Below are 58,389 nucleotides of genomic sequence, written 5' to 3' on the forward strand. Positions count from 1 at the left end.
GACATGGTATTGTGAAATGAAGTTTTATTACCCATTTCCACTTGAGCACTTTGACTCAAGGAGTAACTTCATTGTGCGACACGTGTGCCAGGTGAACGTTTCACACTAACTAGGGACATTTCTTTGTTGTCCCTTGACCATGCTGCTGAATCCTCCTGGTGACAGAAATAACAACTAAGACATCTGAGGTCACATTCACAATAGCCAGAACAATCCTGCGGTCTCTTCCAGAAAACAAGGAATTGCAGTAAACAAGGGAGAGGCTTCCCAGAAAGAGTCATTTCACAGTGAGCTCAGTCCATCATGAGCCGCAGAGAATTGAAGCAGTTTATTGTAGTACTCCTGCAGGTCATCCCTGATGGAGAGAGAACATGGATGTTTACAGCATTTACAAATCTGCAGGCTTTGACTGATGTGTTTGGGGACAGAGTCCTTTCTGAACTATGGTGTGATCTGTCCTTCAGCTGTTTTGTCTTTATAGCTGCTAAATACAATCTGTGCTGAAAGGGGAGAATGGTAATTAATTCATTAGTGATAATGCCCATTGTTTTTTGCACAGTTTGTGTGCAGAGCACGTGATGTAGCACACCCCCAGGCCTTACCCACTGCAACAACCCACGGAGGAGAGCTCCAGAGATGGGACCTTACCACGTCATAACACCGCTGCTCGGAACCACGCAGGGTATTTGCTTCTGCTGCGAAGTCTCTAGTCAGTTATTACTGCTGTCTCTTCTTTTAATAATAAAAAAAAACCTCTCCAAAAGTAAACAGAATGAAAGCATGTAAAAAAAGACACTAGTTCAATTTCTTGGGAGTCCACAAAAATCACAGAACTCCTGGAATGGATAGATTCCAGGCACTAACGCAAAATCGGAGAGGTAGAAAAAAAGGAGAATGATACCTGGGTGTGTAAAGTAATCACAATCAAGATTAGTTTCTTTTTTTAAGCAAGACAAATGCATAGGATTGTTGTGACAGGAGAGATCACAAAAATGTTTGGGTAGTTAAGATTCTAGTCAGGAGTGAGGCTCTGTTGTGTTCAGTCTTACATAAATACATAATACGATGCAGTCCCCAGCCTGGAGGAATTCTATTCCGAAAGGCAAGACTCGGAGATGCTGGGGAGGGACAGAGGCACAGAGAAGGGAAGCAACATGTCCCAAGTCAGACAACAGTTTAGTGGCAGCAGCAGAAATAGAATCAAAGCCAGCTTCTTCCCACACTGGTGTGACGGGATCTCACTCCCTCCGTGACTGATTGTTAGGAAATAAATCATCGTTCGCAGAAATGAGACACGTACTGCTCACGTCCTTAGCTGCAAGTCTATTCCATGCAGAGGTTTGCAGCTGTTTGCTGAGCTGTAGGTTTTCTGTTAAATGTGTGCTCCCTGAATAGTGAATTTAAGCCTACAAACAATAAGATTGCTTTTCTTAGCAGTGTTTCATGGATCCCTTAGGAGTAGTCCTTGGAATCCTCGGTGTCTGCAAATTACAATTTGAAAGCCTGTCTTTCTAAGACTCTTTGTACATTCTTGGTCTTCAGGATTTTTTGGATATTTACGCTAAATACTAACAGCTGCAGAAATTCTGAGCCACCTCATTTCTTGTCATCTTCTTTTGCCTAAAGTAAATGGAATAATTAAAATTTTCATGCTGAATGAAAACTGTGAAAATGAATTAAAGTGAACTTTGACCAATTCTTACAACTCAGGAATTGCATCCAAGCTAATTCTACTTCCTTTGAAACCCAGGGCCCTTAAGATACACATATTACCAACAAATTTGGGAGCCTCCAGAGGAGTCTCTGATTAATAGTGGAAACATTTACCATTGCACCCAGGAACCGATATTTTAGAAATCTCCATGGAGATAATTGTCATGGCAATTCAACAATGCCTGGTATGTGAAACATTCATATTAATACCTTTATTTGTCCGAAATGCTCCTTTTCCATTCTTGCAATGTGCTAGAAAAAGATATGGCACATTAGATCAGATTTTCAATTACTAGCAGAATACTCAGTTGTTGACAGATATGTCTTCCTGTTGGAGATAAATGTAAACCAGAATAGGAAAGCCGAACTGATCAAACTGAGGTCTTTTCAATGTGAAAAATAGAACAATTACCGGATGCAAGTAGATAAAAATTTCCCTGTGGGACAAAAAATCCTTGAAACATGCTGGTTTTGCAATACTAAAACCTTCCCCAGGAATGCAACAATTCAATTTAGCATTAATGAGAAAAAAAAAAAAAAAAGATGAATTGTTTAAAATTTTTAATTCATTATTTATTACTTTTTGAAGAAATAACAATAAAAGAAATGTCACTGTTAAGATAAAATTTCTACAGCTCTTCATACATACCCAAATGTTGTATTGAAATCAACACAAAATGATTTGATTGTGTCAAAAAAAATTATTTTGCTTTGCTAGAAGCATCACAACATTTTGTGGTGTTATTTTTAGTTTGGAACAAAACAAATTTGGAATTACAGCGTTACAGAAAAACTGAGGTTGGAAGGGACCTCTGGAGGCCACGTGGCCCAAGCCCCTGCTCAAAGCAGAGCTAATTTCTGAGTTAGATCAGGTTGTGGAGGATCTTGTCCTCACAAATTTTGAAATTCTGCAAGAACTGAGATTCCAGTCTCTCTGGATCCCTGTTCCAGTGCTTCACCACTCTCCTTGTGAACACTTTTTCCCCCTTAGATTTGATCAGAATTTCCTTTTTTGTAACTTGTGACTATCTCCCCTCAAACCACAGCATAGCATCATGCCAGGAAGTTGAGTTGGAAAAGGATAAGCATGGAGGATTCTCCTGTCCAGGCATCCTGGAATTCAAATTCATGTTTATGGCAGTGAGGTCAGTCAGCCATAACAGCAGGGCTGGGGAATGCAGGATGTTGTGCTGATAGGGAAGTTAATTGTGGTCATTTGCTTTTTGACTGTTTCTGTGGAGTATCATCTGAAAAAAGAAACTGGCTAATACCTGTCACTCCAAAAAGGCAGGGTGACAGACAGCTCAACCCTGGCAGTGCCTCACTTGCCAAATCCGTGTTTTTTAGTTGCTCTCTCGTATTCTCCTCACCCAGTGCTTCTTCACCATCTTTACCCTCCCTCATCATCAACATCTTTCAGGGAGTCAATCTTTATCTCAGCTGCAGTGGATCAGAGCAGATCACTTTAGAGACACAGATGATGTCACTTGGCCTCGTAATGTGGAGAAAACTGTAAGCCAAAACGGCTTTCTTATCCCTCTGCCAGGGGGGGATCATTTTTAAGTAAGTGGACGATACAAAATGTTCAATTTTTTATTTCCTGCAGACGTATTGTATTCTTTTCACTGATTTTTAGCACTGGGTGGAACTGGAAAACTCTTAATGGCAGGGAAGTGCCTAGTGTCTGAAGATAAAAACACAACTAAGATGGTTTCCTGAGCACATGAGGAAAGGAGACTGCAGAACACAACAAAAGCTGAGGAAGGACCAAGCTCTCAGGTTATTTTTCAACAGTCAGGTCCATTCAAGAGAGAAGTATATTTGGACACACGAGGATACACCAGTAGAGAGGATTTTCTGTTAAACTGGAGCAGACAAAGCAGGTTCCTCTGTTACTTACCCTTGCGATTACCATCAAGACATGCAGGAAGGCAAACATAATAGCTGTAGCACAGGTCCCAGCTCTTATTGTGGCCCTTTAGCAACCGAAAGAAGTTGAAACCACCCTCAGACAGATCTGGGTAGGTGCAAGGACATGGCAGGGTCAGTGGCAATGATGTGGAAAAGAATAATGAAATGTAGAGGTCTCCAGATGAGCCTCAGTGATTGCCATAACCATATATCACACACCACAGCTGCACCTCTGTCACTTGTGGTTCAGGCAGATAGTCTGGAGTCCTGTATCCTGCAGTGATGAGAAAGGGACCAGGATGATCGAAAAGGATTTTTCCGCATCTAACTTCTCTGATGCTGTTTCTTTTGAAAAGGGCGGTAGGGTATTGCATTATTTCCACTTCTGTAGAAAAATTTTATCTTAAAAAGATTCTTATTAAATAGTCTCCTGCTGGGATTGAGTTACAGAGTTGGTTTATCTGAGCACTCCAGAGTGCTCTGAAAATAGAAGAGGGAAAATGCTTCAATGAGGGAGAAAATACATGCCTGTTCATAAATGTTAATGTGAAATTTCCTAGAGTGTTGGACACACAGAGAATTGTGGCTATTGAATTAATTTTCTCACTAAAAATATTCTAGTTAACTCCAAATAGTCTCCTCTACTCATCTGTGTTTCCAAAAGCCTTCTGATGATTTTGTCTTTGAAACCAACCTTCCTTTCATCTTCTGCTTGATCATCTTTGGTGATGCTTTTGGGGTCAGTTATTTTCAAACACATTTCATTCCTCTGTCAGGCTGCTCACATGCAGCTGTTGCTGTGTCTTCCATTGAAAACACGCGTCAGGTGTGGAGGCACCTGGAAGTCTGCTCACAAACAAGGCCTATGTGGTTTAAAGCATTGTACAACCGTAGAAAAGCAGTGCCTCCACCATGGAATTTGTGATCTAACCCCCAACGAGCACCCCAACCCTAGACCTGCTCCACCTAGCCTAAGCTTAACAACCTAATTTACAATATAAGATGTCAGATACAGACACCTAGAGACAAATTTCTGGTTATGTAGCCACAGTCTTTCTTCAGTGTGGTGTGGAAGTTTCCATTTTAAATCTGAGCAGCTGTACGTTTATGTCATACTAATTAATGTAATATACTTAGAAGATATTCAAGGTGAGCTGGTAGAAGTGTCTGCATACACTGGGCAGCTGGAGTCCTAGGGCAACACTTGTCTGCTGTGGTGATGTTGAAGAGGGTGTGCTTCTAGGAGTGTGGTTTGCTTTTATGATTTGTGGGTGTATGGATGATACTGCCATCACTCATCTGTATCTTTTTCTCACTGATTTTGTGTTATGAAGGGAAAGAACAATTGAGTAAATGGCCACTCAGGACATCCCTGCTGATTGCTCAGAGTTAATCTGGAACTTAGGACAGGACATAATTCAAGCCTCTGATAAAATTGTGTGTTGCCTCTTGCTCCTGAAGGGAATGATTGTTTCCTTCTGATATACTGTGATGAGAACTTTGTTTTCTGTATGCATCTTCAACAATTTGGGGAAATGAACTGGTCCCTAACCATATCAATGTCCAAACAGATTATCCCAAGCACTGAAGTTGGAGAAAAGTGAAACGCTAATTTAGAGGCTCTGATTGTGTCCTCTGAATTCAGCTACCTCTCCCTGCTGACCCATGGGTGAGCTCCAGGAGATAAAAACTAGACAGGAAGGCGATCCAGTCTGTGCCATCATTTGTACTCTGATGCACTGTGATCTCCTAGTGGGATGGAAGTATAGGAACTCTGTACGTCCTCTCCTTTATCACTGGGTAGCAAGCAAATAGAGAAAATATTTCTCTTTTTTAAAGTTTTTCTCATAGGCCTTGCAAAGATCAATGACTGAAGAAAACAAAAAACATCTTATCGCTAGTACATTCGAAAGTTACCCTGAAAAATTGCTTCATCATGTAGGATACTTTTCAAGGAACTACATCAAAGGGGAGATTACAGCTACTAGAGAAATCACAGCAGTGGAGATGAGCCATTGTCAATATTAAGCTGCTCCTGAAGTCAATGTGAAGCTGTCACGCTGAAAGGAAGGCGTAAAAACGCAGCCACGCCGCAGCGATGGAGCTGTCAAAGCCAGAGCGCTAGATACATTCCTTTTAGTGATCATTTCTTCCTGAGTTCATCAAGAAGAACATCTTGGCTCGGTGGTCTTGCTGAGAAACACCATTTAAATTTAATAGATACCCAGCATGGTGCCCAGCCTCCAGCCATCTCTTCTGTGGCCCTCACTGCTTGAAAACTGGTGCAGGACACCTGGCCCTGTGCTTTAGATTAATCCGATCTTGTTTTGAACCAGCAGAGCGGGGAAGCATCTGCAGCATCGCAGATGTATGCTCGGTGCTCGGTGCGATTGATTTATTATGGTGAAACCAAATGTACCTTCTGGTGTGAGAGAGGGTACAGTAAAGATAATGTTACTTCTGAATCAAATTATCCTTCTTTTTGTACTTAATTAAGAACACGGTCTTGCTCGAGGCTGAAAAGCTTTGGCTTCAGTTTACACAGACACACTGTCTCTGTCCGCCTGTCCAGATTTTTTACCCTTACACATCACAGCAATATCTCTGGATCTGGTCCTATAAAAATTGATGGCAAAAAGCCTATTGATTTCAGCTGAGCAGGAGCCAGTAGATGCTGATTTTACCCGGACAGTGTTCTTTAACAGATGTAGCTTAGTAATAATTCATGTAGTTGCATCCAACGTAAAACTATGAATGTAGAGTAAAAAAAAATGACAGTTCTGAGTCTGGTTTTTTTTTTTCCTTTCCACTTAATCAACAGGAACAGAGAGAGTAACAAAAGGTCTTTATAATTTCTTCTGTACTTCTTTGCTGAAATGAACATCATCCTTCTCTCTGAAAGAGTGAGCGGGTAACACAGTACCCTGTTACTATTTACAAGATATTTTCTTTGGCGATGCTTTTACCACCCCACATTGGTAACTGTTGGAACACAATCTGGATGGGAAAGCCTGGTAAAGTGAAAAAGGGGGTGGTTCTGTAGAATAGGAAAGTGAGGTACCGTTTCAGTCATGGGGTAACAAACAGAGCCTGTATCAGACACCCCAAGGACAGGAGACATTGCAGTGACTTACTTGCATGAAGGAATTGTGGCAGTACGTTAGTTGGTCACTGCAGCGACGTACACAGGGAAGCAGTAAGTGAAGGAGGAGACAGATAAGAGTTCACCAGTTCTGTCCTGGAAAATACTGGAGGTCCCTGGGAGAGTCTGAGTTCTCTCAGGTACTTTCAGGGCTCCACGGAGGTTTATGCCGAATCCATCTCATGCACGGATCCATCTCGTATACCAGGCTGCTGAAGCAGGAGCTCTCGGGGCCGTTCTTGAAGTTCAGTGATTTCTGAACTGGATCTGCAAGTAAAATGTGGATGTGTCTTTCTCCCTTCCCTTGAAACAGAGTGGAAGTTCAAATCTGGCTGTAGATTCAAATACTGAATTTCAGGCCTATCTGCGATTTATATTGGTCTGTCCTGCTTGTAACATGAAAAGTACTCCGTTTAATGAGATTGTGCACTCTTGTTTCTCTTCCAGCTCCCATATCCCTGATTCAATCTAAACCACATTTCCCTCACAAAGAACCTTTCAAAAGCAAAGAATTTCAAAAATCACTGCTATGAATGGTCCAAGAACCTACATTGTGAAGAAGTCCCCAGATGATCTATTGCCATCGCAGATTTGTTTGGTAGCTCAGATTTCTTGGTCCAGCAATGGGTCAATTTTCACACGCATACAGAAAGACCTTTTGTTTTCCCAAGTATGTATGAATCTTATGGAATCCTTTTAGAAAAAAGCATATCTTTAGTTTCAAAGTGTAACATGCCAGAACTAGTTGCTTTTAAAACATCCTTGCCTCCAACATGTTTTTCATTAGGAAAACATATTCCCGAACTGAAATTAGTACGAGTTTTCAGGAAGGACTAAAGTGTGTTCTTGCCTTGACATCTTTTGGTATAAATAATGTAGTAAAATGTGAATTCAGAAGAATTATTTGTGTATATTTGAGAAGATAATTCATAACTGGGTAATAATTCTGACAACCTGCTTGTAAATGCAGAGCTGTACTCAATTCGAGTACTAAATCCTGCATAAAGGAACAATATAATTATTGTTGGATCACGTTTGCAGATCGGTTTTACAAGTTGCAACCAAATAAAAGAGACAAATTGCAGACTGGTACGAAAGTGTCACCAGGGAGCAACCTTGGGAACAGTCAAGCTTGGAAAGGAAGTTTACAGGGAAAGCTGTTTTGTTACTGTGATTTACATTTCCTATAAAGCTAAACCCCAGGAGAATTCTGGCCCGTGTGGGGTGTTTGCAAGCTGGTGAATGCAGAATGTGGACTTTCTCCACTAACCAGGTTTTAAAACTTACCAAAAAAAATAACCTTACAGAATGAAAAGCTCTAAACTGTGCTTTAGTGTTAAGTATAGTTGCATTAATAAGACAATAATTAATTGGCAGTTACCCAAATAGGACTCTGCTGACCTTAGTTTAAGATTTAATCATTATCATTTTGCACAGGATTTGCTATGCAAAATGATTAGTGAGGAACCTCCTCCCTCTTCCTCATACGCTGCATAAGGGTTTGGTAAGTGACACTCTTTCTACAAACAGTGTGATTAACCTGCAGGGAGCAGTTTAAATGCTTAAATGGAAAAGACAGAAACTTGAACATATATTTCACTGCTTTTACTTCAATTTTTGAGCGTTGTGCCCTCCTGTCTTGAGTGAAGGCTCCTACTTCGTGGTGCCCATAGCAAGAGCATAACCAGAACCTCTCTACCCAGCTCCACAAGCACTATTTGGGGTTGCTGCTCCTTTTTACACCTCTGGGTTTAGTAAAGGCTTTGTGTGTTCTTGCTGTTTATCCTGTTCAGAGACCTTCAGTTTCTATTGATCTGCTGAGAAGAAAACTCAGTGATCTACAAGCAGATTCAGAGGTGGTTGTTTGGGGTGACAGCATTTGCCAGGAGGGCAGAGCAGGAGGCTGGGGGCCAGCAACCAGTTACATACCTTTTTTTTTAATCTGCCCCTACATCTCTATCGGAGCTCTTTCCCAGCACATCACTCAGACTCTATCTTAATTTTGGTCCAACGTGCACTAAACCCAATTTGGTTTCTTGCCTGGTTTGAATTTAAGAGGATGAGCTTGTGCTGGTTAAATTTAATTCCACATCAATTCTTAAATTCTTTTCCCACTGGAAGGCTTGGCTTTTCTGGCTGTGCTGAAAGTAGCATTTGGCATAGCTCATAAACCCTACTTCAGACAACTTAATCTATTCAAAACGGTGCTGAAAGGGAAAAAGAGCACCATTGTGAACAAAGGCTTGTGTATCCTTATCTAAGGCTGAGAACCTTACGGCTATGAGAGACAAGTTTTGTCTTTGGATCCAGCTGTAACACGTTAAGACGTTACTAATCCAGCTGTTTGCTCTGTCCCTCCGCTCGGTCTAGAGTAGAGCTGGCTCGTTTGTGCCTCGTGACTGCAAATGCATCCGAGTTAGTGAAGGTGCAGTTCGAATCGCTTCTTGTATTGTTGTACCTGAGACGGTGAAGATGCTTGCAGTTCAGAAGAGAGATGAGATCAAATCTAATCATCTGTGCACAGCAGGCAATTGTATTTCCCCCGTTTGTCGAGCACAGTAATCGGTGTTTCATTCACGCATCTATTCCAGAAAGAGAGCGCTCTTGCTTTGTGTAGTAGAAGAAATGGTGACTCAGTCAATTGCCTTGACCGCTTCTTCCAGAGGTTAATCACCTTCCCTTATAAAAATGCATGTCTAGTTTGTTGTTTCAGCCTTCTTGTTTGTCTGTCTTCAGCCTTCAGCCACTGATTCTTGTCCTATCATGCTGTGCTCAGCTACAAGATACCAGTTCAGCCCCCAGCAAACATCACGTTCTCTCTTCACCCCCAGCACCAGGTAGTGTGGGCCACGTTTATACAGTTCGAAAACCCCATCACGGTGGGTTTTGTTAATTAGATAAAATTGTTAGTTGAATCTCCTCTGCGTCTCAGGTCCGTGATTCTTCTTGGAATATGCCATCCCATTCACTGCAATTAAATCACCAGCGAGGGCAAAAACGTGCTCAATTTATGACTGACTCCTCCGTGCACTCGTGTAATAATCCTCAGATAAACTGATCATGAGATTGTATTGCTTAAGGCCAGTGTTTATCTTTCCAAGCACTTAAGGCATTAAGTATCAGTATGAGAGAAAAATGAAATGTTGGCAGAGAGTTTTCAGAAACAAACATGAACTGGAATATTAAGAGGCTTGATGGAAGGAGGGCCACCTATCAGATGTATGGTTCCATCTGACAGGTTCTAGCTTTTAAATAAGGAAGACAAAGATAATAAATTTTGTAGTGTTTGTGATTTACAGCTCTGATGTCAGATAAACTCCTCTGTACAGATCATGATTGAGATTCTCGATTAGATCACTGCGTAATTGCATCCATATTACCCCAGTGGCAGTGCAATTCTGAAAGCTCTAGGATTCTCCAGAAAGGTTGCCCAAGTGTGTTAGAAGGAGGATATAGCTTGATGCTAGATGCTTCCCAGAAAGCAGCTTAAAAGAGAAAGGAAGTGCTTATTTCTGACTTTAAAAGTTTTTTTGTGATTCTGTCTGAAATGGTTTTCTTTAACCCCATAATTCCACCTGAACTGAAGGTATTTGGGGAAAAAAAAGTGAGAACATTTTCAAACAGAATATGGTATCTTATGACAGCCAACACGAGGATATTGAAAACAGCTGCTTGTCTTGTAATACAGTGAATACTGATACATTTATACAGAGACAGATACTTTCATTGCAAAATAGACAAGAGTCACTTTTCATCTAGATATGAGTATAGCACTTCTCTCTATTCTTACTAGTTATTTTCAAATGCTTTTAATAGCCTATGGATAGCAGAATAATTTGTCACTTTGTAACATGAATATCATTTTATGATAAAGAATTGTGATTTTTTTTCTGAAAAAATTTTAGTCATTTTTGCGTAGCACTTTTGGGAGTTTTGCAGGATTTGTGCTCTCAGGAGTTGTGACAGCTTTTATTTTTATTTTGGTTTGGAACTCAGCAGATTTGAAACATTGAAATATTAAGTTAAATACACTTTTGGTATGATAACACACCCTTCATTGTTACATTCTAGATGGAAGAGAGCTGAAAATTCAGACTTTGCCAGAGCACACTTTAAGTCCTTTCTGAGCCCTGTATTGTAGCCAGATTTCATACAATTTTGCCCACATGAAACTTTTCTTGGTGTGTAGTAACCTAGAAATCAAAGTGAGAAGGCAGCAATCACACCTTTGCTTAGGGGTGATCTCACCACAGCTCCTTTGCTCTCAGAGTCTCAGACTCCACTGAGGACACCTCTGAGACCTGTTCGATTTCTGATTTTGGCAAAAAAAAATCTCACAGCTTCCTCCCATGAAAACTGACATCAGAATTAACTTCAGTGGGACAAGATTCAACTCTTATTATTTTTAAATCATGTCACTAATATACTTATTGGAGTCTTGCCCTGGGTGTAATAAAACCTAGTTTAAATTGCTGAAGGGTTCAGCTGCTGCCTTGAACAGCTGCAATGTTGTAATTTGCCAATAGGATGTATTACATCCTGATTATAGTTTCTGTGGAGTGATAGCCAAAATTACAAGGCAGAAATGTGGCTAATCATGATAAAGGAGATAAGTCTATTCATCTACTGCCCGCATTTAATATTTGCAGAACAGATGCTGTTTGTTCCCCTTCAGCTGCATTTGCATTGAAATGCACTTTCATTCCGAAGATGTCTTAAGGTTAATGAAAAACCTTATTGGACATTTTGATGGGGCAGGGAAGGAGAAAAGTGAAATATCTTGGAAGGTTTCTCTTTGTTTCCCAACCCAGATAGACTTACACAAATCAATCAGTTGTTGTAAGATGAGCAAAGCGAGCTACTCCAGGCCAGAAGCAGATGTCTGAAGGCTGAAGAGACCATGTTTTTAGCAGATGGATTGCCAGCACTAGGAAAGGCTGAACCACTCCAGGGATTAAGGCCTGAGTGGGCTGTAAATGGTCTTTTATCAGTCTCAGTCCCACCAAGCAATACGTGGTTCATCATGCTGCAATTAAACCATTTTTTTCAGTATTTTGCCTCTTTGGGCCATGAGGCCAAGCCTTAGATGAGAACTGCATTAATAATTGTCCCTCTCATACACCCGAGAGGTCCCAAAAGTGTGAGATTTGGGTGCGGAGGAGGTCTCGCTTCATAGCTCAAGAAGATACAGATTCCACTTCCATAAATCCATTGTTCCAACCTGGGGAAATCCGTGACAGATCCCCCAGTTCCCTGCATCCACCCAAGCCCCACCACGACTGTAAGAGACGCAGTGCCAGGAGTAAGCAGAAGCGTGTCCGTCGGGGACGAGGCAAGAAAACGAGCTGCTGTCGTCACGCCCGGAACGGGGCTTATGGCTCCTGTATTGGCGGTGATTAGACAATGTCCCTCTCTGTGCCGTGTTGTGGGGCACTGAGCTGAGCTAGGCTCCCACTGCAATGCACAAAATATCTGGCATCTCCCCTTCACCCCTCTCTGCAGCTCCTCCGGTGCCTTGTTGCTAAATAACCGCCACGATTCGAGCTGGAGAGATTAGATCTCCCCAGGGGTCCGTACAGCAGAGCCTACTTAACGCCAGGCAGTAATCTGGCATTAGGCACCCTTTGGGACAGCGGTCTATAAAAACACAGGCAGAGCACGCCGGTGGTTTCCACGGGCCGGTCCGTGCAGGCAGGGTTGCCTGGCTCAGCTATTTTCTGTTCTCCAAAGGCCCACTTACTGCCCAGAGTGAGAATTTGCTGTTCACGTGTTGCAGCCTGCTGTGACTCAGAGCAGCCTCGCTGTCTCCCGTGCTCAAACCACGACTTCGCCCCTGGGTACAGAGCCTTTTTCTCTCTGATGGCTACCATGGCCTCCTAAACACGTCCTGGGGGGTCACCCAGTCAGCCCATCCCTTACCATCATCTCGCTGCATTACATAAAAGCCCCCTCAGTCTGGGCTTACTAAAATGAAGTCATCTGCTGTGTCTGACTCTCTGTATTAATCAAGATTTTGGAGGATATTGCACTCTGTTTCTCCCTCTCTGCTAAAAGTGGATGCTGCCTCGTATCTGCTGCACTCGTACTGTGGAGGAATAGAAAATCCTTTGGTGATGCCAAATATAAAGCAGCCATTGAACCATTGCAGTCTGCTCCTTGCCAGACACAGCCCCCAGCGTGCTGTCGCTGCCGCTCGCTCTTTCCCTCGCCTTGTCGGAGACAGAGCAGAGCCTGCCCAGCCCCAGCCCCGAGGAACACCGCAGGCTCCTGTAATGCAGCCCGTGAGCCTTTGTGCAGCAGCAGGTCTTCAAAGTCTGACGAAAGGTCTGATAAAGAAAAAGAAACGAGCTTTGAATACTAAGTGGACACAAAACAGGGCACCCGACTTTACAAAAAAATACGGTAAAAATGGAAAAGAAAATCCATGTCTCATACAGTCATTAGCATAAATCCCAGGATGGAGCGTTATCAGCATTGCTCCGTTATAAGGTGAGGAATGCATATATTAAGAGGCTGACACCCCAGGCTGGGCTGTGGGGCCCTGTAACACAGGGGCTGCTATTTCTGCTTCAATTCCATGGTAAAAGGCCCTTTCCTAAACAAGAGTATTGTGTTCCAGGAATGACAGTACAGTCTGGTTTATACTAATCTTTCTGAAACACTCTGAGACCTCCTGATGAGAAGTATTACTGAATAAAACCAGATATTCTTAATTCCTTCTTTGTCTCCACCACTCCGGGTGCAAAATCCAGTGTATAATAGAGTCCCTAATACGTCTGATCAGAGCATCAGCCACTTGCAGACATTCAGCTATGCTAATGTGCTGCCAAGGATGATACTGAGGAGTCTTTTTAAAAGAGAGACCATTCCAATTTATGTTGTGTTATTGTGATATGCCAAGCGTGAGACCCCAATTGCACCACAAATAATTGGTCTTATGCTTTTACTCTTCGTGTCCCAGTCTTTCTTCTGCTCAATTTTCGTCAATTGTTTCTTGCATTCTTAATTATTAGCAAGGAAGGATAACGTATGCAAATACTGTGGGGTTAATACTTTTCCAGCCAGGCAACAGCAGACCCCAGAGATAAGTTTTAGCTTGCCAAGCAGATTATGAGTCATATCAGGCGTGTATAGCCTCTGTGACTAGCTGAGCTGCTCGCATTACAAACATGAGAAGGGTTTGACTTAATACCAGTAAAGTCACTCTCTTGAGGAAAATGAAGACCGTTTGGTAATGCTGAAGTATAATCAACACTTGAAAACCAAAGCCGTTTAATGTCTAATTCAGATTACTCTTACAGAAGTGATGAGTAGAGAGGGAGGGAAGCACTGAATTCTTGAAACACATTTTGCCCCAAACGCTCCTAGGCAGCCACCTGGGGTGTACATCATCAGTTTGGGCTGGGGCTGGGGTCGGGGCTGGGTGTGTTTCCAAGACATTCTTTGTGACAAAGATAATCTTACATTTGACTGAGGGTTTGACAAGCACGGACTTGATTAACTTGCCTGTTGCAGTGTTGTTAGAGGAACAGGACTGTACAAACAAGAACTCCCCAGTGGGTTTTCCAGAACTGACCCAACTGCACTCCAGTGAGGCCAGCAGCAGACCTTTTGTACATCTTATCCTGTTTTTCCCCCACAACGTTCTCCAGAGCATTTTAGCAAGATGGTATCGCTAGGTAGCCTGCCTGAAAAGATGAAATCAAGGCTGGAAACTAACCAAAACCCTATTAACTCTCTGTTTTTAGTATCATTCATTAGGCTAGTTTTTTCCATAAGGATTCATCCTGATGTTTTGTCACAAATAAGTAACTCCTTCTCTTCTTCATTTTTCTTATATGTATCTAACATTGCTCATGCAATCGCTTTACTAGCAGCTGCAAGCTCTATATTCCCGTGATCCAAATGGGACCACATGTGCTGGTACACCACAGAGGCAATTCAAAGAGGGAATACGGGACTGTAAATGTTCTGCGAACTGGTCTGACTAACGGCAAATGGGATGGTTATCTTGTATGAGTACTTTGGCGTTCCACTTCAAACCACTGAAGAAGTCAGGAGAAAATCCAAGAGAGGGACAAGCCCTGTGTCTCCTCTCCCAGCCCATCCAGCTGCTTCTGGTGAGCAGCCCAGGATGCAGGGCACCGAGATGGCCCCAACAGCGGCTGCCGAAGAGGACACGGAACAGACACACCTGGAGAAGTTACCTGGAGGAGAAAAATATTTATAAAAGATTCAGAAAGTCTTTAGAAAAATACTCTGTGGCAGGCATGTGCTGACTGAGGATAGCAAAGCAACTGAAGAGGCCAAGGTGATGCCTTCGCTTCCTCCATCCCTGGAGCCAGCTCACTGAAGGCAGCACGAGTGCTTTGCTTTGTCTTGCTGAGCCTTCGAGCAGCTGAGAAAGCTGGTTTGCCTCTGTGCTGAGCTCGCTCTTGAGCGGTTCATCAAACCCCACACCACAGCTGGTGCTGATGAATTTCTTTGCGATACTGCTGCCAGGCTTCAAGACCAGACTGAGATTGTTGTCTCTGTACCCCACAAGCTGTCAAATAAAAGTTTATCGTGGTCACTGAAGCACTAAGGCAAAGCCTCAGAGCATCGTGAGCTTTCTGCAAAGCTCTTTCCCCGTTAGTTATGCCTGTCCCTGCTGTCAGTCCTTCAAAAAATAACCCTTTCCCTTCTTTCAGGGCAAGTTTTACTAAGTTCAGCCCAGAAATGTAATGCTCTGTGCAGGAAGCTGCAAAACTTCACTCTGAAAGTGTCATTCTTGCTCCCCAATCTGTTCCTGACCTGTCTACATTCATTTTACGTGGGTGTGAAATTCTCTTTGACCTAATTACAATTCCCACCTGGTGTTTTGGCGCTGGGAATTTAGATGTAACGCGGCTGAATAAAAAGTGTGTCAGATGCACCGTGGTCACCTCTGCCTTTCAGAGCAGAGACGAGCAGGCAAGGGCTGCAGGCACTGAGATCATTTTACATTTAAGCCAGTGTTTAATTCTCCTAATAGCCCCAAGATTGCAAGAGCTCAAAGCCTTACACCCAGGATTAAGAGACCTCCTAAATATAGGCTTGTTGTTGCAGGGAAGGTAAAAGAACAACAGAGTCGCTGAGAACTGTTCTTGAAAAACATTTATTTCTGTAATTGGTTTATAGCGCTGACTTCCACGCCCCAGTACAACACAGTTTCCCCCTACACATAATTCTGGGGACAATTACCTTTGATGGAAAAAAAAAGCCATACAAAGAAGCCCCCCTAAACAAACAGTTTTGTACCAAACAAACTGTGCCCAGGTTATCTCTGAGCCTCAACTGTTGACTGTTTCATCCCAACCGGGACAGAGCTGCCCTGCTCCGTCCCTCGGTCACAGCTGCAGGATGGTTCACTGCCTGAAGGCCCCAAATAACTGAAGATGTTGAGTTGAACTGCAAAAAACCAGGGGGGACATGGGCAGAGAAGGCTGCTAGGATTCAGCGGCTGCTATTTTTGCAGACATCATTTAAAAAGAAAATCTATGCATTTCAGTTTCACCTCCTGAGCCCCATCGTTAGGAAAGTCAAATACAAACCCAGAGACCAATGTACACAAAATAGTGACCGAGTGTCCCGACATTTCTAAGCCCCTCACTTTACTGTGATACCATGATACCTCCAAAAAACAACAAAACCTCCACATTTGGATCGTGTTGGATCTTATTTTTAAGAGGGAGGGGTAGAGATGCAGCACATAGCATAGCAACTGTCAAGCAATGTTTAAGGCAAGTTTATTCCCATTTATTAAGAGTTAAAGGTTTTTTCTTTGTTTTCCTTTTTTTTTTTAAGCTGTTAGATAACATCTCAGCTGGACATTTAAGTTTAGACAATTTAACCAAAGTTTGAGTGAGGTCAACTCAAGTTGATCTGAGCCTAGAACCACAAAAAATATTATTCCCAAGAATATCAGTGAGAACAAATTTTTGAAAAAATGAAAATAATCAATGTCCAGAACTCCCCCAAAACCTTCTCCCCTCAGAGACCAGGTTGAGCCCAACTAAAACACACAGACATGCATATGAAGAAGGACACAATGGCAAGCCTCTATGAACACAATGCTGAATAGGACCAAAGCAGAGCCAAACCTAAATTCCACAGATGCAAGAACATGGACAGAGTTATGAGTAAAAAAATAGACGGGGGGGGAAACACAGAACCCCAGAGAGGGATGTTTCATGAGATGGAATGGGAAATAAGAGTCCACTGTATGCAAAGGAAGGGAGTTCTTAGGTGCACACACAGAAAGCTGGGGATTTCAGTTGCCTCGTCTCTCAGTCGTGTTAGTTTGTTGTGCCTTTCCCCTCCCTTTGAGATCCAGGTGTTGGTGCCAGGAGGTTCGTGCGTTTACTCAGTCTGTGCATCATAATTAGCCCCCCCTGCTTTCTTCAGCTCGTTCTTGATGTAATCCTCATCCAGCTCTTTGTGGTCACTGATCACAAATTCTTTGGCAAAGTTCTGCAAGGGATAAAGAAAAAGCCTGTTAAAAGAGGGGATACTTGTCCAAGTACCTGAACGAAGAAGCGTTATCCAGCTGCCACGGCTGTATGAGCTGTACACCCTTATCTGCTGTGGTAGGGATGATAAATAAAATGCTGTGGATGAGACAGAAGACTAGTGACAGCAAAACCCAAGACTCAACCTGGAAAAATTTTATGTTTCTACCTCTACAGTCACCGACTGCAAGACCCAATCCTGCCCTATGCAACAACTCTTCCTAGCGATAAATGCACAGGTTAAGTCAAGTTTCTTAAGTAGTATGAAAACTAAAAAGCTCAAAATTTCTAACTGCCAGAGACCCTCAGCATAACCTTTGGCAAGTCACTCATCCTATCTGTGCCCCAGCCCTTTTTAGAAGCCCTTCTCCCAAAACAAGAACAATGCTACACTACAGTACGCTACCGTACCGTACCCCACCGGCTGACGGGAGGATGCTTCGACCAAAGATTGAACAACACACAGATGGTACCAGGGGCAAACAAGTCTACTTCAGCAGATTTACTGACTCCTCCTCTCGACTATCTAACACGCATCATGGCCAAAACAAAGATACTGCACTAGACAGGCTGCTGATGTTGTTAATAAGCTCCACTATGCTCTGCAGTCTAATGATCCAAAGTGACCTTTATGGCCACGTTTTATTAATACACTTGTGTACTGCTGGGCAGCTATCTAGCTGCTTGAGTGCCCTTTGCAACTTAGGGGAGCTGGGCAAGCCCAAGGCAGCGTGCTGCGATGCGAGGTTGTGAAGGGAGAAAACCTTTCTCGGAACAGATGGTGTGAATGGGATCCCACGGTGCCTTTAGGGCACTTGTCACTACAGTCAGGGATTTCTCCCTTTGTGGACGCTGTCCCTCCTGCCTCGGACCAAGGGTGGGATGCGTGTGTGTGCACAGACCTTTCAGCAAACATGCACATTTGCTTCTTGCTTTAGCAGTTTCCTTCCCTTCCTAACCACAACTGAAAGCGTTGCCTGTGTCTCTCCCTTCCCCCCGACCCAGCGAGGTTTCAGACAGCATGAAAACCAGCAGGATCCATTGCACTCTGCAGAGCCAGGGACAAACTGAGGACAAAAAAAAATGAATTAAAATCCCAACAGCGCTGCTGCAATGTCTCAGGAAAGCTGCAATACCTGGATCCCTGGGCAGCAAGCACCCCGAAAGGTGACGGAGGCTGCCTGGGAGAACAAGGCGATGCTTTGGGAGAGAAGCAGTCATCTTGTCCAGGTCTTCCCAGCACTGGAACAGCCCTGGCACAACCATGGAGAAGGGGGGTCTAATTGGTTTCAGACTCTAAGCCATGGGAGAACTCATTATTTGGCAGCATCTCAAGGGTCTCAGTTTGGGATCTGAGACGGGTAAAGGAGGGGGTGGAGAAGGATTCAGCTTGAAAGAGCCTCAGCACCTCTTTCATGCGGTGGAAAAAATGGGAGAGCAAAACAGCTCCCTCCCCCACACCAGTCTCCCAGGCTGCGGCTGATCCTGTTTCACACTGTAGGAAATGCTCACTTCCAAAGGGTTGCTTAGAGGAGGGGGGGAAAAAAGCTCAAAGCAGCTCCAAGAAGCCTTGTCTGCTCTGCTTTAGTTTCTCAGCAGCTAGACAAAGTCTTAAAAAATAACAACTACTTCACTGCACTGTTTTGCTCCACGCTGTAATGGTCAGCTTTTCTGGTGTGAGGACAGACAGACATTACAGGCAGTCACCCGTGTCTTAGCAGAGTTCAGGGAAAAAGGGAAAGAAATTGCTTATTTAGAGAAAAAAATCCTTTTTTTTTTTTTTTTTGAGATGGGAAATGAAGAGACAAACTGCCCAAAACATCAGATTTGGTCATGCTCACAAGTGTCCTACTCCCAGATCTCCTGTGTGAGATCTTTGCAAGAGCTCTTGCTAAGACCAAGCGAATTATTTTCAACTGTTTGATGCTCAGTGGAATGTGCTACCTACATGATTTTTGAGCTGAGCCTTTTCAATTTCTTTTCTACGTGCTAACAGGTTTAACAAATTTTCCTCAACTCAGGAAGCAGACTGTCCAGGACTACCTGACTTCAGTGCTAGTCTTTTCCCTGATTTTAGTGAGTCCATGTCCCTCTCAGAAATTATTTTATGGGCCTGCCTCAGTTCTGTGTGTATTTTATAAATGCAGGGAGGGTTTCCTTCAATGCCCAGTTTGCAGAATCCAGCTGATTCTGAATTTAAACCTGCAAGTGCACGAATGCATGAACAGAAGGGAGCTACATGATATGTATCACAAAGTAATTATAATTACTCAAATGTCTTCTCAAATAGACAGTTATCCAGATGATTCCTGAGTGATGTTCTGTGGGCACTAGCCACTATTTCATGTCAATGCCACTGAGACATCTTGCAAGGTCTGAATGATCTCCCCCTCGCAGTTGGCCAGATGGGTTATGTTCCCAGCCACTCTTAAATATCCTCTTAGCTGACTGGGCCACCTCTTGTGCCAGATTTGTACCCTCGGAGTGCAATCTGGGTCACTGCTATTAATAACTCTTTGCTTTATTCCTTTCTGCTGGCAGGTGCTGTCAGGGGCTTCTTTGGTTCTTCACACGCTCTTACTCACCAGGATGTCTCATCAAGCCTGGCCCAAAGGAGAGAAGATGCTTTGGGTGAGTTTCCTGCCTGCAACTCACGATTTCAATATCCTGCTTGACCCTTCTTCAGCCGTACCCTCCCTCATCGCTCGGAATTCACTGTTTGAGCTCTTTGGGGTTGAGCTTTTGTTCAGCGTGCAAATCATAAGATGAAGGGAGGCATACAAGTATTTCAGAGACAGTTGAAACTGCCTTTTGTGTCATCAGGGCAGGAAGACAGGAAGGACTCTGGCTCTCAGACCAGAAGCTTCAGCACTCATGATCAACAGCAGCACTTTTCATCTGAGGGCCATTCTATCCAGAGTTCACTCTTTTTTTGTCTCCACTGAAACTGCCAGAATGTAAAGCTACTCCCAACTGATTTAATTGGGTCTGATGTTAGCTAGACCAGGCAATGGTCCTTATTCAGCATGACTGTCATCTGCAATTGTAAGTAACCGTTCAGAGCAAACCAGCTCCTGCAGAGCACCGGGAAACATCCTAGTTCAAGTGGCTAACAGCAATGCCAACAGGCATTCGACTTCAGTCAGATTTCTGGTCTGCCACCAGATTTTCCTTCTGCCCTTAAGAGCCTGGGGTGGGGAGAGTCCCTGCTTTCCCTTCTCTCACACATACCATTATCCAACGCCTTTCAAGACAACTGCAGAACAGTTAGAGCCGCCTAAGGCACGGAGCATAACTCTGATGCTTGTTCCCTCGCTTTGCTGACGTGCGTCTTCATTTTACGTCCTCCACTTCCTTTTCTCTTCTCCTCCCCCCACTCCCAAGCTTTTTACAACCGCCCTGCGAGTGAATTCTAGCCTTTGTACTCACCCCAGAGTCACCAGCAGCCTACCGATAACCAAAACAATGATGCCATTTGTCTTTATTGCTCTCACAACGCAACAGTGACCACAGTCTCTTTGCTTTGCCTCTCGAATCATTGAACACGATATCAAAAGTAAGGTTTACTCATGGTTCTTCAATATTCCTATCTAGCACGTGCTTCACTTTGTGCCTGAGTAGCAGAGGGTCACAATTTTGCAAATCAATCCCCTGTGTCAACTCCCAAGCAAAACTACACAGGTAAAAGGGCTCCAAGCACGCAGGTCAGGTTGCAAAAAGTGAGCCTGCATCTCTCCCTGGCAAGCATGAAATTTGTGCAGCAAGCTCAGTCCAGCCTTTCTCTTCCAGACAACTTTATGGGGGAAAAAAGAAAAAGGGCGGAGCAGATTTTCTTCCTATTCCAGGCCCTGAATGTTTAGCACATGGGGCTATAAAATTTCCCTGAGCTGGCCAAGGGAAAATCTGTCTAGTGCAGATACTGTACCAAAAAGGTCTGCAGAGGCCCTTTTAAATTCCAGCACGGATAGGCCTGAAGCCAGAAGGAAAATCCTTGTATCGTCTACAGACACATGGGTTCTTAGCAGCTAGGGACGGTGCCAGATAGTTGAGCAGCTTCTTGCTGGTTTTATTTACGTTGGGCCTTGCAGCAGCCTCCACTGATGTTCAAAATCCCCAGTCCCACTGTGCGTAATGTCACTACTCCCATCCGCTGATCATCTTATTTCCGGTGCAGATGCGGTACAGAGGAGATGACATCTTCCATGTTTCTTTGGCTTAGACCTGCGGTCATGGGGAAGAAAGGATAGCTGAGGTATGTTCTAGCAGGTCTTCTCTGAATGCAAGGAGAGCTATAAAGTGACAAGTACTTGTAGCAGTACAGTACCACTGCCCTCCACAGTCCTCTGGCTACACTAAACCTGGTCCTGCCTCAGCTATCAGACTCTAAGCCATCAGCAAAACCCCTCTCTTCAAATTTACTCCTTGCCAATTTTTACATGGACCAGTTTCAGCTGCTGGGAGAAGCCAGCTCAAACCAGCCCAAACCTCTGGCAAACACATCTCTCAGCAATGGGAACTACATTTCGGCTGATCTGCAAATTCTTCCTGTCTGTGCTGCATCCCACTGGAAAAGTCACAGGGCTGTGTGTCAGATGTGGGATGATGAGAAACTGCTTATTCCGGCCTGAAGAAGCTACTTATAAAGTTACCACCTTCTCTAGGCTAGGACTAGAATTTCTTGCAAATCCATATCCATTTGGTATGGTCATTACTGTAAACCAGAATAGGAAAAACAGTCAGAAAGAACAATTCTGTTTGCCTCCCCAGCAGGATCTCACTCACCCTCTCGAGAAAGACTATCCCAAAGCCAGTGGGTCATAGCCGTTACCGTATGTGTTTGATTTTCTCACTACCTCTAACAAAGCTATTAAACCATCTTTTGTTTAGGCCACTGTACTAACATGAGAAACCTAATGCACATACATGGAGTTACAACACGTTGTATCTGTCTCAAGACCAGGGACGGTCACCCCGCAAGTGGGTCTTCCCTCGTGAGGTACCAGCATCAGTGCAGTGAGGAATCCAGAGGAAAAGAGAAAGGTGAACAAAAAGAGATCCGGCCATGAGCTCCAAAGCAGGAACTCAGTAACTAACTTGTTGACATCACCAAAGCCAGGCAAATTCCTCACCCGAAATCATAATGCATAAAATGCCACGAATATTTGCTCACAGAAACAGAGCTGTTTTACCCTGAATATGATGTAGGCAAACAATAGAGCATGTGACTTTGTGGGGGCAGAGGTGCTGAAGAAAACAGAGAAGAGTCAAAATTCACAGAAAATAAGACAAACTGGGAAAGGTTGGGCAGTCTCTTTGCTGAGACAGCCCAGCAGGGAAATTCAGTCCCATCAGGAAAAAGACCTCCACGCTGCATAATAAAATGTTAAAGTCTCCTGGAAGGAAATGCAGTCATGAAAAGCAGCAAGTTCACAGAGAGGAAGCAACACTCAGAGGGAAACCAAGTCCTGCTCTCAGTTCTTCGGCATTTACATCAAAACCAGACCACTTTGGCACTGGTTGCCACTCCCAGCCCCACAACCGTTGTGCCTGGGCTTGTCCTTACAATAAGAGCACCGTAACATCATCGCCCTGCCTCTCCTCAAAGCGAGTGGGGCTGTTCACTGAAGGCCTGGCACTCCTGTATTTAAAACCCACAGCTGCCAGGTTTCACCTTGTAGGAATTTTTATGGCTGAACTGAACCTCATGCTGGCAGCTGTTCCTAGCCATGACAAGCAGCTTACAATACCCTTGATTTCTGGGCTTAAGCTGACCGATCTGTTTCTCCTGGGTCTCTGGAATAACGGAGGTCAAAACAACAGCCCTCAGAGCAGAGAGAGTCTCCTGGATGGATTTGTAGTAAGGCTGAATGAGCCACAGCTTGTGCATGTAAAGGAAGTAAAAGGCAGAACCATCCTTACTGCCAGGGACATAAAAGATGAGTTTAAGACCAGCTTTGGATGATCTCCTTTGTAGCCAAGTAGAAAATACGCCTAAAGCCTTTCCATTCAGCTGGTATCTACTGGCAGCTGGGTGCAACCTTGGCATGACAACTAGTGGCACCCAGTGATCAAACTGCAGTTGTGCAGAGGGGACAAACGCTGTGGGGCTGCTGCGTGTGTGGCTCATGGTTAGCATCTGCCAGCTCACCCACATGCACAAGACAAGACACGCTACTGCTGATGACAAAATAGATGCAGCCTTGCAGTTTAAGTCATCCTGGCTTACTGCTGCATAAAGTTCCCCAGATGTGAAGTTTAGATCGTTATAGATCTAGGTTTAGACTGAACCCCAGAAATTACCTCCCAAACATCTTAAGCATTGGATGTTGTGTGCTGCTACCCCCCTCCCAGGTCTGTCCTTGGCCTAGACAGATGCTCAGTGGAGAAAAGATGGGATACTGCATCACCTTACTCCATGTCTCCATTTACACAGGAAAGCCTCCACACATTTGTACCTAGCTATACCCTTAAAAAGTTATAGATAAACACACCCTTAAAAAGTTATAGATAAACACTTGTTCCCTGTCCTGGCCTTACTTCTAACCTGCTCTCAGCTGAACTACTTGGTTCAGGTCAGAGGCTTGACTTCCAGCTGAGGTGAAGAGGAAAGAATGGAAAATAAATGGCTGAAAATAAAATAAAAAACCTACTGAGTGTTCCTTAAATGCAAAATTCATTTTTCTACAATCAATACAATAAACACAAAACCCATTTTACAACAGCATTAAAGAGATAATAAGGATAGTCCCAAATAAGCAAGAAGACCAGATTCTCAGCTAGTACAGACCAGGAGAACTATGGCTATTTGCACCAGATGAGATCCATCCCTGTAATTTTACAGTTATTAGAGCTAAAATCAATTGTTCTTTCTTCCTGAGAGATTTTCTGGCAACCTCCTCCACTGACTATCAGCATTGCTTCCCAAGCCACCTCCCTATAGATTTCACAGCACCTGCTCCCCCTTCCAAGGGAGGAATACAAAAGCGAGGGTAACCCAGTTCCTCTCCTTGCTTTATAATATTCCATCCTTTTGTTCACAAGCCCATAATCTACTCTTCAACAGTTAATATCCTGTACGTTTTCCATATGGCAGGTGCTTCTAGGAGACCGTTAGTAATCACCATGTGTTAATACCCTTTATTCTACAGACGCAACATGGGGGGTTTCACTTGTTAGGAGGTATTCAAGCTGACCATCTTTCACTTTGAGTGTCTCGGTGGAAGAACAATGTTTATTGGCATGTGTTCGGCGTTGAGCAGAGCTCAACCACAGCTCATCAAGGCATCTAGGACGTAGCAGAGAATGTAAAGCAGGCCTCCCCTCACACGTCTTAAATAAAGAGCCACAGTTAGCTTTTGCAAATACTACAAGGCAGCAAGTGCTTCACCTTTTGGTGAGGGCTTCTAAGACCGAAGAGCTATTGTTCTGGAATCCCAACAAATCACTTCTACAGATCACAAAATCAAAGCTGGTATCTGCTGTACAAGAAGGCCTCCTTGCGCCACCCTTCCTTGGAAGAAGAGCCATGTTGCACCTATGGACTATGCACACAACTAACACTGCAGACAGCCAAACTGCATTGATAGCTTAGATTCTTTCCAGGGTTTGTAAAGAAAAAAATTCCCACTTTAGGGTACTACTTATTCCAAATGACGAACCAACGCTGAGTCAGATTTGTAGATGACCATTACAGCAACCAAGCAACTGTATTTTCCTATGTATAACTCACATCTCAAATAATCTGTAAAAATGAGCAGTAGTGGGGTGTCTGGGAGTGCACTTGAAGGTCAGGAGAACCAGTAAGAGTGAAATAGCTCTGAGATAAATTCCCTTCTCTACATTTCAGTTGGACTTTCTTGTCCTCTTTTGTTTTGACAGATTATCTGCAAGGTTACATGCATAAAAAGAAGAAAATAGTTCTGTTTTTATCCCACTGAACTCAGAGAGATTCAGTTGCACATGTAGAACTATTCAAAACAGTTGTCAAGATAATTCCTTATGGAAAGGAGATCACCATTGACGTTACACTCAGAAATGCTTTGGAGTGGGTTATAGACATGGTTGCTCAATAGAAGTGTACTAAGCACAAGTCGTATTCTTTTCACATTCTAGTACAGATTAATTGGAATGTGAAAGCTTTTAAGTAACAGTCAAGAATGGTTAATGTTCCAGCAGATTATTAACTCATACAGACTACCAATCAAAGATGAAACAAGTGAAATTGCAAATTATATGTAACAGACCAAAGGGACAGATCTTAGAACAGCATTCAGGAGTGCTATTCAACTCAACAGGAATAAATTGTCTAAACATATTTTTTAAAAAAATCTTGGGCTTAGTGACTCTTTTATGAATCATTCATTAGTACTCTATAATTTCATCTTCAGCTACAATTACACAGTTTCAGCTGCTTCACATGAGCAGAGATTTGCTTTCCTGTCTCTCAGGTGTCATTACACAAGTTTCTATTCAGAATGGACCCCTCTGCGTAGGTGTCATTTTGAAAGATTTAGCACCAGTGTTTATCTTCTGGAAGGATATGAATTTATTATATTCTCCTTGCTTCTTATCTAAATCTAATCTTCTGTGTCATACAAACTACCACGGAATTGAGAGGGACTTTATTCTCATCCTTCATATTGCCCTGTTGGGAGATTTCTTTACATAGGCAAGAACACAATTATTGAGGGAGATCATTTCAATGGTCAGTCTGTTGTCTAAGTGCATAAGAAAGACCATTTCTCATTGGAGAGCTGGCCCTAGGTCTAGTTGAAAGAGCTAATCTTGCTTTAAATAATTCTTCAAAGGAAACACGCTAAATGTTAGCATCTTCCTTATTCACGTTAGCTTTTCAGCAGCAGTTCTTTGCAGCCTTTCACAATTCACTTCTCTTGTGGCTGCTGCTCGTTTTCACTCGCTTGGACTGAGCTTGGAGCCCAACAGAGCAAGTCCGACCCAGAGTGCCACGGGAGGCCGTGACAGAGTTAAATGATAAGCTCAGTTGGGGCAGGCAAATCCCAGTGAAGCCCTTCCAAGGTGTGTACTAAGCACATTTCTCTTTTTCCCTGATACGCCCAAAGCCAAACAGAAGACTATTCAAATCTAGTTAGCTATTAAGAGCTGTTAGTTAATAGGATAGGGACTTCAGACTTCAGGTGATTAGGTCCCCAAATTCATTGTGCTGAGACAAAAGGCCTCGAGGGAAAAGTTTAAACAAAGGCGTGGGTTTTTCTGTTTAATTTTACCTGCTTAATACTGCCTTGTTCTTTACCATTCAATATGATGATATTTCCATATCAAGAAAGGAGATGGGAAACATCTTAATGGTGACAAGGTGTGGAGTGCATAAGACAGCCTTAAGCTCAAAGGTGCTTCTTTATGCTTGAGTGCTCAAAGGGCAGATGTTAAGTCCTCCTAGTAGGAAGACAGGCAATAGGAAACCATCTTCTTTTTAAAGGACTAACTACTAAGTTGAAGGATGATCCAGCCCTTCCCTGTCTCTTACCTCCTGTTGTTGTTTGTAGAGATAAAAGTCATGAGAACTGGTGGTTAGAAGCAGAAGAAAGAGGTTACCTGTACTACTTCTTTGACCAGAGTCTTGTCGGTCCCAGTTTTGGCTCTCTGCAGGCCACTGACATCTTCTCCAATCCAAGTGATGAGGGCAAACTTGACTCGCTTGCTCATGGCATCACCGGTGGTGAATCGGACAAAGCCAAACAATCGAACATCATCTGGAGAGGCAAAGCAACAAGGGTAAAGTGATTGAAAACAGAAACATTCCTGCCTCGCCATTTTCTGTGGTGAGACTATTGCTGTGAACTTAAAGACCAAGTCAAGGCACTGATCCTGTGTTACAACAGCAGCGTTCTGGATTAACAGGGCAATGCAGAGGCTCTGCTCACATGCCCTTCACTTGCAAGGTGCCCTTTCCCAGTGTTAGGTCTGCCTCTTCCTGGGGTGCTCTGAGTTACTGGGAGGAATCTGGCTGTGCTGACCACCCCATGCCACATCAGTGTGCTGCTAGTAAGTTTGGAAATGGCTAAACTACAGTCAATAGGCAGCTCAAGAGCACAAAACTAACCCCAGTTACATTGAGCCAGATGATTCATCAGCAGGTCACTGGTCAAGAAGGGAAGAAAGTGATTTCCGAGCTTCTCTTTCTTACAGGATAGCAGGATTAGGGTCACACTTTGTAATATATACCCAGAAACTGGCCATTGTGCAAATCTGATCCTCTCCTCTCTTTCCCTTTAGCAACATTTCTGGCTCACTTGTGGTATGAGTTTAAAAGAAGGAGGGGAGAAGGAGCAAAAGAAAAATCTGCAATTACTTCCCCAGATGTGCTTTTCTCCTCCTTCCAAAGGCTTTGGATTTTAAAAAGGTTCTGATCTTTGTTTCACAGCTGGTTTCTGCTATATCACACCAGACTAGAGTTATTTAGTCTGGCCATATGTGTAAAAACCTTGTAAACTCCTTCTCTCGAAGAGTTCCTTCCTTCATTGCAGGGTGACTCATCAACCGAGGCAGTTGGACGCCTTCATGATCACAGGCACTTAGAAAGCGTGTGATACCATCCCCTCATATCCCCAGCCTCGGTGGCGTGCACAGTGCTGGAGCTTTCAACCAGGATTATGCAGAAAAGCAGAGCAGATGGACAGTTGTGCAATCGTGGAATATACCTAATCATAGCTACTTCATCTGTTATAGGTCACTCAAGACCTTTTAAATGAAATGACTCAAAACAGAAGAACAAATTGCTGTTTGAAAAGAATCGTGTTAATCCTGGTTACACTCGTTGTGACCAGTTCAACATGTTTTATAGTTATTTGCTGCCTTGGCTACTGCCAGGTGAAAACGCAGGCTCCAGGTGTAGCAATGTTTGCCAACATCTCTATCCTTGGATCCGTTTCAGCACGCTCCATGAATGGCCAGGACAGCCCCAGGAGCTCTGGGGTTAGGCGAGACGCAGCTCTAAATTGCTCATCCCCAGAAAACAAGGTGCTAGAAATCAAGGCACAAAAAGCAGGATGTTCTCTGAAAGATGACACGTCTCAGAGCTTCTTTAACACTTTGTTTTGCCAAAGTGTGAGTAAAGACAACTTCCCTTTGATAAAAGATAAGACGTTTTTAAGTCTGAAAACCCCACCTATGCTCTCCCTATTTTGTTCTCTATGTAGTTTTCGGCCACTGACAGAGGACTACCGAGGAAAACTGGAAAATGTGTGTAGGGGGGTGTGTGAGCCAGTACAGTGTTTAAAACGAACTGCTCTGAAGATTTCAAAACTGAAACAAAGAGAAAGAGAGATCTTACTCAAAAGAAAAATCCAGATGGATCTTTGGAAGGAGAGTAAGAGTCACGTGTACCAACAGTGCAGGCAAACAGAACTTCTCTCTCAGATACACTATTACCGGCGAGTACAAGAAACGCATGGAGAGACTCCTGTTTCTGACAGTAAATCCTCTTCCCAAGATTGATTAGAACCATAAATGAACCGACAGCCAGGAAATACCCAAGGTGAAGAGAGACTGTAAATCCCCTAACGTTACTATTAACAGTTCTATGAAAAAACCTTGCTTTCCCAGACCTGACTGTAAAGGAGGCCACGCTCTGCTAAGAATTGTACTGTGGTTCCTATGGGAACACAGTGCTGGAGGCACTTTAATGTCATCGAGTCCTGGCCCCTACTATACTGTAAGCGTGTCACAGCCCTTCCCATGGACCCATCACTTTCCACCTTGAGTATGTAGGTTTTGCATCCCTGCCCCTTCTACCAAAGGCTGTTACAGATCCTGAAGACCGCTTTGCAATATGCCCCTTCATAATAAAGATAATGCAAAACTATCATGAATGTGAAGAATTCCAGGTTTTTCTGCAGGGCTTTTTCATAGCAACGTAGAAAGGAGGTTAAAGGAATTTATTTGTCAGCATGAACTTTAATTTGACACAAACTCACAGATCACTGGCAGCAGCAGGATCTGCTTCTCAGCAGAAGAGTTTGGGTGCTTTCCCATCCTGTCTGAAAGCAGCTTCATCAGTGGCACCAAAGAGAGCCAAACACAGCAATTCCATGTGGGCTTTTATCTATTACATCACCTGCAACTCAGTGGCTATGAGCAGCTCTTACTTCATCATGTTAAGTCTCAGTAAGTTTAATGAGCAGTTGAGGTTAGATGTGGGGCTCTGAGTCACTATCTTGGGCAGAATTTACCTGGGGCAGGTTTACCTGGGGGGGCTTGAAGGGTTATACCCAAGCTGCGTGCTTTCTCCCCCAGCCTCCCCATGGAGGTTGTATCCCCACCGTTGGCAGAACAGGCTCTTCAGCTGCCAGTTTTCGGTCCAGTGTGTTTAATATAAACTACCGATACGTGATGCTTTAACTTGATGTGCCAGTCTGTGAATTGCAGCAGCTGAGGAGCGTTTCAGCAGCTGCAGGTAAAGCCAAGAGGGAACGTGAATTGGAGCCCTTAGCAATTACATGTCTCTTTTTTTCCTTAAAGGGCAACGGGGACAGATGTGGAGATTTTTAACACTAGTTCTACCTGGGTATGTGCCCCTCCAACTGCAGGTCAAAATCCCTGAGCAGAAGTAGTTGAGTTTCACAATTAGTCTGAAGCACATTCAGAGCAATAATGGGATCAAAACACGAGTTCTTTTGTACTCCCAGGTTTCCTCTTTCACAGTTAATCGGTTCTACCCTACCAGATCACCTCACTGGGCTGGAAGTCATCAATGTCATCACTGCCAACTCCTCCAGAAATCTCAAGGCATTAATATCCACCCCACCCCCCAACTTTTCACACAAACCCACTTATAGTGGTTTTAGGAATAGCTGAGTGTGTGGGGGAGTCTAACAAATCACAGAGACAGTAGATTTCCTCTGAAAGAGGAAATCCTGCCTAGCTCTATGCAATCACCTTCCTAGTCACTAAGCCATGAATTTCAGGGCAGAGAGAAGCAAATAATAGATCTGGGTAGAATGGAAATAGCAGCTTTATTTGAGAAGATCTCACAAATTACAACAGCAGAAATTAACAACGTTAATTCCTACTAATAGCACTACTCCTTTAACTACGGTTGTACAGCGAGACAATAGGGCTATACAAACAACGAAATGTACAATGAATGCCTCAATGAGCATCACTGAGTATTTTTCTCCAAACCCCTTACTTATCAGGAAGCAGGATTTTCCAAATATACTGATTAAGCTGCCCTTGGCTGCCAACAAAGCTCGATGCCAAGCTGCAGAGATTTCCTTGATGATATTCTCCTCCTTTTCATCCACTCAAACCTTTTGATTCAGCTGTACTAAAAAATTCCCCATTAGATTAAAATGCACTGACTCATCAGTAAAACATAATAGCTGCAGGAAAGAAATACACTGTTAAGAGCTTCACCATTCTTAGTCTTACTGACTCTGACTGGCCAAGCCAGAGACATGCCAAGATAAGGCCACCGCTCCCAGCTTCACCTGCCTGCTAAACCAAGGTCACACACAGCAAGGCAGCTGATGGAATCATCTGCTTTTGTTTTCTAACAATGAATTACTGATAGCACGACACGTTTCATGAAGGATTTATTTTCTTTGTTTCAATTGGATTCATTTTAGATTAATTTGTCGATTGTCCACCTCTTCAGTCACCCCTGTAGCCACATGGCTAGAAGTGCAGACAGAACACCTTCCCTACACTGTTTTTTCCCTATACTGAAGCCCGTAAATCTCTGAGGCAATGCTGCCTTGCACCATGCGAACATGTTCATTAAGTCACCTAAGACAAATACAAAATGTTTGACCTCAGGACCATAACCACAGGGCATGCTGTAGCTGGCACACCAAACCTTTTCCATGTCACCCAGGGTGGCTGATACGAGTAGAGGGTACTTGGGACACAAGTGCATGGGGAGGACGACCCCACGCTGACTTGTCTGGTTTTCTCTGGCCCAATGAAGCCACCAGCAGTGTTTTATCAGAACGACTTGCTGCTACCCCAGTGCCAGTGGTCTTGAGGTGGTTTCTCTCTCCTGCCCTGGGTATATCCTGGAGTGCAGAATGGGAGGAAACAGAGGATACAGCTAATCTTTGTTCCCCTTCCCTGAAGGAGGAATGGTTGAGTTAGTCAGCCAGAAGCAAAGGGCATGCAAAAGATATAATGCTGCTCTTTACCTGTTCTTTTGCCCAGCACAGGGTGGTGAAATGCAGACCCACAGCCATGCTATTTTAATTAAGCATCACAAACCTAAACTGAATGCAAAGAGTTACTGTCTCAGTGCAGAACTCGACCTGATGTGTTACTTCCACAAAATCTAACGAGAATATTCCCCAAACCAACCTCCTGTTCATTGCAAGGGACAGTCCAAGCACAGCTCCAGCGGGCAGCCAGGAGATGGCTGTGCACACATGCCATTCCAGCGGACCCTCCCAAGAGCACGGCTTTCACAGCGAGCGGGGAGGGCACAGGGCAGGGAAACACTGCAAAGACAGTGTGAAATTCCCATAAGCCACCCAGGTCTCCCTTTAAATGGATGTTAAGGGAAAGCAGGCAAGACGAACAGTAAAGAGGAAAACCAAAAGCAGTGGGAGACTGATTTACAAAGCCCATTTTAGCAACTTAAGATGTAGCCAAATACAGATAAGCACCTATCTCATTATATGTCCTCATGCATTTTTACAAATCTTTCCTACAACCTAAGGTGCCAACATAATCTTGGTCATCTCTCAACTCTTCCCTCCTAAATTTTATATGCAGGCCAGGATTTATGGGACAATTGTCATAAGCCCAAAAGAGCTTGCGTTTGTCTTAGGAGCCGATTCTATTTCTTTTTTCTGCCTAATATTTTATGTCAACCAGAAATGATTTTATAGGGTATTTATTTCGGACCAAAGATTTTCATTTCCTACTCGTGCTGAATGCACAGTGTGGTTTTGGCTTGATCTTTTCAGACACATGAATAACTATCCCATTTCATGCTGTCATTGCAATTATTTATCTGGACTGGGCTTTCCAAATAAAAGCCTCATTATTTCTTTTGTTGGAGATGCATTGAAAAACAACTGTTCACATGTGGCATTGGGGGGAAGCACAGTCTTCCGACCTCTCTGTTACTTAATGGTAGAATGCACACTTTAAAAAAAAATAAAGTAAACCACAGACAGAGACAACGCAATGCTCTGCTGCTTCGTCATACGGAAACCGAGGCAAGCTGTCTGGTGCAGTCAGGTTTTACTGACACACACAAAAGTCTAAGCAGATGTTTTTGACCAAACTTTTAGTTCAGTATCTCAGCTGTATGTCATTCTACTCTTCTCAGCAACAGCATCACCAGTCCCATTATGAGACTTCAGAAGTAAAAACAACAACAACAAAAAAAACAACAAGCGCCTTCACATCCTTCCATAGAATAACCTTCAACTCTTATCTGTGTTTCTGGCTTCAAATCCACCAGCTCAGCTGTTTTTTTAAAAGCGTACGGATGGCACGTACTACTAAACACCAAATTAATGCTACATCTGGATCCATGCCATCTGCAGAGGCAAGAGCTGTAACTGTGAAGTAAAATGGATCAAAAGCCTTGAATTAAGTCCTTGTTTAATGCAGAGGTAATCTGTGCTGTTAAGCCCAACCAAAACAGTCCTTAGCCAGAAGACACAGCGGGTGTCTACACTGTGTTTAATGACCCTGACACAATTAATGTCCTCAACTTTGGTCTCCAGACTCTTTGGGTCAGACAAAGGCCAATACAGTCACGTACGCCGGTCATTATGCAGGGCTGCAAGAAGAAGTGTCACCAGCGGCCACCTCCTAATCATGGAAGGACTTTATTGTGCTCATAGTTTAAACCAACCTCCTTGACTTTAGTTTGGGATAGGCTGGCGGAGAGGTGTTCATACATCTGGGGCTGGTCTCTGGAGGACAGAGAAGACTACTGCCTGAGACTCAAGCAGTGCCTACTATCCTCCAGCCAAATGTATGAGTTGTCCTGTGGCCCGACACAGACCTTGACAGCAACAGCGTGACAGCAACTGATCCGCAGAAGTCCAGGGTTCAGGCTGTGTTTGCAGCATAATCTTGGGACCCTGAACAAAAGGGCACTGAAGGAGCTTTTCTTACCATGTTTTCTTCCTTTAAGAGTGGCAGTTGCTGTCCCTAAACAGTGGGACGGGAAAAGGATGATAGCTTGATCACGCAGTTCCTTAAACTTTTCTGCTAGTACACAAAGCTTAATAAAGAGCTTAGGAAGAAAAAAGCCTCCACCCCAGGATAGGTAACACGTAGGTCTGAAGTGCAACGCGCATCTGGGAGCAGACCAGTGAGAGCAACGAAACCTGCCCAAGGTGGACTGGGTGCAGCAGCAGCTGCTGGCTCAGGGCATGGGCCTCCCTGCCCCAGGAGCTCAGCATCTCAGCCCGTCACGCGTTCCTTCAAGGGCAGCCCACGGAGCGTTTGCTGGAGGCTTGCAGAGAGCTGGTTGCTAACATGGTCTTTTTGAACCACTACTTCCATTAAAAGAAGCAATTCCAGTTTCTTGCTTTTCCTTTTGTCCTCAACCACTCTTGCTCCCTGAGGAGGTTTGCAGAATCAGTAATGAGCTGGGCCATGGTCTGTATGAAAAGGGTTATGTATGGGGGGAAGAAAAAGAAAAAATACAGCCCTGCTACCAACAACCCCCTTCAGCCCTTCTAACCTCTGTCATTGCGCAAGGCAGGATATCTACCACAGGCAAATGTCTTCCCAACTGGTACAAAAGACCTTCTTGGTCTCGGAGCCACATGAATTAGCACACACTGACACCGCCTGCTCTGTGATTTAATGCCCTGGAGGCAAGCAATACGTACCACATGCTGAAGGTGCTTTTAATAAGAATGGTTATTAAAGAAAGCGGGGGCACAGATGTTTGCCACTCGGAACGGCACTGAAATAGATGGTGCAGAAAGAACAGAGCGAGCTCTGACGGAGGGGCTTGGTGACACTTTGCACGCTGAGGTTTTCAATTCCAGTTCCCGCTCTCACCTTCAGCCACCAAATTATGCTCAGCTTCTACCAGAGGCAGCTGCAGCACTTTGTGGCTTTCAGGGCAGTGTTTTTCACAAAACAGGAATTTGAAACAAAGAAGTAAGTTTATTCTCATGCTAGTTTTTTCCTCTTTTAATCACATTTTCTGAAGCTGTTCACATTGATAGTAGTTCTTCGCTCCAGCAGAATGTAGGAGATGGGGTGTGGACCAGGCGGGAAGAGATGTAGCAATAGGAAGGAATAATATTTAGCAGCTCTTCCCATCCCTTCCTACCCTTTTTTACTGATTTTGCTTCAGTAGAAATATTCCAGCCAGCTCTATTTCATTTGGCACCTTTCTTCCAGATGGGAAGGAAAGCTCTAACTTCACTGCTGGCACAAGCCTCGTGTTCTGACTACGTCTAGTGGTCCCGGCGAAGGGTTGCTGCACAGATGGAGGCACTGAAACTTGCACCTCTTGCTTCCCCAACTGCTGCACCACAATTTGTGGGTGGAGGAAGTTCCTTTCTAACACTTGGCCAAGAACCCAGTACCTGAATTTGCCTCATTCTTCAAGCCTCCAACAACTGTGCTCCAGAGGTAGGTTTGAGGACAGCCTCTTGCTCCTGGTCTGCCAAAGAGCAGCCCATCCCAGGGGCATGTGAAGGAAGAGGGAAAGGGAGTGATGGAGCAGCTATAAGGGAATTGACTCCACATTAAAGGCTAACAACAGGCCACTGCCTACCCCACAGATGCCCTTTATTTAACTCTCCTCTTACTGTGCTAACGCATAAAATATGCAAAATTTCCTTTTTGCTGTTAAAATGCTTCAGTTTTGAGGCCAGCTTGGCACTTTGCTGGGATAAAACAAGGTTTCCTTAAACTTTGTTTTAATACTCTGTTTATAAATAAGGGTTTGGCACATGCAAATGATGGCAAGAAAACAAAACCGGCCATATTCCAAAGTGCAATATGTGCTTCCATTAGTTGTTGTACGCACCCTACCCAGCCCAACCAGTGCCTGCTCTCTGCCAAAGCCTCTCTGCCTGCTTAGCCACTGGATAAAAGTGTTCCCTTTGCTACAGAAAGGAAGACAGGAACTGTTCTTGAGAGGATGCTGCTCAGACAAAGCATTAAAAATCAGTTCAGACAAAATAAGACATGGATTCCTTAAGAACAAGGAGAGAAAATAAATGGGGATGGTTCCTCTGCAAGCCTCAGATATCTGGACACGCTGGAGATGCTCAGTTATCTTGGCCACAAGAGGAGATCAAGAAGCTGTTGACATCCCAGGAAAACTACTAGCCCTTTAGATAACATTGGCATGAACTTCAGAAGCGCTGAGCCCTGGGTTTCCCCGTATGCCAGGGAATTACTTTTTTCCTTATGTTGCCCACTAAGAAGAGTTGGGTGGGAAGGAGTTCTTGTGGTACAGGGTCTCAGCTCTTCCAACATCAACTACAAGAAGATCATTTTCAGTTTTGAGAATTTTCCCTGCAAAGGTCTCAAGAACAGCTGGAAAGGAGTAGCTGTGTTAATCCTAGCAAGACCTCACTGCAAATGTTGTAGCAGAGCAGTCTAAACCCTTTTGATTTAGTGGCTGCTTTCCAAGGGCTAAAACATGTTTTTCTCCTATGATATTTATTGACTGACAAATATCAGTCCAGCCCTGCCCTCCTTTAAGTTACTGGAAGTCGTCCCCTCCAGCTCAGTGTAACACAGCCAAGCCCTTGGACTTGACAGACCAATTTGGACAGGCACTGGTGTTTCAGTAGCTGTGGGACTCTGACTATGGTGCCTCCGGGTCTCGCCCCACCTTGAGAAGGGAGAAGCTGCTCAAAAGACAATTCCTTCGCAGTACAGACACATCATTCTAAAAATACAGGTTAACCGTAATGCGTGATTGTAGAGTAACTAGATGAGTGAGGAAGACTTTGCTACAGTCCAGTATTAGTTACAAATGCTTCGTATCTCACGTCACTTGGTGACATTTCTAAATAGCAGCCAAGACAGGAGGAAAAGCTATACAATTCCTCTCTAGAAGTTATTTTGAGAAAAATCAAAGTCCACTTTTGTAAAACACGTCAAAAGTTAAGATCAGATGAAGTTAAATATTCCTCAATTTATTTTCATTTTCCCCAGGCTTTGTTTCTCCTGTTAATGTTCTACAACTGACAGTTAAACCATCAACTGCCACGTTTAAACCCAGAGCTGCAACTGTTGCGGTTGTGCAATGCCACATATATGATTGTTTTCAGCGCTGTATTGTTCCAGCCAACCTTTGGCATAACCACTCTCTTCTCAGGTTTCATGTTCCTAAAAAATCCCAGCAAGCCTTCTCACCGCAGTTACTTTAGCGCTACGAATACAATTTACGGCAGAATTTTATTGCAAAACGATCTGTATGACTGCGTTTTTTCTAGCGGTCTTTTTTGCTCTTTCAGCAATGCTTTGAAACTGCCGTGCTAAACAAGGAGACCGATGCTAATCAAGCGTTTTATCTTGTTTATAACCGGGAAGCAATGGAAAATTGTGTAAAGGAGGGGAAAAAAGTCCGAAGGACCTTAAGTCTAAGGGCGAGACAAAGGACCAGCTGGACTATGGACTTCAGTGAGTTGCGCTCGGTGCGGCTTTATGCCCGATCATGCAGGACAGGGCAGACACGGGGGAGCAGCAGCACTAATTCCAGTTTACCCAAGTTTTCTCCCGTCCTTTCCCCCCTCGCGCTGGGCAGCAAGAAACACGGTAGGTGCCAAAGCAATCAAGACGGGGCTTACCTGTGCACTTCCTTTTAAAGGTTTCATAGTCTACCCCTTGGTCTCCAGGGACGATTGTAGAGCCGTTGTATTTAAAAGTCACCCTTTGGGATGGGGAAAAAAGAAGGGGAATGATACATTTAAAAGTCGCCCTTTAGGAAGGGGAAAAGAGAAGGGGAATAACACACTTAAAAGTCACCCTTTGGGATGGGGAAAGGGAAGGCGAATAATATTTTTAACAGCCTTTGGGAAAGGAAAAGGGCGATGGGGAAGGATATACCATAAAGAACATCCTTTAGGAAGGGGGGGAGAGGAGAAGGGGAAAAAGGTCTATAGAAGTCACCCTTTCGGGAGGGGGGGAGAGGAGAGAGGAGGAGGGGAATCACAGAGCACCGGTGCCTCTCGGGGAGATGCCGGGGGGCCACCTACCAGTTCACCTCGGTGGCATCGTCCCTGACGAGGTTGTACGCCTCCCTGCACGCCTCCTTGTCGATTTTGGTGGCCATGGGGGCGGCCGGCCGAGCGGCCGCGTCGGGGAGGGGAGGGGGGAGCGCGGAGCTGGGGGTGGGGGCCGCCGCCGCCGCCGCCGCCGCTGCTGCCGCCGCACCGCACCGCGCAGCGCCGCGCAGTGCCGAGCCCGCTGCCGCCCGCCGCCCGCCGCCCGGGCCCGCCTCCGCCCCGCCGCCAATGGCTCCGCGGCGAGCGCTGCGCCGGCCCCCGCCCGCCCCGCCCGGCCCCGGCGCGGGGGCTTCGGGGTGATGCAACAGCCGCGGGACTGGGGGCACTGGGCGGGGAGGGGGGCGGGGGGCACCTGTCCTGAGGATGCGGAGCCGGGGCGCTGCCCGCGCGGGGGGGGCGAGGGGGTCGTGGCGGTGCGGAGAAGCCACCGCAGTGATGCGCTTTTCGGCCGCCGATGTTTTTCCAGCCCCCCCGATCCCCCGATGTTTTCCCAGCCCCTGACGGGCGGGAGGAGGAAGGAGGGAGAAGCGATGCGCAAGATGGAGCAGCCGCTGCCTGCGCGGAGGGGCCGGGAGCCGGGCCGGGCGCACGGGAGGTAGCCGAGCAGGAGGAGCGAGAGCAGGTAGGCGAGGGGGAGCCGGGGGGCTGGGGGCCGGCATGCGGGCGGTGCGGGAGCGGGGGCGGGAGCGGGGCAAAGCGGCCCCCTGCTCGTCAGCCCGCCGGCGGGGAGCATCGCCCCGCGCACCGCGGGTGGGAGCGGGGGACCGTCCCCGCGTCCGCCCGTGCGGGCTGGCCCGGACCTCTAACGGGGGTCTGTGGGGGTGGCGGGGAGTCGTGGCAGCCCGCTGCTGCTTCTGGTGTGCGTGCAGGCGCGGGGTGCCTGTGTGTGCGTGTGTGAGAGTGAGTGTGAGTGCGTGTGAGTGCGTGTGAGTGAGTGTGGGTGAGTGTGAGTGAGTGTGAGTGAGTGTGGGTGAGTGTGAGTGAGTGTGAGTGTGTTTCACCCCGTTTCAGAGGCAGCGATCTCCCCCTGCCGGGCTCCGCTTCAGCGCTGCTATTTAAAAATATAAAATCGATCCCAAGCCAATACGGTAATGGGAGACGCTGGTTTTTAGGCAAAAGGATAAGGGTTGTCTGTAAGGTCGCGCTTCGGTTCTGCGTCCACCGAAGTAGAGACAGGTCCTGTGCTTTGCAGAACTCTGCTTGAAATGAATGTCGCTGGATGTCGTTGTGCCCAAGGACCCGAGTTTTAAAAAACAGTCCTTGTGCCTCTTGGTGGGTTTCTACCCTAAACCTGGCGGGTTGGGTATCGCAACTTTAATAAAAAACTACATTCCTTTTTGTGAAGTATCACATTTTGTTTCTTTTAAAGTTTGCGATGGAATGTTAATTATTTATTTCACATCGATATGTTGTAACTGTGAAGTCTGAACAGTAAGAAACCTCATTACCACATCCCGTGTTTCCAGATATCCTGAGGAACGAGATCACCAGAACGTGTGTTAATTGTAAGACAAGCCATTTGCTGCCATACAATATGAAGCCCTAATCCTGCACGAAGCTTCTTCCAGAGAGAGTCCTGAATGACGCGAGGTTCCCTGTAGCATCAGGGCCCAAAACATCAGCGTATTGCTGCAGTGCACCTCTGTGATATAGATGAGGTCATAGGGAAGAGAGAAATATTTCTGAAATCGGTACAAGTGGAGGACACGGCATCTGGGTGAATCACACTCAATATCTCTGTAGACTGCAGGCTCTAGATAATACAATCACTTATTAATAGGTCTGAATTTCTATTGATTTTCTTTTGGAACACTTTTTTTTTTTTTAAAGCCTTTATGCTGGCCATTATCTGCTCATAAACATTTTTTTTCATAGTCTGCATTTATCATCCTTTGGCACTACCTTGCCGCTGTTGATACCTGTAGCAACTGCTGGTTGTCCTTGTCTCTTCAAGCTTGTTCCTCAGCTCCCGATGTTTCCTAGGGGAGAGGTGGGTGGCTGGAATGGCATTTCCCTCAGTAGGAGAAAACCTCAACCTTGTTCAGGTCTCTGCGACCCAGTGGCTGCAGTGTTTGAGTTATATTCATTAGGAACATTGTGCCTCACACTTTTTAAGTGCCAGATTCAAACCTCAGAAATGCATACCTCCCTCACGGGACCAAACCTCTTCTCTTTGCTTCTCTTCCTTGTCTTTGACACATTTTCATGGATTGTTTCTTTTAACTCGTGGAGGTATAAATATTGTGCTTGGCTGTATGAGGCTGTAACTGGAGGGGGGAAAATACCTACTTTTCTGGCTTCAGGGAACTCTGATTTGCTTTTCATATGGGAGTTTTGAGACTTCCACATTCTGCACATGGGTCTTTTCTTCCTGTGCAGGAAGATGTCACTACCCTGCAGGAGCATCTGTCCATCTTGCAGGAGGAAGCGCAAGCAACAGAGAAAGTGAAAGGACTTAAAGAAGGATTTACAGACTTCCTCAAAAAAATGTCTCCAGCAAGCATGAAGTCTTGGATGTCTGGACTGACCTTCAGCTGTGTAGACTGCACTAATGAAGTTCAGGGTCTCAGAATACGTGTAGGCAGCTGAGCAAACAGGATGGTTCTGCATGGCCATGGCCCTCCAGGAGGCTTAGCTGTTTTCCTAAAATATATTGCAGTGCTTTGCTCCTGTGGCTTCTTTTTGCTTCTTTTCTGAGCTTTCTATATGGGTGTCCCCAATCCTGCTTCTCCATCTGTATCGTTTCTGTGCAAGAGCAGAGAAAATAATGGAGAAAATAATACCCTCTTTAAGGAAGAGGCTGCTGTCAATTTGCAGATCACAGTTAGCATTAGGGTTGTCAGCAAAGTAGGTTTTTTACTCAAGACAGTCCAGGAATTGAGGGTCTTTATCCTGGGCCCTCACCGTCACAAGGGCTACAGAAGAGACCAAAGCCATCAACAATGCTTCTCATTTTCAGTCTCAATAATCAATTAGATTAGTAGAAGCCCATCATCATCTCCGTTTCTCTGAGGTAGCTGAAGAGCAGACACAGCCGGCCGGATGCTACTGCCCCAGCGCCGGAGCTGTTAGCTGCAGCCGAGGGCTGGACGACGGCTGGGGAAGGTGAAGGTGCCAACATCCCAGGCAGCCCTGGCACGCTCCCCTCGTTTAAAATGCTGCTGCTCCACACCGCACACATCGTCTTCTGCCAGTGACAACTGCCCCGTCACCGCGTGGGACACGTGTCCGAGCTGGGCTGGCCTTTGTGAGAGCAGATGGAGCTTGGACACAGGCACAATCTTGCCGGCTCCTGCTGTCCTGACGACAGCCTCTGGAAGACACCCAGGAGTGCTGGATTAACAAAGGGCTTTTTTTTTTCACTTGTAGTGTTTTAGTGAAGACCGTTGCCCTAAAATGGGACTCGGTGGGGTCTGATTACAGTCTTTGCTTCTCACTTCATCCCTGAAGGAGGTGTGGTGTCAGCCCTGCTGCTCACCAAGATGGTTTTTATTAACTTTTAAGCTTCCAGGGCCTTAATCAATGAGAAAAAGCCCTACAGCAGCACGTGTTGCTGAAGAAGTGCCAGTTGCAGGCTCGGCATTTTTGAGGTCAGACAGGTTCACGTGCGGGTAAGGAGGACAAGACGGTGACCGCACTTCTCGCTGCACCGTAACACACGCAAACACACATCCGCTCTGTGCCGTTTGCCAAACAACCCGCCCTCGCTGTAACGCGCACCCCGACGGACCCCTGGCTGCTCCGCCAGGGATGCCAGCCGGCCTCTGCGCCCGGGCCGTGCCCTCCTCGCCCTGCCCGCACCATCCTGGCACAGAAACATCCCGCCCCCTGCAGGGGTCCCCGTCGCCATTCGCTGCCGGCGGGGTCACCCCGGCCCCGCGGCACCTCCCCGGCGCCGCCCGGCCCCGCGGGCTGCCCGGCGCTGCTTCCCGCCCCGCCCCGGTCCCTCCCCGCTGCATCCAGCCGGCATTTCCTGCGCCGGCCATGGCCGCGGCGGGCCCGCGGGGGAGGCGGCCCGGTGCCCGCGGGGACTCCGCGCTGCGGTAGCTCCGCGCTCCCGCCGCGGGGGAGTTGCGGCTGCAGCAGCCGGAGGGTGCGGCTGGTTGCGAGGCGGTTGCGAGGCCCCTTCCCCCGGGCTCCTTTCTTGCTGCTTTGCTTTTTTTTTGTGTGTGTGTGTGTTTTTTTTGGGCTTAATAAACGCAGAGGAAGAGCGCAGCCGATGTAGCTCCCGGCCGGCGGCGCGGAGAGCGGCGGGCGGAGGATGCGCCGCCGCGGCGGGTCCCCGCGGGTGCGGGCGCTGCGCGCTGGAGCAGCCTCGGCCCCGCCGCTCGGGTCACACCTGCCCCGGGAGGGGTCTGCGGGCCAAAGCGGGGCCGCGCTGGCGATGGGAAGGAGATGGTTTTACCCCCGGCAGCTGTAGCGGGCACTAGCAGTAAGTAAATAACTTGCCATCAATAATGTTCTCGCTGGGCTTTGATTACACCCTAGCGTGCACCCAACTTGTTGACACAAACAAGAAAGCAACATCACGGAGCGAAAAACATAATTTTTTTTAAGTGAAACATTTTCAAGCGGCAGGTTAGCATGTGCAGGTGTTCTTAATTCTGTTGGTTATTCAGCACGACATGGTTTTTGGCAGTCTGAGAGGGTTGGTGTGCTGCTAACATCTTGCTTTGCTTTTGTTCTAGGAGTGCTGCGGATCAGCCTGTCATGGAGGGAACCAGGCAGACCAGGATTTGTCGTCCACACAAGATAAGTGAATCCTCAAAGGTTTGTACGTTTTGTGTTGCCTGAACAAGTTACAGAAATAGCAATAATTAGGGTAAAAGCTCTCCTTTCGATGCAGTAGTTTGCAGGAATGTGAATATTCTGAGCTTTCAAAAAGAGATATGAAAAGGGTGGTTTACCTGTTCAAATATTTCTGATAGAAGTTGTTACCTAGTGATTTAAAAAAAAAAAAAGCAGCAGCAGCAAATGGGCAGGCACTCATCATGATTCATAACTTAAAAAAGAAACCCACATCATCGCAGCACAGTGTTTTCTCTACACCAAATTTCAGTCATTAAATGCAATGCGTTTATTTTTTGTACTCATCCATCTCATAAAATCCAAGCTAGTTACAGAAACAAAGCTGGGATTACTCTTTGGATTCAGTCTCTGTTTTGTACAAAGGTGGGAGTCTTGATCCTGCGAACAGTAGTTATTCTGGTGAACTTGAGATGTTTTCTTAGGTTTGTGACATTAATTTTCTTCGCATAGAATCTCTATGTTTCTGAATGTATTGTTTTTAGTTGGGAGTCCATGGAAATCTATCTTAGGTAGCTTTTTATGCAGGTCATCAGGATGATGACCTAAGATTTATAAGATGTTAATATCAGCTATAATAATTCTGTTCACTTTGTTTCATACCAGTGAAAACTGCTTTTCTGTTCTAGTGCGAGCACCAGCTTACTGAAGCAGCAGAGCTTGTACTACCAACAGCTAGAAGAGAAAAACTTCAGTGCCTGTATCTGTCTTATCAAAGTTGAATGAGACAGATCTCATTTTCTTTTGCATCACTGATAAGTAGTGGTACTGCATTAACGATCTGACAGAAATTAGGTATTTGAATCCAAAAGAAGTTAAAATACTACTTTGATACAATTTATAAAACATAAACAGAACTAATTTTTAAATGTATCCCTACCAATACAATCTTTCCCTGAGTGGTGATGCCATCTACCATTTAAATGGTTTAGTCTGAATGTAATAATAATTCATCACATTAAAAATTAATTAACTTGACAGCATTGTTTTATTTTCTTGCTTAGACAGCAGCTGTCACTATCTGTTAAACTTGGAATTACTAGATAATGCTAAAGCTGTTCTGCAGAATATAAATAGCTTGAGAAAGATGTTCGTGTTTAGTATAAAATTAGTCTTGGTTTTGAAACGTGCAGCTATCAGCTTCTGTTATTTGCTCAGTGAACGAATGGACTTGCTGAGTGGTTGAAATATGTTAATATATTCCGAGACCATCCAATGCCATCCGTAATGACTGTATGCTTGATTTCTGAAGTAGCAGCAGTTCTACATGGCAACAAGGATTTTCGGAGTACAAGTTGTCAGGCGTATTTGCGGTCAGGATTATGCTGCTGACTCAACAGCCAGCTAAGTAAATAGGGATCTCTGGCAAATCTTATATTCTGGTGTAATCTTGTTATGCATGGTGGTGGTATTAGAGAATATTACAGAGAAACGATCAGCCAATTTACAGAGACAAGAGGGAATACGTTTTTGGTTTAATGCAGTAACTGTCCCCATGAGTCAGATTCAGAAGAGGGTGCTGTAAGATGTTAGTTATTTTCTGTTCATCCACTCTCCTTTATCATGGTTGCCACAAACGTGTGGTTTGTCCTTTACCATATTTATTCTTCTTCCCACCTCCTCCATCTCCTGGTCTCTGCTTGGGCTCCTGTGTGATGCCAGCATTTCTCAACCTCAGAAAAATGAAGACAAAAATCTTCATAGTCCTTAAACCCCATGGTTGGTTTTTTTTTATGTTACAGATCTCTGGCAGTGTTATTCTTGAGTGGAAGTTACTTTATTGTCTATGCCATAGGTCCCTTTTTAAGTTCAGAGATACGGTGAGGCGATGGGTATAAGACAAATTAAAGAGTTTGAGCCCAGAAAACTTATAATTATTGAAGCCTCTTCGCTTAGATTGGTTTAACTCTGTACACTTGCATGCACAAAGTTACTCCAACAGGAGGCTTTTTGGCAGCTTAGTCTCTATTGTTTAGAAAAGAGCATAAACAAAACTAAAGACAAGCCACTGGGGTATCACGCTAAGAGCAGCACATTTGGTTATTAATTTGGGTCTCGTCTTTGGCGGACTGCCTGTCACTGTGCCACTGACTGCTAAAGGCAGATGGGGTCGGGTCAGGCTGCCAAGGGTGGTATGAGCTCGGGATGGTTGGGTGCCATCACGTCTGGACAGTGGTGAGCTGCGTGTGTTAATCCCGGTTATCTCATCGTATAAAGCGCGATTACCAAATTGTGTACACAGAGTGCGTATCTAGAGTGAGGCTTGCGTGCGGGAGAGAAAACTTGGCTCTAGGACTTGAACCTTTCCCATCCAGGTGGGCAGAGAAGTTGTCTCACCATGCTTTAACCAACCCATAGCCAGACAGCGATGATCGTGTGCTTTCTGTTTGGGAAACTGGGAAAGCCACGGATAGTTAGGATTTTGAGGAGAAGCAATAGTTTGGGGAAGAAAAGGTTGAATGCCTGAGAGGCTTGAAGAAACTTCAGGTCATCTGTGACTGTTTTCGATGTATGTATGGACTGAGACACCTTTTCAGGGTGTCACTTCTGGGAATGTAGCCTGAGGGTGTAGAACCAGGCAAGACCCAGGGTCCTACAGCCAGAACTGTTCAGAGCTGACTTAGGTACGACACAAAGGTGTGCTTCCTTCCTACCTCCTTTCATTTCTCTTACATGTTCTTACAGGCTCTGCAACTCTGCCTGTTTCAGATTTGGTAATTAAAGTTATGTATTTGCATTTAACTTAACCTGGCTTTTATGAAGAGAGATCACAAGGTAACTGACTGTACCATCAAGCATTCCATTCCTCTGGAAGGATGGTCCTAAAAGCTGCATCACTTGACATACTGGGGTGACCAGCCCCTTCAATACGTGTTCTGCAGGACAATCAAGGGGTAACAAAACGTTTCCATTTTGGTTCTTCTTAAGACTGGTAACACAAGCCTGTGAGAAAGAGGCCAACACTGGTTGCCTCAAAAGCTCTGTGGCATGTACAGAGCTGGTGGGAAAAATGTCTGGACCAGAGGCATCCCAGAAGGGCACTTAATGGACATGTTCTGAGGGCATTTTCCACTTTCTTTAAAAGAAAAATATTTAGTCATGTTCATTAAAACAAAAACTACCTCGGCTTCTGGAAGCAAGTAGAAGTCTTATGGGAATAAGTTACATGCGTGGCTTTGCACATAAATAAACAGCTATTATTTTTGAATGCAGTGTGTGTGCCTGGAATAATATGAAAAGAAAGAGAGGGATTTTACCCTAATGAGCTTAGAAATGCAGAGTTCTGAGAAGATGTAAGAGAGGGGGTAGCTGTCAAGTGAGCACTAACCCAAACAATACATGGGCTGAATGAAAATCCAGTGTGCTGCTGCATGTGTGTCCCCTGCTCCAAATATTTAACGAGTAGCTTAGTTGAGAAGAACTCTGTAAGGAGTCGTTTGGGGGGCAAGTAAGAAAGGAAATGTCAGCAAGATGTCTCCAAGACAATGAGTGGAAGCGTTTCAGAAAATTGTGCCTGTATAAATCATCAGGGAGGAGGTTTGGATGCAGCGTTGTGGAGGAGGTAGGAGTAAATGATAAAAAAAAAAAAAGAGGAGTAGGAAGCAGTAAAGTCTGCATAGGCCTTTGAAAGTGAAGGTGAGGAGCTTGGGCTCGTACTGTGGTGCTTGCCAGCTGTTCCGAGTTAGAATTTGTTATAAATGTGCAAAACAAGTAATTTCTCTCTCTCTCTCTCTCATGTATGACTACATCTAACGGGAACACACTTTGTGCCTGCTGAAATTTTATCTGGTGAAGATAACGTCTGCCTGACACTGTTTGTTCGTTCCAGGTGTACAGGTGGGATGACCACTCTAGTCTCGTTCTTCAGAGCCTGAATGAGCAGAGGCACCGAGGCCTCTTCTGTGACATTGTCCTCGTGGTGGACGAGCAGAGAGTCCCTGCCCATCGGAACCTCCTCGCCGTTTGCAGTGACTACTTCAACTCTATGTTCACCATTGGTATGCGAGAAGCCCACCAAAAAGAGGTTGAACTGTTCGGAGCCTCTTACATTGGTCTCAAGGCGGTGGTGGATTTCCTTTACGGCAGTGAGCTGTCTTTAGACGGAGGCAATATCGACTACGTGCTCGAAACAGCTCACCTGCTGCAGATCTGGAAGGTGGTCGACTTCTGTTGCGAGTATCTGGAGAATGAAGTCAGCGAGGAGAACTATCTGTACCTGCAGGAGCTGGCCTCCATTTACAACCTGAAGCGCCTTGACTCCTACATCGATTCTTTCATCTTGCAGAACTTCGGCACGCTCTCCTTCACCCCGGACTTCCTGCAGAACATTTCCTTGCAGAAGTTGTGCCAATACCTGGACAGCAGCAACGTGCAGCAGGAGTGTGAGCACGACTTGCTGCAGGCTGCCTTGCAGTGGCTTACCCAGTACCCGGAAAGGGAGAATGAGGCTTATCAGGTTCTGGATAACATTCATTTTCCCCTGATACCGAAAAGTGATCTCCTCCATCGGGTCAAGCCTGCTGTCTGCTCCCTTCTTCCCAAGGAAGCGAACTGCGAGGGGTTCATAGAGGAAGCGGTGACCTACCATAACAGCGTGACGGCTCAGCCGGTGCTGCAGAACAAACGGACGGCCCTGCGGACCTGCGAGGAGAGGCTCCTCTTTGTGGGTGGGGAGGTTTCTGAACGGTGCCTGGAACTGAGCGATGACACCTGCTTCTTGGACACCAGAAAGGGGCAGTGGGTGGCAGAAACCCCTCTCCCAGCCAGACGAAGTCACCACTGTGTTGCAGTCTTGGGAGGCTTCATCTTCATAGCCGGAGGCAGCTTTTCAAGGGACAATGGAGGGGATGCAGCTTCAAATCTCCTATATAGGTATGATCCCCGCTGTAACCAGTGGATAAAGGTGAGACTTAAGCTGTATTATTTCTCTGTTTAAAGTCCTTAATGTTTAGAGTGTTTTCTTCTTTTTGGTGGAAGGACAGGGCTTGTTAGAACAGCCAAAGCAGCAACGCTTGCAAGTGGCAAATCGAGTTATTTAAGTTGAAAAAGCAGCTACTTGACTCCTTCGTGGGAATGCGTAAGTTACACACGCAGCGAAAGACTTTGGGGCAGATTTTCTGCTGCATTTGGGAATTGGGCACCTCATCTCTGAAATTCCTGGTCAGCAGCCACCTGCGACTCTTTAGATTACTTTGGGAATAATCCTACAATGGGCTTACAGACGTGATTGCTTAGTTCATCCTTCTCAAGCAGTAGCACATGTAAATACAAAAAGGATCTGATGTAAAAAGGAAACGGCTCTGACACTTGCTAAATGCCTCTCAGAACAAGCTATTCCCTTCCAGTCCTGCTGTAAAACCCTGCAGTCAGTGCAGGACCTGTAAAATATTACACTGTTCCCATATTTTGAACCAGTCATCCTGTGTGGTTCAGTTGTGTTTCTGAGTGATTCCAATTTATTTTTCCTGCAGAGTTTTGGAATGAGGCCCACGTAACACAAACCTTTATGTAGAGTGGCCTGTCTTCTAGATGCTTTCTGCTGTCTTCTTTTTTTTTGAAATGGAGTGCTATGTAGCATGCTACAGCAGAAAAACAAAAGTATTTTATCAATATACTGGATCAAAACCAGTAGTTGTCCTCTTCGAATAAATGGGAAGAAGCAAATTCTGTCCTCGGGCACGAATAAACGTTAAGCTAACTTGCTTACCAGGTGTTTGAAGATGTCAGCGTGTTATTTTTTTTGACAGGTTGCCTCCATGAGACAACGCCGTGTAGATTTCTACCTGGGAGCTATTACCGACATGCTGGTAGCTGTTGGTGGCAGGAATGAAAACGGGGCACTCTCTTCAGTTGAGACCTACAGTCCTCAGAAGGATTCCTGGTCCTATATAGCAGGTTTGCCAAGGTAATAGAGATGTTTGGAAAGTTATCCCATGTTTGAAGAACAGTAATAGAGGGAGCTTGTGGGACTTTAGCTATCCCTGGAAGGGAGGCAAGGGGATCTATAGCCGATACGGTATCAGCAAGTAACAAACCAGATCAGCATTTGGTACTTGAGCAACCATCTCTTCCAGGCAGCGTGCCTCATGGTTGGTTTGGATTTTTGTCCTGAGGTACATCTGAAGGATGGGAGGGAGAGCTCTTGTAATTCCGCCCTACTATTCTTAAAATATTTTTCCTGAGGTCACGTGGAGTTGAATCTTTTCAGAGGCGCTGTTTAGATCTTGATCAAAGGCTTTTATAATTTGTTTGGCCTCACTTTATCACCTTGGTGTGATCGTTTTCCTTGTGAAGTGTTTCTCTCTGTTTGGCTGCTCAGGTTGGCTGTTGCGGGTAAACCACGTTTACCCCTATTGCAAATAGACAACCCTGGCAAATGGAACCTCTCTTTCTCTCAGAGTTAAAACTTAGCTTCTCTACTTTTGAGAGGCTTTAGTACTGAAGCTCTTGTAACAGCAGCACAGGACACTGCTGGTATTTTGAATCAACGTTTGGGTGGTGACTTTGTAAGAATGGTAAAACAGCATTTTGTTTGCTAACAGCTGCTTGGATTTAGTTATGTTCCACATTCATGGAAATTACAGAAGTATTGTCTATTTGGATTGGCTTTTCATGGTGGCTGAAACCTGCAAGTACAGCAGCAGCGCTTGCTTTCTCCGTGAATAAGGCACAATTCGATTGGAGAGTTCAGGGTTTTTTCCCTTACCCCCTCAGCTGCAGAGCTGCAGAGCCATAGGCAGCCAGTGAAGGCACAGAAGCCTGTTGCCCAATTCTATTTTGGGCAGGTGCTGCAATGCGAGCCTGATCCAGGCTAACAGCTGGGCTCGAGTGCTCCTCAGAAGCAGGATGCTTTTTCTCGTTTTATTTCTGCTTGCACAGGCAGGTCTACCAGTTGAGGTTAAACACCGCAGTCTTTCCTGAGAAGCTGTGTAGGAGAGTATCTTCAGTTCCTAAGCCCTTCTTTTAACTGGGGTGACCTGTGAGATCCCAGTAACATCTCACAGAAATTGTAGCACAGCTTTTTTAAAAACATTTTTTCGAAGAGATGTAGATGTGACCTGATTTCCTTGTATGTTGTTAGAAAAACACTCACCTTAGAACAAGTGTGGATATTTTTGCTCATAAATGATCCTGGGGAAGTGTGCATGGTTCACTTAAGCCAACCAGACTGTCAGCTGTCTGAAAAGGGGCAGTTTGTCTACATGTTCCTCCTGCTACCTGTGTGTTGGCTTTGGGAATTTTGCAGCTGCAGCATTTAAAAGTGAATTTTGACTTGAGGGAGTGGGGGGATGTTATTCTTTTTATTCGATTGCGTAGCTGATCCACTTGGACTAAGCAAAACTCCCCCTTATGGGATAGATCCCACTTACACTGCCTTAGCTGGTTGCTAAGCTGCAGGGTTAGGCTGTAGTACAGCGAATATTTTGAGTTACTGCTGCATCCCCAAGAAATATTTCTGCATCCTCCCCTCCTGCCTGCTCTGTCATCGTCCCATGCCAACTGTCCCTTGTGCCGGCTCAGGTGTTTGTGCAGCTGCGCACTGATTCACGAGGTCATCTCCTACTTTGCCACGTAGCTGCCCTCTTGCATGTTAATATGTCTTTAATTAGATCTTAATGAACTCTTATTACCTCCAGATTGTCTTTTCAGCCTTCTTTCTCTGTTGGAGAATGCTTGGCGTTGGGTAGCGTAGTGTTTGCAACAACTGTTTTTCAGCACAGAAGAAAAAAAGTTAAAAGAACTTCCTGCAGGTTGCAGAAGGCAAATACCAGCGCCGAGGTGGACAGCAGAGAAGCCTTCTGAATGCAGGGGCCAGCGAACACTGCGTGAGCTGGGAGGGCAGTGGCTCTGGCAGGTGTGGGTGGCTGCTGGAAGGGATCTGGGCCATCCTTTCCTGATCTACTTCCAACGGATTTACTGACAGCGGAGGAAGGATAAGAGAGTATTTTTGTGATCTATTCAAGACTAGAAGAAAGCATGCTAGCTACCATTCCTTCTGTGTGCTGCTATCTTCCCTTCAACATACTGTGGGTCTGATGTCTGTTTTCCTCCCCACCGCGTGCTTTTGTTCCTCACGCATATTTTAGTTACTATTTTTACCCAAATGACATCTTCCCCAGCCCTATTCTAGCAGCAAGTCTTTTCTCCTCGTGTAGAGGAGATCAGAAGCTCCAATCTTCTGCTTCATGATTGCCTGATCAGGCAACATGTCCCTGCATAGTTGCCTTGTTTCCTGCATTTTTCTGTCTTCTTCCCTCTGAAGAGAAAATGTGCAGATTTTTTGTCCTTTTGGGCACATGGCCACCAGAAGCAGGCTCCCTGCCCGCAGCTCGGGTGGTGTTTCTGACTGCTCTAAGCCAGGAGCTGCCTGGAAGACGATTCCCTGGAGCGATACGCACGCGTTGAGGTCATTCTGGGGTGTAGGCTGGCGTGGTTCGATTTGAGCTGTGTGGGGCTGGGACTCTCAGAGGTTACATTTGTTAGAGCTTCTACTCTGAACATCCAGAAAATGGCTTAATTTTTTTCCTTCCCAAGGGTTGTAGCTTGCCACGCACGTGGAGGTTTTCAGGGGAAGGGCAGTGGTTGTGTCCCTGAATACACAAACCTCCTGTCCTCTGCCAAATCCTGTGTCCGTGCTGCTGGACACGGGCACAGTCATGCTCCTCTAAGGAAGAGCTTTGCAAGCTCTTTTTTATCTCTTCTTCCCCCCACCCCCTTCCCACCCCAACATGGTCAAAACAACATGTTGTTTTCCCTAACCACTTTCTTGGAAGGAGCCGAGCTGTTTTGACTGAAATAATGCTGTCTTACTGGAGGAGAAAACAGCATCTTGAGGCAGATGCTTAATGTGGAAAACACCAGCCAAGCTATCTAAAAGGTGGACCTGGTCCAAGTCTGCTACAAGTGAATTTTGCCTGACTCTCATTAGGGTCCTTGGTTGTGGGATACCTCTTCCGTTCTTCAGAGAGGTCCTATATTATTTTTCTTTGCTGTTTTCCCAGGTTCTTTAGGAGCAGTTGCTGCCATAGTTTCCAGCCCGGAAGGGAGCAGCGGTGGCTGACAAGCTTGGCAGAGCAGAAGTTGGTGCAATGTGTTCTCATCTTGAATAGACCGTGAAAAAGTCTGCTGTAGACATCAGCGAAATTAATTGAGTGGCCCCAGGTTAAAGTTTGGCAGAACAACTGAAAGCAGTTGTATGAGGAAACGTGTTGGAACAGGTTAACGAATGATGGTATCTGCTCTGCCAGTTGTGTCATGAATAATCTCGCAGGGTTTGCAGCAGGTGGACACGGAGATTCAGAGCAACCACAGCCATCCTGGACTTTGGTTGGAGTAGGGGATTCCCAAAGCTTTATTGAGTTAGGCCAAGTGTTCCTCTATTTAAGAACATAAATAAGAACATAAATGGTAGATTTTCTAGCATTTACTGAGTGGTGTAACTGTGTCAGAAACTGTAATTTTTGCAGCAGGTTATTCAAAATAAGCAACTGGTTCTAGCAGATGTTCTGGATCAAAACTTATTTCTCCTTAATACCTCTGTGTTTTTCTGGCCACTCTTCTAGGATGTCTGGACCCGCCGTATTGAAGTGTCCTGTTCTGTTGCACATTTAGAAATGCCCCTGCTTAAACCACAGGGCTTGCAGAAAGGATTCTTACTGATTGTTTTCAATTTGTGCATTATATTTCACGCAGTTTTCTACTAATGTGGGGCAGGGAGTGTGCAATTTTGGATGAGCTTTTCAGAAGTCAGGCAAAGTGAAGCACCTCTAGAGTATTTCAACAGGTAATCTGCCTGTAGTGGAAAACAACAAATCGATGGTCAATTTGATGGTTCAAATATGATTGCCTTTTTCAAATTACTCTTGCAGCTATCGCTGTTCACCAGACATACCCATTGCTTGAGGCGAAAAGAAAAGCATCAGTGCTTTTTCTCTAGCTGTCCATGCTAGACTGCATGCATGTGCTTGAGAGAAAATGCCTATTACTTGCTTACCTGTACAGAATTCCACTTTCCAGATATGTAGGAAAACATTTAACCTACTTCCTCAAAGGTCACTCAAGTTTTTCTTAACTTACAGTCTTTTTTAAAATTTATTTATTTTCAAATGCTGAATGTAATGTGATTACTGTCAGCAGTGCAATAACCCTGGGCTTTGTGTTGGATTCAATGTCATTGTGCTCTTCTCCTTCTGAGTCCTCAAAACTGTTATCTGACATGACCTCCACAGTGGAGTGCCCTGCACGTCCTCCAGGTAGCTTGCTGGTTAGATATGGGTTTAAAATCTAGTGCATTTTGAGAAAGGAAATGAGTTCAAGTTGTCCATCCCACCTCCCACATAAGTAGTCTACTTTTTAAGACCCATTCCTGTGTATATAGAGAAGCAAAGACTCTACCAACCAGACTGGGTGCCGCTGGAGATGTACGCTCCCAGTTCTTGTCCATAAGAGACCACAGACAAGGCAGAGCAGCATCTGTGCACGCTACACCTGCCGTAGCATTTCTGGCAGGTGGGAAAGCTGGAGTGTGTGTGCTCAGGGTGTTCCGTGTCAAACAGAAGCCCCGGGCATCAGTTATGTGCTTCCATGGTTAGGCAGGTTGTCGGCTGTGGAATTTTTGAGTTGCCTTTTAGGATAAAGTGTCATAACTATGCCTTGGTCCTCTCTTCTTTCTTTCCTTCTCTTTCCTGAGTGGCTAAGAAGCAGTACAGCTCTGAAGTCATCTCTTCAAGGTCTTCAGGGATGGTGCTTCAGCCCCTGTAGTTGCAAGGTCTGTCCTGGCCACTCAGCATTCTTAGGCCAAGTGTGTGAAAGATTTTTGTTTTTCTTGTAGCAGGAGCCTGTTAAAATATCTGATTCAGACACTGGTCAGAGATCAGAAGCTTCAATAGGCATACAGAATAATAAACATCTTTTAGCTTTTCTCAGAAGTATTGTGCTTTCGGGGTAAATGCAGGTTTTCTTTTCTATTCCACCTTTTCCCTTGGCACAGAAGCGCTTGGCACTTAGGTGTGTTGAAGAAGTTATGATACAGTTTGTGTAGCTGAGACAAACCATTACTGTGCAAAATCAAAACAGCTCAAGGTTCTATCCACGTTGAGTTTTGAGCACGTCCAGGCACGGTTCAAAAGCATTCCAGGCTAAAGCAATGCTGACGCAGGTTTGTCTGCTGTAGACGTTGAGTTCTCTTGAGTCCTTGACTACAGAGGATGGTAGTAGAGGTAGTGACTGCAACATGATGAGTATGTTGCTCTGCAGCTCTATAGGTGTTAAATTGTTTGGGCTCTTTGTACTAGTGTTTGAGCCAGTTTGCTGTGGCTGGTGCTGCAGCTACACCTTTTGACATCCCCTCCCATGCCCGAGAAAAGAAAAAAAAAAAGGCATGTGCAGGAAGGGTATGTTCAAAGAAGCTGAGGCTGTCGCTTGCCTTAGCACACCACTTCTAAGAGCTCAAAAGGGTTTGGTCAGAAATGGGAAGTTAAGAACAGCCTCAAGAATTAGGTTTGTAGTTGGCTGTATTATAGCTGATCAAAAGGTTTTTTCTCTCTGCCCTGTGGAAACAGCATGCGTGATGTTGGTTTCTACCATCTCATTTTGTCTTATTTCAAACATGGGCTCTGAGCTATGATTGACTGAGGTCTGTTGCCTCATCTTGGGGTAACTGAAGAAGTTGTCACCTGTATAGCAGAAGTGGTAGAGCAGATGGATGGCTCATGAAAAGGACACTACATGTGTCGTGACTGCAGATAAACTGGGCTGTGAACGCCGATGGGTAAGCAACGTGATTCATGATCCTGAAGCTGTGGAAGGGGAAGGCAGCAGTAGTTTTTTTGTTGGTTTCTCTTGGTTAATCGCTACTGGTAAGTCTGAGAGGTATCATGATTATTTCCTCTTTCTGTCATAGAAACCCTTGCTGAGATGTGGATTTTTTTCCTCTCTGGCCCTCTCAGACTGATCCAACCCGAGCACTGGAGCAGGAAAATGGGAGTGAAGGCCATGCCAACTAGAGCAGGATGGGTTACTTCTGTTGTATGACACACTCTAGAGGATGCCTTAAAAAGTGATTGTCATACCTTAGCGCTCTGTAGCGACCAGGTATGAAAAGGATCCCTTAAAAAGTGATTGTCCTACCTCAGCACTCTGCAGCGCAGGGTGCAGCAGTATGAATAAGAGTAGTTACTGGGTAACTAACAGGATTAGGGATTCTTCTGTCTTTAGTTCCTGTTTATTTTCTTCTCTAGTACCAGTCCTTGTTGAATTTTTGTGTATTTTGATAAAATCCATAAGTACTAAGTTGGGTCGTTTTTGTTTGCCTGTCCCAGGTTTACCTACGGCCATGCTGGAACAGTCTACAAGGAATTTGTGTACATTTCAGGAGGCCACGATTACCAAATCGGTCCCTATAGGAAAAACCTGCTGTGTTACGATTATCGCACGGATGTTTGGGAGGAGAAGAGGCCAATGATCACTGCCCGAGGGTGGCACAGCATGTGCACCTTACAGGACAGTATCTACTCCATCGGTGGCAGCGATGACAACATCGAAACCATGGCTCGTTTTGACATCCTGAGCGTGGAGTCGTACAGCCCTCAGTGTAACCAGTGGACCAGAGTTGCTCCTCTGTTGCAAGCAAACAGCGAGTCAGGGGTGGCAGTCTGGGAAGGCAAGATTTATATCCTTGGAGGCTACAGCTGGGAAGAAACGGTCTTCTCCAAAACAGTCCAGGTTTATGATAAGGAGAAAAATAAGTGGTACAAAGGAACTGACTTACCCAAAGCGATCGCTGGTGTGTCTGCGTGCGTCTGTGCGTTGAAACCCAAAACAGAGGACAAAAAGAAAAAAACGAAAACAAGAAAACATCAAGATCGAGGAAGATGACTACTGCTGGATGACCGCCCTTTCATAGTGGACTCCAGAAGGACCTTGTATTTAATCATTTTTAGCTAACCTTGATTCTTTCTTTTTCTTTTTAAATGGGGGGGGGGGAGAAAGGCATCTTCTGAAGCCTCAGAAAATGTCCGGTTGAATGTGGTTTTTGGATTAAGCTCATATTTAAGGTAAAAACAACAAAAGAAATAATAAAAAAAAAAACCCAACCCCACCCCTCCTACAATCTAAGGGGTGATATGGCAAGAGAGGTTATGCTGCTCTCCGGAATGTTAAGGCTTAGTCTCTTAATTCTGTGGTTCCTGGCATTTCCACATACAGCGTATTATATCGACGCTTTTAAAAAGAGGTTGAATCTGTGGCTGAGATGATAATGTCAGGGGGGAGGAGGCAGAGTAGTCAGTGTCTGGTTTGAAGTCACAGAGCAGTTGAGGGGAGTTCAGAAGCAACTGCTAAGAAGAAATAATGAATCGTCGATGTAAATCTTGAATTTTTGTAATGTTAAATTTCATTTGCAAGACATTCTTGAGGTGTTAGTATCAGATTTCTGGGACACATGAGAGTTCAAAGAGAATATTGCTTTTGGTGACCGCAGGTCATATCAGCTTGAAGAGCAGATAATTCCACTGTTCTCTTAAGGTAAAGACAGCTATGCTGTGTGGCTCAAGAATAGATGGGATTGACTTGGGCATGGATTGAAAGCATTGTGAACTTTAAAATCTGGGAACGGTGAAATGATTTTTTCATCCTTTGTTGTGGCACTTTTCGTATCTAAACACAATAGCAAGTTTTTCTTGAGCTTTAAACATGTCCCAGAATGAAGAAAAAAAAAATCTTTTGAAGAACTTGAAAGAAGATTTGAGGATTTGGATGGAAACTGTACAATTTGCCTTGGGGCTTCAGAGCTGATGAAACTGACAGAGCTCACTGTGAGTTTGGGGTTTGCTGAATAGGGTAACAGCGGGGAGAAATGGCAGGAGGATCCTTTGGGTGAACTTGAAACAAGATGTCCCTCCCCAGCCCTACCAGGCTGTAGAAGCTGGGATCCACTTCATTTAACTCCAGCCTCACAGTGGTCACGGCTGGTAGCCAGCGTGAGCAGGGGCCTGTACTGGACTCGTCTGCTGTCAGAAAGCAGGATTATTAACCCAGATATTAACCCAGGATGATTAATTGGGGTTCGGTCATCCTGAAAAACAGCGACTTAGTTTTTCACCTGAGCCAATAGTTCTCACTTTCCTCTTTTCTTACAAGTCCAAAATGTCTCTTCATGAGAGTAGCCTTTTCTGGTGGGTTTGGCAGGGACTCGAAGCCACGGCTCGACAGGCGTGCGAGCCAGCACCTTCCCCAGCGAGACAGGTTCCAAAAGAAGAAACCCCAAATATCCTCAGGACTGTGTTTGGGATCCAGACAGTGGGACTGAATGGAAAAGCATCTGTTAGATCCTCTGCATCACATTATCCTCTTCATACCAAGTAAAGAGATTTCCGACCCAAGTGTTAGTCTGCCCTCTACAAACACAGCTGATCCTGCTGCAGATACTAAAATTCCCGACTGTCTGGCCAGCTCTCAGGCATTCATTCACCCGGGGCGTTCTACAAATGCCCCTCTGGTTTGCAAGAAGTCCATCACCAGCAATCCGATACAACCACTCCGGTTATTGTAGTAATGCCAGGCCACAGATGAATATTCCTCCTTCCCAAAAGAAATTTTTAGCAAGTTTTTAAAAGCAACTTTTATACTTTTTTATAACGTGTTTTGCTAACTCTGTCTCTCGTTTGCCGTATATTATTTACTATGAAGCTCCTGCTCTGTGAATGTGACCCCGTTGTTGCCGTCAGGAACTCGTCATTTGGTGGATCTTTTAGTGCCTGGGTAGTTGGTGGGGATGGGACGCAGCTGTCAGAGCAGCGTTCGCGCTCCCAGCATGGTCCGGCGCTCGGCTGGAACTGGGACTGTGGCACGGCCTCTTCCCGGAGCCCGGCTCGCTGGGCGCGCTCGTGAACACATTTTATTTTCAACTATTGGTGATCTCCTGAGGGGGTTTCAAGGGCTTTGATTTAAAGTTCTGCTGGGGAACTGTGGTCTTCCTCAGTCCTTCTTCCACAGCTCCTTAGGCACCACAACCATGTATTTCAGATTTGCCTTTTTTTTTTTTCCATCTGGTGTAAACACAGTTGCTATCCTGCTACCCTCCTTTTTTTTTTTTTTTTTTTTCCCTTTTTGGCAGCTATTTACCTCATTAATTGGAAAACACTAAGAAAACATTTTTGCACTTAATTTCATTTGAAGCTCTTGTACTTTAAAGAACTCTTAGACTACAAGAACATGTTCGCATTGAAAGAGGTACCTTTGTATAAATTTCTGGAGTGCAAGGAAGTTACAGGTTTCTTCTTCAGTGCTAAGAAAGGATTTAAGAAAACGAGTTGAAAAATTTTGTGAAACTCCTTGAGGATTTTTTTTTGGTGTTTGAAGGGAGAGAAAAAAACCAAAAGCCTCAGGAGTTAGTCTTTCATTTGCATTAATGGATTTGTTTTAAAGCCTTTGTACACTGCATGAGGTAATGGTTATTTTTTTTTATCCTAAAAATAAATTTAAAAAACATTTTTGTTATGACAAACTCATTAATGAGTTGTTTGGGGTTTTTTATATCTGAAGTCCTTGCTATGTTGACTGACAACTACTTAACTTTTTGGGACATTTTCATGTGTATGTATAGAACAAGAATTCAAAGACTTGCTTTGTTTCTGTTAACGGGTTGCTTGTTACTATATCCCCCCTTTTAATGTGTTCATGTATTACATTATTGTCTGGAAACAATAAATCCAGTTTAGAGTATTGTATTCATCGCTGTCTGACTTGTGGATTGATTTCATTGAGGCTTTTCTTTCTGATAAATTGGAAAGAATTAAGTTTGTAATTATTTTTAGGTGGTTGGTAGCGGTGCAAACATTTTAATAGGCAGAAGCTAAATGTAACGAAGTGGAGCAGAAATCGACCTTGTTTGGCTAATCCACCTTTCCTACGTCGTGCTCCGAACCAGACAGTCCAAAATTACTTTTCACATCTTTTGCAGCTGTGACAAAAGACCAAATCCAGTTTACAGTGGTTTCAAAGGTAGTGTTTAATGGGGAGTAGATAAACACAGTTATGACTTTGAAACATTAAACTGAATTGCACAGGCAAAATACAACCTCAG

The 58,389-nt window shown here is 44.9% G+C and overlaps 2 protein-coding genes across 3 annotated transcripts; one reads left to right on the forward strand and one right to left on the reverse strand.

The window, feature by feature from the left end:
* Window positions 1-15,886: 15,886 nt before the first annotated feature.
* Window positions 15,887-37,562, reverse strand: COTL1 (coactosin like F-actin binding protein 1). 2 transcript variants are annotated; one of them, XM_009992752.2, is made up of 4 exons: window positions 37,470-37,562; window positions 37,062-37,144; window positions 26,869-27,026; window positions 15,887-17,257 (listed from the first exon to the last, which is right to left on the reverse strand). In XM_009992752.2, the coding sequence occupies exons 1-4, from the start codon at window positions 37,544-37,546 to the stop codon at window positions 17,147-17,149; spliced, it is 429 nt and encodes a 142-aa protein (XP_009991054.2). In that variant the 5' UTR covers window positions 37,547-37,562; the 3' UTR covers window positions 15,887-17,146. The 2 variants fall into 2 exon arrangements, with proteins under 2 accessions (XP_009991054.2, XP_086477172.1); XM_086621046.1 differs by having other exon boundaries at window positions 37,062-37,192.
* A 4,632-nt stretch (window positions 37,563-42,194) lies between these two features.
* On the forward strand, window positions 42,195-55,181 carry KLHL36 (kelch like family member 36). Its single transcript, XM_009978250.2, has 4 exons — window positions 42,195-42,269; window positions 46,135-47,208; window positions 48,053-48,210; window positions 54,626-55,181. The coding sequence occupies exons 1-4, from the start codon at window positions 42,210-42,212 to the stop codon at window positions 55,179-55,181; spliced, it is 1,848 nt and encodes a 615-aa protein (XP_009976552.1). The 5' UTR covers window positions 42,195-42,209.
* The last annotated feature ends 3,208 nt before the right edge of the window (window positions 55,182-58,389 follow it).

The sequence above is a fragment of the Tauraco erythrolophus genome, chromosome 15, assembly GCF_009769465.1.
Source record: "Tauraco erythrolophus isolate bTauEry1 chromosome 15, bTauEry1.pri, whole genome shotgun sequence".
Lineage (NCBI taxonomy): Eukaryota > Metazoa > Chordata > Aves > Musophagiformes > Musophagidae > Tauraco > Tauraco erythrolophus.

Bases quoted from the DNA above. Each gene is read 5' to 3' on its own strand.
- KLHL36 (XM_009978250.2), top strand. From the start codon at position 42,210: ATGGAGGGAACCAGGCAGACCAGGATTTGTCGTCCACACAAGATAAGT. The intron at 47,209-48,052 runs GTGAGACTTAAG...TTTTTTTGACAG, and splicing joins GCTGTAACCAGTGGATAAAG to GTTGCCTCCATGAGACAACG. The intron at 48,211-54,625 runs GTAATAGAGATG...TGCCTGTCCCAG, and splicing joins TATATAGCAGGTTTGCCAAG to GTTTACCTACGGCCATGCTG.
- COTL1 (XM_086621046.1), bottom strand. From the start codon at position 37,546: ATGGCCACCAAAATCGACAAGGAGGCGTGCAGGGAGGCGTACAACCTC. The intron at 37,193-37,469 runs GTAGGTGGCCCC...CCCTTCCTAAAG, and splicing joins GATGCCACCGAGGTGAACTG to GGCGACTTTTAAATGTATCA. The intron at 27,027-37,061 runs GTAAGCCCCGTC...TTGCCTCTCCAG, and splicing joins CTTTAAAAGGAAGTGCACAG to ATGATGTTCGATTGTTTGGC.